The sequence below is a fragment of the Lathyrus oleraceus genome, chromosome 7 (genome assembly GCF_024323335.1).
Source record: "Lathyrus oleraceus cultivar Zhongwan6 chromosome 7, CAAS_Psat_ZW6_1.0, whole genome shotgun sequence".
In the NCBI taxonomy this organism is placed as follows: Eukaryota; Viridiplantae; Streptophyta; class Magnoliopsida; order Fabales; family Fabaceae; genus Lathyrus; species Lathyrus oleraceus.
The window spans coordinates 261,888,856-261,960,944 of NC_066585.1; the positions used below are offsets into that span (position 1 = coordinate 261,888,856).

Consider the following 72,089-nt stretch of genomic DNA (forward strand, 5'->3'; position numbering starts at 1 on the left):
GGACCTAGTTCCTAGGACTGAAGGGATGGATGTTATTGGTACAAAATGGATCTATAAGAACAAATCTGATGGAAATGGAATTGTGACCAGATACAAGGCTAGGCTTGTTGCTCAAGGATACACTTAAACTGAAGGGGTTTATTTTGATGAGAATTTTGCACCTGTTACTCATCTTGAATCCATAAGATTGCTCTTAGGAGTGACATGTATGCTAAAATTCAATCTATTTAATATGGATGTGAAAAGTACCTTCTTGAATGGGTACTTGAGTAAAGAGGTGCATGTTAAACAACCCAAAGGGTTCATAGATCATAGTTTTCCATATAATATTTACAAACTAAGGAAAGTTCTCTATGGATTGAAGCAAGCACCTAGAGCTTGGTATGAAAGGTTAACTGAGTTTCTTGTCAATAATGGCTATAGGAAAGGGGGAACAAATAAAACCTTGTTTGTTAAAGAAGAACATGGTAAACTCATGATAGCCCAAATATATGTTGATGATATTGTGTTTGGATGGATGTTGAACCAGATGGTTCAACATTTTGTCAAGCAAATGCAATCTGAATTTGAGATGAGTCTTGTTGGTGAATTAACCTATTTTCTTGTTTTTCAAGTTAAACAAATGGATGATACTATCTTCATTTATCAAAGCAAGTATGCTAAGAATATAGTGAATAAGTTTGTCCTAGAAAGTGATAGTCACAAAAGGACACATGCAACAACTCACTTGAAATTAACTAAGGATGAAAAGGTGTTTATGCGGATCAAAGTTTGTACAAGAGCGTGATTGGTAGTCTTTTTTATCTTATAACTAGCAAACCAGACATCACTTTTGTTGTAGGAGTATTTGCTAGATATCAGGCTAAGCCTAAAATCAGTCATATTACTCAAGTGAAGAGGATCTTAAAATACATCAATGGTACTAGTGAGTATAGCAAGATGTATTCTCATAGCTCTAATTCCATGCTTGTAGGGTATTGTGATGCAGAGTGGGAAGGTAATGTTGATGATAGAAAAAGTACTTATTGGAGGATGCTTCTTCTCGGGAAACAATCTTATCTCGTGGTTCAGCAAGAAGCAAAATTGTGTGTCCCTGTCTACTACTGAGTATATTGCAGCAAGAAATAATCACTCTCAAATGATTTGGATGAAACAAATGTTAAAGGAATACTATGAAGGCAGGCCTCTAAATGGTTTTGATGAAGACAACATTATTCATTCAAGATGTTATGCATGCTCAAAAAGGAAATGGATCAAGACATTGAAGCGAGAACAAGATTTCATATTATTTAAAGTCTTGAAGATTTATCTTAGATTGATCAAAGGTATAACATTCATCTCTTGATAATGTTTATGCAAGTGTTCAAAAGTGTCTCATGCATGCCATGAGTTTAAGGGTGTTAGAAAATATATGCCATGAGTTTCATGCTTTTAAAGAATTATTTTTAAATCTTTTTTAACAGTGTTAATCGGTTAAGACTTTGGTTAATCGATTAACCAGTTGGAATTTGAATATTTTTTCAATTTCTTTAAACATGCAGTTGTTGGTAAATTATGGCGTTTTGAACCGCCGTAATTTGCATCGTTTTGAAGTTGGTACCCCAAAGTTGAAAAACACTTATGACGAAGATGATAGGAAAAAGATTCTAAATGAGAATATTTCGATTTCTGGAAAATATTTCGATTTCTGGAAAATTAGAATGAAGGCACATCTTGAGGCCCAAGGGGAAGGTATATGGGAAGCAGTTGAAGAGGATCCACACAAACCGGTGAATGTGGTGAATGGAGTTGGTACCCCAAAGTTGAAAAACACTTATGACGAAGATGATAGGAAAAAGATTCTAAATGAGAAGAAGGCAATCAACATACTCCAAAGCGCTCTTAGTATGGATGAGTTCTTTCGTATATCTCAATGTAAATCGGCAAAGGAGATTTGGGACACCTTGGTAGAAACACATGAAGGAACCGCCGAAGTGAAGAGATCGAGGCTAAACACTCTAAGTCAAGAATATGAGATGTTCCGCATGCAGCCCGGTGAATCTATAATTGCCTTACAAAAGAGATTCGTCCATCTAACAAATCACTTGATTGCTCTCGGTAAAACCTTCACCAATGATGATCTTAACCTGAAAGTCCTAAGATCTTTGACAAGAGAATGGCAACCGAAGGTGACCGCTATTTCGGAAAAGAAGAGTCTCTCAACAATGACATCCGCGTCTCTATTTGGCAAACTTCAAGAACACGAATTGGAACTTGGAAGGCTCGAGAAGTACGAAAGTCAAGAAAAGAAATCCAAGAGCATTGCCTTAAAAGTTGATTCCAAAGTTGTGAAGAAAGAAGACAATCCCGAAGAGGACGAAAACTTTATGCGTCTTGTAAAAAGACTAGGAAAATATTTTGGTGCAGAAAATAATATTGGAAACTCTAGTTACACAAGAAGAAAGAAGTTTTCAAAGAACAAAGAAAGAGAAGCATCAACATCCAATGAAGACATTACATGCTATGAATGTGGAAAACAAGGCCACATCAAACCGGAATGTCCCAAACTCACAAAGAATCGTGACAACAAAGGAAAGAAGGATTACAATAGGAAGGCCTACATTGCTTGGGATGACAATGAAATAAGTTCTTCATCGGATTCCGATAGTGATCAAAGCACAAATCTAGCATTGATGGCATCACATCATTCCGACGATGAAGACGATGAGGTTAGTAGTAACTTTTCAATTTTTGATAATGATGCTCAAGGAGCAATTGATGAACTTCTAAGTGAATGCAAAATTCTATACAAAACCATTTCATCTCAAAAGAATCAAATATCAACTTTGGAAGAAAATATTGAGAAAATGAAAAATAATCTCAAAGATGAAAAGGAAGAATTAATCAAGAATTTTGTATGCACTAAATGTGAGTCACTTGCTTTTCAAATAGTTCAATTGAAGAGAGTTATTGAAAGATATGAAAAAGGTCAAATCGGATTGGAACATGTTCTTAGTAGTCAAAGATACTCAAATGATAAAAGTGGTTTAGGTTATTCAAATTTTGCTAAACATACTTCTAACAAGACCATTTTTGTAAAAGCTAAAGAACAAATTCCTCTAGATAAAAGTAACAAGCCTAAAGTGGTTCATCAATATAATAATAGGAAAAGGAACAAATCTTATTATAAAAAGAAATCTTATCCTCCTAGATATAAAAGCAACTTTGAGCCTACATGTTTCTATTGTGGTATTAAAGGTCATACTCCTAATGCATGTTATGTTAAAAACTTTAGTGTTGCTCAAGGCCATTATGTATGGGTTAAGAAAGGAACTAACTATCATGGACCCAAAGCACATTGGGTACCAAATAAAACTTAATTATTTTGTAGGTTTACTTGGAGACCACTTCAAAATCTATGCTTTATTGATAAAGTGGTTGTTCTAAGTTTTTGATGGGAGGCATAAACTAACTTTCAAATCTAGTTCCAAAGTCCAAGGGTTATTTCACATATGGGGAATACCTTAAAGGAAGAATTCTTGGCATTGGCAAAGTTGAAGCACTAACTTTCACATCCAATTGAAGATATACTTTAAGTTGACAAACTAAAGCATAATCTTCCAAGTATAAATCAACTTTGTAACAAAGACTTCAAAATCATGTTCCGGCAAGAATAATTATTTGATGAAGTCTCTCATGAGGTAAAACTCATAGGTAAACATTATTATTTTGTTTTTAATTTTTCATAATTTCTTTACATATTTCAAGTCTTTTCCCATCCTTTTTGCTAATGACAAAGGGGGAGAAGAAATATGTGTTTGTGTTTGTTTTTTTTCTCTAACAAAGTGCAGCTAGAAAAGACTCTCTAAAAATCATGAATTTAGGGGGAGCATTGATCAAGGGGGAGCCTTTTGTGTTAGAGAAACAAAAATAAAGCAAACTTTCAAAATTTGGTTGTCATCATCAAAAAGGGGGAGAATGTGAACGCAGACCTTTAAATGGTTTTGATGAAGACAATTATTCATTCAAGATGTTATGCATGCTCAAAAAGGAAATGGATCAAGATATTGAAGCGAGAACAAGATTTCATATTATTTAAAGTCTTGAAGATTTATCTTGGATTGATCAAAGGTATAACATTCATCTCTTGATAATGTTTATGCAAGTGTTCAAAAGTGTCTCATGCATGCTATATAAGTTTAAGGGTGTTAGAAAATGTATGCCATGAGTTTCATGCTTTTAAAGAATTGTTTTTAAATCTTTTTTAACAGTGTTAATCGGTTAACACTTTGGTTAATCGATTAACCAGTTGGAATTTGAATATTTTTTCAATTTCTTTAAACATGCAGTTGTTGGTAAATTATGGTGTTTTGAACCGCCGTAATTTGCATTGTTTTGAAGCATTATTTTACTTTTGAATATTTTCTGCACGTTGAGGTGTGTTAATTTTAAACATGCAGTTGTTGGTAAATTATGGCGTTTTGAACCGCCGTAATTTGCATCGTTTTGAAGCAGTATTTTACTTTTGAATATTTTTTGCACGTTGAGGTGTGTTAACCGATTAACACATATGTTAATTGATTAACACTGATGCAGTGGCTAAAAATAGGCAACTTTTCATGTCTTTGTGTCTAAAACTTTTCTCAAATGAATCATGGCATCCCCTCATCATTGATACCTATTTGTAGAGATGTTTTAGCAATATATAAACATCATAATGTTAGAATTTCTAACATACCTCCTTTGCATAAAACTTCAAAAACAATCATTTACATAAAATATTCATTTTCACAAAGTGTTCATAAAATATTCAGTTTCACAAAATGTTCATAAAACTTTCAAAAGTGTGAAACTTGTGCATCAAACTTTCATATATTATTCATCTAAGTTTCATCATACACTTGAGCACTTGCTTGTACATTATTAAAGTGATTGTTACATAAGGAGAAGATCAATCAAGAGAAGATTGATAGTACTACACTTTATTCAAATCATCAAAGAAGATTTATTTTTGTTTGACTTGTGATCCAGGATTGTTGGACACAAGGGTTAGTGTTGAAGAAGATTGTTCTTCATACACTTGTTTACCTATAGGTTAGATAGTAAGCATCACCATTGGTGTGAGTAGGCTGTACAATAATTCTAACTATAGTGAAATCTCTTTCGAGTCGAAAGGGGAGTGGATGTACCTTCGGATTGTGAAGGGAACCACTATAAATTCCGGTGTCTTTTTACTTTTCGCAATTTATTTTTCCGCACTTAAACGAAAAATAACCAAGAACCGGAAACAAGATCGAAGAATTTTTAACCACCTAATTCACCCCCCCCTCTTAGGCGCATTTACAACTTACAAATACAATGTCAAGCGGGATATCATGACATTATATTGTGATAATATGATTGCAATCAATATATCCAAGAATCCCATTCAACATAGTAGGACAAAGCATATTGATATTCGTCGTCATTTTATTAGGGATCTTTTTGAGGATATAATTGTTACTCTTTAGCATGTGGCCATTGAGAAGCAACTGGCAGATATATTTACTAAAGCTTTGGATGCAAATCAGTTTGAGAAGTTAATAGGAGAATTGGGAATTTGCATGTTTGAAGAGTTATAGCAATTACTGATGTGGAGGCGTGCAATCAATACTTTCTCTTCCTTCCATTTAGTGGTGCACAAAACTCCAGGGAAATCATTACAAACTTTCCTTTTTTCCCCAACATGCCATCATCTCTCTCTTACCTACTCCATAGATTTAATTCTCTATAACTTCAATAAAATGGTTCATCATTTTTCTCATTTACCTTTATCTCTCTACAATCAATCTCAACTTAAAATTTGTCATCAGAATGTCTAAACCTTCTGGCTTAACACCAAGCAAAGGCACCATAGATCAATCGCCTCATAGGATTGCATGTGCTAATATGGATCATTCAGATGTTGTAACTGATGTTGTTCCTCTCTCCATTGTTCTAGGACATGTTCCTACTAAAAGGAGGGCTAGAACACCTACTGTGAAAAAGGTTACGCCTTCAATTATAAGTAAATCTTCTAACCCCTTCGGGTTGATTCAAATTCCTTCTAGTGAGATTAGAAATATTTAGCCCTCTGTTGTTGTCAAGAAACCTCACTATATGACTAGATTATATCTTGATCCTGTAAGACCCTAATTTTGACCCTAAGGTCCCTCATGGTATCATATCATTGCTCAGTGCATTGCCTCAAGGATCATAGCATGTTTGGCTCCTTAACCCTAGGGGTGGGACTTGTGTGATTGGTTGGAGACCACCAAGCATGTTTGTATTGTATATTATTGTTTTTATTATTTTGATTACTAACCAAAAGCACAAAATATGTCACTAACTCTTTTTGTTTTGAAGCTCAAGTGATCATGTGCTCCCTTTGCTCCTAGGAGGCTCCTAAGCTCAGCAAAATGGCTAAATGAGGATGAAAGAAAGCATGACAATGGTCCATAAAGCTCCTAATAATCATATATGCCTCCCAAATACCTCAATTTGTCAATTTGATCAAGATAACTCAAAGGGCTTGAGGATTGTTTCCCAAGGAAACCCTAATTCAGTTGTGCTTTGACTGTGCCTTACTCATGAAGCAACCTCAACCTATGATCAAATTTAACCAAGGGAAGTTATTTCATTCATCATTTTGTGCATATATGAGCCTATGAGAAGCTCCTCAAGCATTCATTCATCAAGATTGGAAGTTTGGACTTGGAAAGTTGACCAGTCAAGTCATCTGACTAAACTGAATATCACTGAGATACAACTTTTATTGTGTTTGTCAAATGAAGATGACCCCAAGATAAAAAATGTTCTTAATAACCATATGAAAAACTTTCATGTTCATCAAAAATCCATTTGAAACTTGTAAGGTCATCATTCATTTCAAAACATTATAGGTCATTTTGACTGAAACCCTAATTTTAGGTCAACTTCCCAAGGACCTAACTTCCTTAATTTTCATGATTTTGAGGTGAGACAAAATGCATTGGAAATCTTAAGATGTCTAATTAAAATTTTATGTTGGACAAAATTTCATAATCCTAAAATAAATACATGTGATAATACAAAACATTATAGGTCACTTTGGACCTAAGTCATTGAATTTGAAAAATGCCCAACTTCAAGTGCCCATAACTTTTTCATGAAAAATCCAAATGATGCAAAATTTAAGTATAAATTGATCATATTGAAAAGATATACAACTACTATGTTGGAGATTTTTCCATTTGAAGCTTGCATTATTAAAATAGAAGGGCTTGAAGATGCTTGCTTTTGGTGAAAATTTTCAAAGGTGACTTAAACATGTTTTGTGACCAAACTTTCACAGCCAGTTTTCATTAATTTCCAAATGCCAAATGAATTTTTTCCCAACATGAATTTTGTTCCTTATTTCAAGATCTTTCCAACCATTACTCACATTACTTTTTTTTGACTCTCCATGTGTGAGTTTCGAAGAGCTTTCTATTTAGGTTCATTTTTGCATTTCACATTAAAACTTGATGTGCAAGCTTATGAAGGTCATTATGCACGTCCAATTCATTTCCAGATGGTCTCAGCAAGGATTTGTACCCATCATTGGGCCTCACATGCGCCTGTACAGGCCCATGCAAGAGGAATTCAAATTCCATGCACACGAGGGAACCATGCTTGCCAATCCATTTCAGCTATAAATAAATGTGCATTCTCATTCAATTGGTAACTAAGTGGAGATCTGAAGTGCTGCTGAATTGAAATCCAAACCCTCACTAAAGGAATTTTCAGTTTTCTCTTTCTCTTTCAAGCTTGAAATTCAACATCATTAGTTGATTTTCAAAGCTCAATTCCTTAACATAGCATCACCATCACACTTCCAGAGCAAAAGTAGATCAAGAGCTTGAAGGATTCGTGTTGTTTGAAGCTTCATTTCAGAGGTAGAACCTCAAACTTTCCTGATTTATATCTTGTAATACAATTTGAATTCCTTTGGTTTATGTTGTTTTCTGATGTCCTCTCACTTGAGGCAGGCCAGTGGTGGTCTTAATTTTGCAAATTGTGTCATCTTAGTTCATGCACCATAATTTTCAAGCTCGCGTTTCTCTCTAAATAGGATCTGTGAGGATGACCCATGGTTACAGTGGTGATGTACATCACCTCAGCTTCATTTTGATGTCCTCCTTTTTCATTTTTATTGCAATTTATTTTCCTGTGCGTGGTGGCCGGAACTGGTTAGATCGTCGGAGAAGATGGTGGTTTCCACCACCATCCCCACGTGGTAGCCTCCCAGCCTTTGGATCGTGTGTCAACGTTTTAATCACGAGCGTCCAATGTGTTTACTTCTTTTAAATCTTTGTGTTACGCGTTTGACCAGGGATCACCATGTGACCGCGCCTCTGAGCCATGAGATCCATGCCACTTCAATTAATGAATTGATCTGATGGCGTTGGATTTTCCTATTTTTACTATTTTCTTTTAATTTCAGTTAATTCCTTTTATTTTCAAAAATTCATAAATATTTTATTTGAAGTCACAAAAATATGAGACCAATGCCAAAAAAATTCTTGAAAAATCTAGTTTCATATTTTGATTTTTAATTATTTTTGTGACTTCATTTAATATTTTTTGTGAATTATTTGGTTTTTAATAGTTTTAATTCATTTTAAAATACTTTCTGATATTTGAAAAATCCAAAAAATATTTTCCTAACACCTATGGATCATGATAAATCAATGAAAAATAGTTTCATCAATTTCTTATTTAATTTGAGATTTATTTGAGATTTTAATTCATATTGTGTTATTTTTTATTATTTTCAATTGTTTTAAAATAGTTTCTGATTTCAAAAATTATTGAGATAATTTGTCAAAGTTTGTTTGACCATGTTAGACCTATGAGAATTTAATTGGACTTGTTGAAGTTGATTTGAATTAAGTTTGAGGTTTGACCATATTTTGTTTATTTTATTTTGCATTTATTTTTAATTCAAAAATTACCAAAAAAATATGTTTAACTTGTTGACTTGTAATCTTCATTTCTCTTCTGTTTGGCATTGATTGATGATGACTTGATTCACATTTGATCAATTGAGTTTAATACTTGAATTCTCTTTTCATTCATTTCATCTTCATCACTTTCTTTTTATTTTGACCAATGAGTTAATGTCTTATGGTTGGTCTTGACAAATGAGGGGTTTAACCTTCTTTGATCCAAACCAAACTCAACTTGATCAAAGATCAAACGAGTTATTTTGTGTCCAAGATAGGTTGCTTCTTGGTCAAGCAAAAAACCTAAAGTCCATACAAGGCCTTTCCCCTTTTTGTTTTGGCATGGCAAGTTTTTGGAGCTTGGCTTACTAGTCATGATCTCTAACTTGTATTTATTTGCCTATAGTTTTATTGACCGGCCTCAGATAGGTGTGACTACTACATTAGTCCACTTACGATTGCTTAACATAGTGCTATATTGTCTTATGACAAACTAGCATAACCATACTAATTACTAACTTTAATTTGAGCATTTAATTTCTTGCCCTTTACTTTAATGCATTTTATTTCTTGCTCATTTATTCATATTGCTTTTCATTTTGCTCACTTGAGCACATGTTTTATGTAACACCCCGATAATAATAAAATAATTATTTAAATTGAGTTAATAATTTATTTATTAATTTAGTTAAATAATTGGAAATTTTATTATTATTATTTTTGGATTATTATTATTATTCGGAAAATATATATATGTTGGAAATAAGAAAAAGAATCCCATTTGGTAAAAAGAAAGTTTCACGTGAAATAGAGAAACGATCGTGAAAGAGGAAAAAAGGCAAAGAGACAGAGCAAGGGCTGAAGGTTGAAGAGAGAAGAGCTTGGAGCTAAAGATTCGTCGATTAAATCAGGTAAGGGGGGTTTATCGTCGATTAATGGGTATTATGGGATAATATGTGATGGGTAGTGATAAGCCGTTAATTTGACCCTAATTGGGATTGTTGATGCTGAAGAATTGAATTGGATAAATTGTATTTAGACTGTAATTGAATCTGTGTTTGGGTTAGTTGTGGAATTCCGAACGTATAGCTTTTTACGGAATCGGAATCGGAGGTCCGGAAGTCCTCCAACGGCGGAAAATGCGGAGAATTCTGCATTCTGCCTTGTGTTAGCGCAGGAACTGCTGTTTTGTCTGCGTTAACCGGTTAACCCAGGGTGTTAACCGGTTAACACTGTTTTGAATTGTGAAAATGTACTGTTTTGCCTGCGTTAACCGGTTAACCCAGGGCGTTAACCGGTTAACACTGTTGCGTTTTGCCAGAAAATGTGTTTTGCCTGCGTTAACCGGTTAACCCAGGGCGTTAACCGGTTAACACTGTTGCAGTATGGAAAAATTGTTAATTTAATGTGGTGTACATAATTGAGAGTTGGCCTATGTTGGCATGTGATGTAATAGGGATTATATCCCGCTGTTTTGAGCAGTATAGGTATTAGTAGAGTATGCTAATACTGTGTTTAATTGATTTACATGATAATGATGTGTTGATACATGTGTTGATGATGTATGATGGCATGCATAATGATGTGAATGTATATATATTATGCCTGTATTTGTGAATGGACTGTTGTATGGCTTCGAGTGTGAGCTTATGTCCATTGTGAATTGTTGTTGATGCTGCATTGCTAGATGATTAGCGTGCATAACATAGCCTTTGGGGCTGTAGCTAATTCCCATGGTGAGGAATTAGTGAGTGAACCATTGTGGGTTTGTTGTTGATGTTTGCATGCTAGGTGATTAGTGTGCATAGTCTAGCCTTCGGGGCTGTAGCTAATTCCCATGGTGAGGAATTAGTGAGTGAGTCACTAGGTCTCAAATGAGTGGGACTAGTGAGCTTAGTAGCCGTATCTGGAGGGATCGGTGAGCTTGAACTATATGTTCAAGAATAGTCGGTACCGCATGTGTGGAGTCTCATTGCATAATGTATGTATGGCGTATAATATGAATGGATGTATTCCAATATTATACGTGTGTTTGTGTTGTTATGGAGTATGATTTGAGATTATACTTGTGCTTTATATTGGTGTTGAGCGTGATGTTGAGCTGATGTGCTGTTACTGATTGTATGTTGCGATTAGGGTGATTAATGTGTTAAATTACTTAACATGACATTATATTCTATAATGCTTATTATATTGATTGAGGAACTCACCCTTACAACCATTTTTCAGGTAACGAGAAATGAGTTGAGTAGAAGCGAAGGCTTGGAGTCTAGTGTAGTCTCCTTAGTGGGTCATGCTCTGATAGATGTAACATCGGGAGGGAACCTTTTTAATTATGTTGTTAAAGATTGTTGAACCAGTGTACATGTAGTAGGTTACATGTTTTGATTAATTGGATTATATCCGCTGCGATTTATGCAAATGTTTAATTGATTAAATAAAGAGCATGACAGTTATTTTGGAACATGGTGTGAATGATTGTGTGACACCCTTAACCGCATAATTACTCTGATATATGTTTATTATTTAATTAAATATTTGGGGTATTTTAGAAGGGTGTTACATTAGTGGTATCAGAGCCTGGTTGGTCGAGTCGAGTCGTAATTATTCTAATTTCCCCTGTACGGTATCGGTGTTGTATAACCCTATCAGTACTTATTGTTTTAGTTGTTTGGGTTTTCAGAATAGAGATGGCTGGAAGAGGTAGAGATGATGCTGCGATTGCTGAGGCTCTGGGTATGCTAGCTGGAGTACTTGGAGGAAATCCGAATGTTGTGGGAATGGGAGCTGCTCGTCAACTGAGTGAGTTCCAGAAGAACAATCCTCCAATGTTCAAGGGGGCATACGATCCAGATGGTGCTCAGAAGTGGTTGAAGGAGATCGAGAGGATATTCCGAGTAACTGAGTGTGCCGATAACCAGAAGGTCAGGTTCGGTACGCATATGCTGTCAGAAGAAGCAGATGATTGGTGGGTTGCTACCCGCACTGAGTTGGAAACTGCTGGAAATGCTGAAATCACTTGGGCTGTGTTCAGAGAGAGATTCCTGAGGAAGTATTTTCCAGAGGATGTCAGAGGAAAGAAAGAGATAGAATTCTTGGAATTGAAGCAGGGTAACAAGTCTGTTACTGAGTATGTTGCTAAGTTCACAGAGCTGTCGAAGTATTATACTCCCTATAATGAGGCTGCTGGAGAATTTTCGAAATGTGTGAAGTTTGAGAACGGGTTGCGTCCCGAGATCAAACAGGCTATTGGATACCAACGGATCAGAGTGTTTTCTGACTTGGTTGACTGTTGCAGGATTTTTGAACAGGATTCCAAGGCCAGAGCAGAGAGCTATCAGCAGAGGGTTGATAGGAAAGGCAAGAATCAGAATGATCGTGGAAAACCGTATGCAGCTGGCAAAGGTTTCCAGAAGCAGAGTGGGATGAAGAGGCCTAGTGGGGGAGACTCTAGTGCCCCTGCTAAGTGTTATAGATGTGGTCGGGCTGGACATCGTGTCCATGAGTGTACCAGTGCTGAGATGAAGTGTTTCAAGTGTGGCAAAGGTGGTCATTTGGCTGCAGAGTGTCGGTTGAAGACTGTAACTTGTTTCAACTGTGGAGAGTTGGGTCATATCAGTCCACAGTGTCCTAAGCCGAAGAAAGAGAATCAGTCAGGAGGCAAGGTCTTTGCTTTATCGGGTTCTGAGACTTCTGCAGATGATCGTTTGATCCGAGGTACGTGTTATATTAATGGCTTTCCTCTTGTAGCTATTATTGACACCGGTGCTACTCATTCCTTTATATCTTTGGATTGTGCTGTGAAACTTAAGTTAGAGATATCTGAGATGCATGGTAGTATGGTGATTGATACTCCTGCAAAGGGTTCAGTGACTACTACTTCAGTTTGTTTGAATTGTCCTTTGAGTATTTTTGGTAGAGACTTTGGGATAGACCTTGTGTGTCTTCCCCTAGTGCAGATTGATGTTATCTTGGGAATGAACTGGTTGGTGTTTAACCGAGTTTCTATCAACTGTTTTGACAAGACTGTGATATTTTCTGAGATTGAAGAAGGAAAGAGTTTGTTTCTATCAGCCAAGCAGGTGAATGAGGAAGTAGCAGATGGGGCGGAGTTGTTTGTGCTGTTAGCGACTCTGGAGGCTAAAGATAAACTGGCGATTGGCGATCTAGCCGTGGTGTGTGATTTTCCTGAGGTGTTTCCAGAAGAAGTGAATGAATTGCCGCCAGAGCGTGAAGTTGAGTTCTCGATTGATTTGATACCTGGTATTAGACCGATATCGATGGCCCCGTACCGTATGTCTGCTGTTGAGTTAACTGAATTGAAGAGTCAGTTGGAAGATCTGTTGGATAAGAAATTTATTCGTCCGAGTGTGTCACCGTGGGGTGCACCAGTGTTGTTGGTTAAGAAGAAAGAAGGTACTATGAGGTTGTGTGTGGACTACAGGCAACTGAATAAAGTGACGATCAAGAATCGGTATCCTTTGCCGAGGATTGATGACTTGATGGATCAGTTGGTCGGTGCGAGTGTGTTCAGCAAGATAGATTTGAGATCTGGGTATCATCAGATACGTGTGAAAACTGAGGATATTCAGAAGACCGCTTTCAGAACAAGGTATGGACATTATGAGTATTCTGTAATGCCTTTTGGTGTGACTAATGCGCCTGGAGTATTTATGGAGTATATGAATAGGATTTTCCATCCGTACCTAGATCAGTTTGTTGTGGTGTTTATTGATGACATTTTGGTGTATTCGAAATCAGAAGAAGAGCATGCTGAGCATTTGAGAGTGGTTTTAGAAGTTCTACGAGAAAAGAAGTTATTCGCTAAACTCTCTAAATGTGAATTTTGGTTAAAAGAGGTTAGTTTTCTTGGTCATGTGATTTCAAGAGGTGGTGTTGTTGTTGATCCTTCTAAGATAGAAGCGGTGTCTAAGTGGGAGGCTCTGAAGTCTGTTGCTGAGATTCGCAGTTTCCTAGGATTGGCTGGTTACTATAGGAAATTCATTGAGGGATTTTCTAAGTTGGCGTTACCGTTGACGATGTTGACTAGAAAGGGGCAAGCGTTTGTTTGGGACTCAAAATGTGAAGAAGGTTTCCAAGAGTTAAAGAGAAGGTTGACTACTGCTCCTATTCTGATATTACCGAGTTCGTCGGAATCATTTGAGGTTTACTGTGATGCTTCATTGTTGGGTTTGGGTGGTGTGTTGATGCAGAATAAGCAGGTTATAGCTTATGCTTCGAGACAACTGAGAGTTCATGAGAGGAACTATCCGACGCACGATTTAGAGTTGGCAGCTGTGGTATTTGTTCTGAAGTTATGGAGACATTATTTGTACGGGTCAAGATTTGAAGTTTTCAGTGACCATAAAAGTTTGAAGTATTTGTTTGATCAGAAAGAACTGAATATGAGGCAGAGGAGATGGTTAGAGTTTCTGAAGGATTATGACTTTGGTTTGAATTACCATCCGGGTAAAGCAAATGTAGTAGCTGATGCGTTGAGCCGGAAATCATTACATATGTCTATGTTAATGGTTAAGGAATTGGATTTAATTGAGCAGTTTAGAGATTTGAGTTTGGTATGTGAGAGTACTCACAATAGTGTTAAATTGGGAATGTTGAAGTTAACAAGTGGTATTCTGGATGAGATCAGAGAGGGTCAGAAATCCGATGTGTTTTTGGTTGATAAGTTGACTTTAGTGAATCAAGACCAAGGTGGTGAATTCAGAGTTGATGAGAATGGTGTTTTGAAATTTGGTAGTCGGGTGTGTATTCCGGATGTTACCGAACTTAAGAGGAGTATTCTGGAGGAAGGACATCGTAGCGGCCTGAGTATTCATCCTGGAGCTACGAAGATGTATCATGATTTGAAAAAGTTATTTTGGTGGCCGGGAATGAAGAAAGAAATTGCGAGTTTTGTTTATTCCTGTTTGACTTGTCAGAAGTCAAAGATTGAGCATCAGAAGCCGTCTGGGCTAATGCAACCGTTGGCTATTCCAGAGTGGAAGTGGGATAGTATCAGTATGGATTTTGTTTCTGGTTTGCCGAGGACAAATAAGAATTTTGAAGCCATTTGGGTGATTGTTGACAGGTTGACAAAATCGGCTCATTTTATTCCGATCAGAATGGATTATCCGTTAGAGAGATTAGCTGAGTTGTATATTGAGAAGGTTGTAAGTTTGCATGGTATTCCGTCGAGTATTGTTTCGGACAGGGATCCTAGATTTACATCGAAATTCTGGGAAGGTTTGCAGAGGGCTTTGGGAACTAAGCTGAGATTGAGTTCTGCATATCATCCGCAGACTGATGGTCAGACTGAGAGGACGATTCAGTCATTAGAGGATCTTTTGAGAGCTTGTGTTTTGGAAAAGGGAGGTGCTTGGGATTGTTATTTGCCTTTGATTGAGTTTACCTACAACAATAGTTTTCATTCGAGCATTGGTATGGCACCGTTTGAAGCTTTGTATGGTAGGAGATGTCGGACACCTTTATGTTGGTATGAGTCCGGTGAGAGTGCTGTGGTTGGACCGGAGATTGTTCAACAGACTACGGAAAAGATTAAGATGATTCAGGAGAAGATGAGAATTGCTCAGAGTCGTCAGAAGAGTTATCATGATAAGAGGAGGAAGTCACTTGAGTTCCAAGAGGGAGATCATGTGTTTCTTCGTGTTACTCCGATAACTGGTGTTGGTCGAGCTTTGAAGTCGAAGAAGTTGACACCTCGATTTATTGGTCCTTATCAGATTTTGGAAAGGATAGGGGAGGTAGCCTATCGTGTCGCTTTACCGCCGTCGCTTGCGAATTTGCATGAGGTTTTTCATGTGTCTCAGTTGAGGAGGTACATTCATGATCCGTCGCATGTAGTCCAAGTAGATGATGTACAGGTGAGAGATAACCTGACTGTTGAAACATCACCTATGAGGATTGAGGATCGAGAGTTGAAGCAGTTGCGGGGTAAAGAGATTGCCTTGGTGAAGGTAGCTTGGGGAGGACCAGCAGGTGGCAATGTGACTTGGGAACTTGAGAGTAAGATGAAGGAGTCTTACCCAGAGTTATTCGCTTGAGGTATGTTTTCGAGGACGAAAACTCTTTTAGTGGGGGAGAGTTGTAACACCCCGATAATAATAAAATAATTATTTAAATTGAGTTAATAATTTATTTATTAATTTAGTTAAATAATTGGAAATTTTATTATTATTATTTTTGGATTATTATTATTATTCGGAAAATATATATATGTTGGAAATAAGAAAAAGAATCCCATTTGGTAAAAAGAAAGTTTCACGTGAAACAGAGAAACGATCGTGAAAGAGGAAAAAGGGCAAAGAGACAGAGCAAGGGCTGAAGGTTGAAGAGAGAAGAGCTTGGAGCTAAAGATTCGTCGATTAAATCAGGTAAGGGGGGTTTATCGTCGATTAATGGGTATTATGGGATAATATGTGATGGGTAGTGATAAGCCGTTAATTTGACCCTAATTGGGATTGTTGATGCTGAAGAATTGAATTGGATAAATTGTATTTAGACTGTAATTGAATCTGTGTTTGGGTTAGTTGTGGAATTCCGAACGTATAGCTTTTTACGGAATCGGAATCGGAGGTCCGGAAGTCCTCCAACGGCGGAAAATGCGGAGAATTCTGCATTCTGCCTTGTGTTAGCGCAGGAACTGCTGTTTTGTCTGCGTTAACCGGTTAACCCAGGGTGTTAACCGGTTAACACTGTTTTGAATTGTGAAAATGTACTGTTTTGCCTGCGTTAACCGGTTAACCCAGGGCGTTAACCGGTTAACACTGTTGCGTTTTGCCAGAAAATGTGTTTTGCCTGCGTTAACCGGTTAACCCAGGGCGTTAACCGGTTAACACTGTTGCAGTATGGAAAAATTGTTAATTTAATGTGGTGTACATAATTGAGAGTTAGCCTATGTTGGCATGTGATGTAATAGGGATTATATCCCGCTGTTTTGAGCAGTATAGGTATTAGTAGAGTGTGCTAATACTGTGTTTAATTGATTTACATGATAATGATGTGTTGATACATGTGTTGATGATGTATGATGGCATGCATAATGATGTGAATGTATATATATTATGCCTGTATTTGTGAATGGACTGTTGTATGGCTTCGAGTGTGAGCTTATGTCCATTGTGAATTGTTGTTGATGCTGCATCGCTAGATGATTAGCGTGCATAGCATAGCCTTTGGGGCTGTAGCTAATTCCCATGGTGAGGAATTAGTGAGTGAACCATTGTGGGTTTGTTGTTGATGTTTGCATGCTAGGTGATTAGTGTGCATAGTCTAGCCTTCGGGGCTGTAGCTAATTCCCATGGTGAGGAATTAGTGAGTGAGTCACTAGGTCTCAAATGAGTGGGACTAGTGAGCTTAGTAGCCGTATCTGGAGGGATCGGTGAGCTTGAACTATATGTTCAAGAATAGTCGGTACCGCATGTGTGGAGTCTCATTGCATAATGTATGTATGGCGTATAATATGAATGGATGTATTCCAATATTATACGTGTGTTTGTGTTGTTATGGAGTATGATTTGAGATTATACTTGTGCTTTATATTGGTGTTGAGCGTGATGTTGAGCTGATGTGCTGTTACTGATTGTATGTTGCGATTAGGGTGATTAATGTGTTAAATTACTTAACATGACATTATATTCTATAATGCTTATTATATTGATTGAGGAACTCACCCTTACAACCATTTTTCAGGTAACGAGAAATGAGTTGAGTAGAAGCGAAGGCTTGGAGTCTAGTGTAGTCTCCTTAGTGGGTCATGCTCTGATAGATGTAACATCGGGAGGGAACCTTTTTAATTATGTTGTTAAAGATTGTTGAACCAGTGTACATGTAGTAGGTTACATGTTTTGATTAATTGGATTATATCCGCTGCGATTTATGCAAATGTTTAATTGATTAAATAAAGAGCATGACAGTTATTTTGGAACATGGTGTGAATGATTGTGTGACACCCTTAACTGCATAATTACTCTGATATATGTTTATTATTTAATTAAATATTTGGGGTATTTTAGAAGGGTGTTACATTTTATGTTTATGTCATTTTCCTTTTGCTCATTTGTGCTCATTATTGTATATAAATATATTGTTGTCTTGTGATTGTTTTGTCTTTGTTCTGTGTGAACCCAATGCTTAAAGGAGAAAGGACTTAGAATTAGGACATACCTATGCTTAAAGGAGTTCAAGATCAACTAGGTCTCATGCCTTTAGAATGCTAAACTTGTTGAAGAGCAACTAGGCCTCATGCCTTTAGAATGCTAAATCTCAAAGCTGACTTTAAAGGACTTCCTTTTCCAAACTTATCCTTTGTTCATTCCCCTTATTGTGTTGTGAACTTTTTTGATGTTTGCTCTTGTGTGATAAGGATTCCATCTTGAGATAGTAAGGGGGACCATTGTCATGAGTAGCCAAGTTAAGAGAGACAAGCCAAATGAAGATCCTAGGAGCTTGAATTCAAATTATTGATTGCTTGTTTGTGTGTTAAGTCCAAAGGAAAGGAGCATCTTGAGTCATCTCTATGACTCCAAGAAAAGGAACTCCAAGGGTTTTATCTTTTCTCTCTTATCTTTGTATGCTTTAGGATTAACCCTTCTCTTCTTCTCCTCACTCTAACCAAGCCAAAATCTTTTCTTTCAAACTTTGACATTGTTTCAAATTAGAAACCTAGGCCTTATGCCTTTGACTTTTCAAAATCTTTTCATCAATACTCATTGTGAATGAATCTTAATCCAACTTTGACTTTATTTTGTAAATAAATCTAACTTGTAAATATAACTCACTTCAAGTTGTTTTTGTGGTTCCAATGGCCACCCTTATTAAAACCTTTTCAAAAATATTAGTCATAGGTTTGAATTATCATAGTGGTTGATGTAAATCTCACCTCATCCTTAGTGATTGGATTATAAGTCTTCCATACTTATTATAGGGTTAACCCCTCAGTAGTATGTTGAAGCCTTCCTCACATGGTGGATTGTTGGTTTAGGCTGAGTTTTCTCCCTTTGATAACAAAAGACTTTAAGGCTTTTGATCAAATCAATTCACCAATCTTTGTGATTTTTACCCCGAACTACGAGGTTTTGATCCTACCTTTGTGATGGTACGTAGGCAATGGGTTCATCCATTCAAACAACAAAATTTGTAAATATAATTTATTCTCTTCTCATCCCCCCAATCTTTTGCACATATTTTCACAAATACCAACCTACAACACATGTTTTCAAAAAGAGGTTCCCTTAGAGTACTAAGGATGTTTTGGGTGCGTAAAACCTTCTCATTTCATAACCAACCCCCTTACCTAGATCTCTGACATTTTTATTAGTTTTTGATTTGATAAAACTTCTTACTTGGCTTTTGTTCTCTTTTTTAGCCTTTCCTTTGGACAAATAAAAGTGTGGTGACGACTCGAATTATATGTTTACTTTTGGTTTAGTCAATAAACCTAAAGGTAACGAAAACCCCACTACAGAAAAGTGGCGACTCTGCTGGGGAGGAAAGGAGTCTCTAGTGGGTTTAGCCTACTTTTTGCTTATATATGTTGTATGTTTATATTTATTGGTGACATATTTTTGTGCAAATTTTGGATGACTGTATTGTTTGTAATGTATGAATTGCTTGATATTAATCGCTTGTATGCTTGGTTGTTTCTTATGAGATGAGTTCTTTACTCGAACTTGAGTGCACTTATGATAGGAGAATGTCATAGTCTTGTTGACTTGTGTGGAGTTATTCCTTAGCAAGTTGACTTGCAAGCCCATTCACCTGGTGGAGGTCTTATTGGGATCAATAATGTCCCACGAGTAGTCGTGGTTAGGCATTACTCTTTCCAATATAAACCTTAGAAGCCAAGGACCTTAGATCCCTAGCCCATCTTGGCCTATTTTAGGATGTAGTGCGAAAGTCGTTCAAGTGTAAGATTTGATACGATTGTTACGCGATACTACACTCATAAGAGTCCCTCTTGAGAATATTTTTGGAGAACGAGTAGTCGTTTTATCCGATAATATCCGAAAGATGAGATGATGACTATGGGGACCCTTTTAGAACATGATTGTCAGGTTTAACCATAGTACACTCCTTTTGGGTGGTTCTTAACTGAGACCCCATGCTCGTAACTTACAACAAACCCTTTATTCACGGTTGATCCGTTCTCGTACATTCTCAATATCAATGGAACTTGGATGTTGATAAGGTGTAAACCATAATCCATAAAAATGGATGATTGATATTGACGATGACGTGAGCCATCCCGTGACCTTTGTGTGGTGTGACTTGCTTGATCCTTGAGTGTGATTGTTGCATCCATACATTCATGCATTCATATGCATCCATATCATCAACAATAAAAGTTTTCAAGGAATTTAAGAGGTCTATTTGCAAATTTTCAAACATGGATAAGCAAAGAAGGAATACGAAGAAGTACAGTTTCAGACAACCCGACTTGAAAGAGTTAAGGAGTTTGGCATCTTATGTATTAGAGCCCTTGGAGTTCAAAGCTTGGTATGGGAAGCTTCTGTCTATTCTTTCTACCAAAGTGGATGAAGGTCTGATGAGTGTGTTGGTGCAGTTCTACGATCCTCTGTATCGGTGCTTCACTTTTCCGGATTTCCAACTTTTGCCTACACTTGAGGAGTATGCCTATCATGTGGGTATACCTATTCTTGATCAGTTACCGTTTAGTGGCTTAGAAAAGATTCTGCCTTCTCAAGAGATTGCTGACATGCTTCATGTGGATGTATCTGACATTGTTGCTCATATGACTACCAAAGGTGGAATTCAAGGTCTCCCATCTGATTTTCTCATTGCCAAAGCTACTTTGTTTGGGAAGGCCATGAGTAAGGAAGCTTTTGAAGCCTTGTTTGTACTCCTCGTCTATGGGCTAATGTTATTTCCTAACATCGACAACTTCGTGGACGTGAACGCTATTAGGATTTTCTCTTCTCTTAATCTAGTTCCGACTCTGTTGGGTGACACTTATTTCTCTTTGCATATGAGGAATGCAAAGGGTGGTGGTTCCATTGTGTGTTGTTTGCCTCTGTTATACAAGTGGTTTATTTTGCACTTGCCTCAGACGCTCGCCTTCAAGGAGAACAAGGGATGTCTACGGTGGTCTACGAGACTCATGTCTCTCACTAATGATGATATTTCTTGGTATAACCGTGTTTATGATGGCATTAAGATTATTGATTCTTGTGGTGAGTTCTCCAATGTACCTCTTCTTGGTACATATGGTGGAATTAACTACAACCCTGTGTCGGCTCGCCGTCAGCTTGGGTTCCCCTTAAAGGATAAACCTAACAACATTTTGTTGGAAGGTGTGTTCTTTCAAGAGGGTAAAGATCCCCAGAACTTGAAGGATATGATGGTCCGCGCCTGGCGCAAAGTTCATAGGAAAGGAAGGAATGAGCTTGGCCCGAAGAATTGCATTGCTTTGGAACCCTACACTGCTTGGGTGAAGAGGAGAGCTCTCGAGTACCGCATGCCATATGATTACCCGAGACCTATCCCTATGGTTATGGTTGGGCCTTCAACCCTCCCTAACCAAAAAGTAAAGGAGTTGAGAGATGAAGACCGGTCGCGCGCGTGGGTTCGTGAATGTGAGGAACTTCTTCAGCAGCTCAAATATAAGGATGCAGTGATAGAATTTCTAGAGCATCATGTTATTGATGAGCCTGATGATGTAATTAATTTTCTTCTTCCTCATTCATCTAGGTTTTGGAAGAGGAAGTATGATCAGCTTGCCAAGGAGAAGGTCGATATGGAAGCAGCTTATGAGAGAGAGGTGAAGAGGCTTCGTGTTACTTATCTTCTGATCTCAAAGGCTTTGGACGATTGTTTCTAGGGCTCCATAGGATGTTCATTCTCGTTTTCTCTTATATTGTATTTGGTTACCAAAACTGTACTACTTCTTTGGTGTAAAAAGTTTCCAAATATTATTGCTATGAGTATTCCATATATGTCTTAAAAGTTGAATATTTTCAAATATTTGCAAATAGATCTCTAAAAGTTCCTCTGATTAAAAACAAACCATATGCACAAACATAGCATGCATTGTAACACCCCGATAATAATATGTATTTATTTAAATTAAATTAATAATATGTTTATTAATTTAATTAGAATATTTGAATTATTATTATTATTTTGGAATAATAATTATTGGGATAATTATTTAGTGGAATAATATTATTGGAGTATATAAGTTGGAATAATAAAAAGTCCCAATTTTTGGTAAAAAGGTTAATTTCACGTAAAAAGGGAAAAGAGGCAGAAAGGGCAAAAAGCAAAAGAACGAAGGTTGAAGGAAGGGAAGACTTGGAGCTCAGAGACTGCCGGATTAACTCAGGTAAGGGGGGTTTATCGTTGATTAACGGGTATTATATGATAATATGTCATGGGTAGTGATAGACCTTTAATTTACCTTTGAATTGGATGAGTATGGTGAATTTGTGAAAATGATTGATGAATGGAATTGGATGATAAATCGAAGCAAATCCGTAGAAATTAGATGGAATAGTGTTAGGATTTTGTGAGATTGAACAGGATATGAAGTGTATAAGACGATAGGAGTGATTTTGTGTAAGAATTGAATCGTGGAAGGTTAGATCGAATAGAACTCGTAGCAGAAAAGCCATAGCAGATCTGAGAGTTCTGGTTTCTGGTCATACGCGTATGGCACTAGGCAATACGCGTATGAGCTGGCTGATACGCGTATGGAGGAGGCCTTACGCGTATGGGAGAAAAAGATGATAGTTTGAACGTAAATTGGTCTCTGTTGGTACGCGTAATGGGAAGTTGTTACGCGTAGCGTACGCGTATGGGATAGGTGGTACGCGTATGAGTTGGGCGAGGAAAGGCGCAATACGCGTAAGAGAGTAGGCATTACGCGTATGGAGTTGGCCAGGTTTGGGCAATACGCGTATGGCAGAGGCAATACGCGTATGGGCAGAATTGTGTTTTGCTGTGCTATTGTTGTGCAGTTTTTGGTTGTTTAGGCTGAGTGATGCGACTTAGCTGAGATATGATGTGATAGGGATCATTTCCCGTTGTTTTGAGTGGCATAGGTATTAGTAGAGTGTGCTAATACTGTGTTTGCTTTTGTGGCATGATATGATATGCTTTTGTGATTAATTTTGTTGATGATGTGTGATGGTATACATGATGATGTGAATGTATACATTTGTGAATAGACTGTATTATGGCTTAGAGTGTGAGCATGTGTCTATTCTTGATTATTGTTGATGTTGCATTGCTAGGTGATTAGCATGCATGTTGTGGCCCATTTGGGGTGGTAGCTAATTCCCATGGTGAGGAATTAGTGAGTATATCATTTGATTGTTGTTGTTGATGTTTGCATGCTAGGTGATTAACGTGCATTTCATGGCCCATTTGGGGTGGTAGCTAATTCCCATGGTGAGGAATTAGTGAGTGAGTCACTATGTCTCAAATGAGTGGGACTAGTGAGCTTGGTAGCCGTGCCTGGATTTGGACGGTGAGGTTGAACTATATGTTCACAAATAGTCGGTACCGCATGCATAGAGTCTCATTGCATAATGAATGTATGGCATATGATATGAATGGATGTATTCCAGTATCATATGTGTGTTGTGTGTTGTGTTGTTAATGATTGAATATGATGGAGATTTGTACTGTTGATTATGATGTTTGAATGGATATTACTGTTGCTGAATGCGTAGTCTAATTAGGGTGAATTAATGTGTTAATTACTTGGCATTACATGTTGTTCTATAATGCTTATTATATTGATTGAGGAACTCACCCTTACGCCTATTTTTCAGGTAACGAGAAATGAGTTGAGTAGAAGCTAATGCTTGGAGTCTAGAGTAGTTTCTTATGGGTCATGCTCTGATAGATGTAACATCGGGAGGGAATGTTTTAATTAATTTGATATTGGTTGTTGGATGATTTACATGTATAGTGTTACATGTTTTACATTGATGTTGAATTTGATTCCGCTGCGAATTATGCAAAAGACCTTATTTTGATTTAAATAAATGAGCATGACAGGATATTTGATGAATGTAGTGAAATGATTGTGTGACACCCTTCGGGGCATAATTACTCTGATGAATATATGTGTATTTTAATTATAATAATTTGGGGTATTTAGAAGGGTGTTACATGCATCATATGCATAAGCAGGTTTTGTTCCAAGCTCTTGATCAGTGGTCTAACTCTTTGCTCTTCATTTATTTTGAAGACAAGCTGACGCACCAGTATAATACTAGGGCCAATCATCTGAGGATAATGGAACATCTGGAGCAATAGAACAGGGACTTGAAAGAAGAGATTGCTAGGATGACTGCCATGATGGAGTCAGTTCTGGCCGTATAAAGCCAAGCTTCGCCAACCCCTGCAACTCCTCCCGCGAGGAATGTCATATCTGAGATAGCAACTTCAATAGCGCCTGCTGCAACATCCCACTTTGCTCCGTCTATGCCAGCCGGGTTCCCTTGGGGAATGCCTGCCAATTTCATACCAGAGGGTTTTGCTCTTACTCTCGCTTCTCTGTCGGCATCTAGCCCGGTCCTGTCTGTGCCACCTCCCGTTGTGCACACCCTTCCCCGTGTTGAAGATACCATCTATCATTCCGAGCCATCTGAGGGCCCGGACGTATATGAAAAGATGGATGAGATAAAAGATCAATTCCTTGAGTTGCGCAAGGAACTGAAGACTTTGAGGGGTAAGGACCTCTTTGGGAAAAGTGCTGTTGAGTTATGCCTAGTGCCCAACGTGAAGATCCCTATTAAATTCAAAGTGTCTGACTTTGAGAAGTATAAGGGAAATACATGCCCGCTCAGCCATCTTGTGATGTATGCTCGCAAGATGTCAACACAGACTGACAATGACCAATTGCTGATTCACTACTTTCAGGATAGCCTGACAGGTGCTGCGCTCCGGTGGTATATGGGGCTAGAGAGTGCAAGCATCTGCTCTTTCAAAGATCTAGGCGAGGCCTTCGTTAAGCAGTATAAGTATAATGTGGATATGGCTCCAGACAGGGACCAATTGAAGGCGATGTCGCAGAAAGAGAAAGAGACTTTCAAGGAGTACGCCAAGAGATGGCAAGAATTGGCAGCTCAGATAGTGCCACCCCTTGAAGAGAAGGAGATGACAAAGATCTTCTTGAAGACTTTGAGCTCTTTATATTATGAAAGAATGATTGTCAGTGCTCCCTCAGACTTCACCGAAATGATGAATATGGGGATGAGGTTAGAGGAGGGGGTCTGTGAAGGACGGTTATCCAGAGGTGATGGTTTCTTAGCAAAGAAGTATGGAGGCTTTACGAGGAAGAAAGAGGGAGAGACTCATGCTGTGTCCTCTCATATTAAAAGAAGGACCTATGTGAGGAGGAAGGACGTGCGTCCAGCCGTCAACCAACACCAGGTGGCTCATATAACACCTACTTTTAGAGAAGTTCAACAACAACAACAATAACATCGTCAAGAACAGCAGGCCTACCAACCTCGCAATAATAACAACATCAGCACCAGCAACTACGAGAGGAAGAGGGTAACTTTTGACCCGATTCCGATGACCTATGCTGAGCTTTACCCTTCCTTGATAGATAAGAAGCTGATAACTCCACGAGATCCTCCTGCTGTATCGACCAATCCTCAATGGTGGTATAAGCCAGAGCTTCATTGTGTATATCATTCCGGTGCGCCCGGACATGACATGGAGAACTGTTACCCATTGAAGACCAAGGTGCAAGACCTTGTAATAAGTGGGATATTGTTTTTTGAGGACGTAGGTCCGAACGTGAAGAAGAACCCATTGCCCGAGCATGGGAAAGCAGCTGTTAACATGGTCCAGGGATGCCCTGGCAAGTACAAAGTTTTGTATGTGAATGACGTAAGGCAATCTTTAGTCGAGATGCATAAACTGTTGTGTGAACACAGCCACTACGAGCATGACCATGATAGGTGCCAGGTGTGCACTATCAATGAGAGAGGATGCCGTCAAGTAAGAAAGGACATCCAGGAGATGATTAATCAAGGGATGATTGAGATACTTCAGAATTGTATTGAGGATGAAGTCTATGTTATCTCCCTTATTTTTAGAATCCCTGAGCCTGTTGTTGTCAAGTATGATGGCAGCAAGAAGAAGGTATCACCAGCTCTTGTGATAAAGCCAGCGGGCCCTGTCCCGTATGTATCAGACAAAGTTGTTCCTTACCGATATAATTTTGTTATGCTAGAAGATGGGAAGGAGGTGTCGTTGCCCTCAAACTCTGTTGTAAGCATTTCAGATGTTAATGGAGTGACCCGTAGCGGTCATGTTTTCTCGACTTTGCCAAAATCCCATGAAGATGTCGTGAAGAGAACTGCTGTTAATCCTGCTGGTCCCGTGGGGGCTTCTTCTTCAAATAATTATGTTCCTGTTGTTGACCCTGTTGCTGTCAAGAATAACACTCCTATCCCGGTTGGCCAGTCTGGCATTATGAAAGAGGATAGTGATGAGATGTTGAGGCTCATCAAAAGGAGTGAATATAATGTTGTTGATTAGTTGCTACAAACTCCATCAAAGATATCTATTTTATCTTTGCTGATGAATTCTGAGCCACACCGCGAAGCTTTGCAGAGGGTGTTGGACGTGGCATACGTGGACCATGATGTCACGATAGAGCAGTTTGATAGCATTGTTGCAAATATAACCGCTTGCAACAACTTGAGCTTCTGTGATGCTGATCTTCCCGAGGAGGGAAAAGACCATAATTTGGATTTACACATATCTATGAACTGTAAGGATGATGCCTTATCCAATGTGTTGGTGGACACATGATCATCACTTAATGTGTTGCCAAAATCCACTCTAGCTAAACTTTCATACCAGGGGCCTCCCATGAGGCAGAGTGGAGTGGTTGTGAAGGCGTTCGATGGATCGTGCAAAACTGTGATCGGCGAATTAGAACTCCCGATCAAGATTGGACCTAGTGATTTCCAGATCACTTTTCAGGTCATGGATATTCATCCGTCTTATAGTTGTTTTCTTGGCAGACCATGGATTCACGAGGCAGGCGCCATGACATCCACCCTACACCAAAAGTTGAAGTTTGTGAAGAACAAGAAGTTGGTGGTGATAGGGGGAGAGAAGGCTCTCTTGGTCAGTCATTTATCTTCCTTTTCCTATATTGACGCTGAGGATGAGGTTGGGACTCCGTTCCAAGCCTTATCTATTGTTGAGCCTTCAAGGAAAGGACTTTCTTCATTTGTCTCCTATAATGATGCGAAGTTGGCCATTGAGCATGGTGCAACTACTGGTTTGGGGAAAATGATAAAGTTGGAAGATAACAAGTCCCGAGCTGGCATAGGGTATTCTTCTGGTGTTTCCAATGATCGTGGGTTGTTCCAGAGTGGAGGTTTTATCCACACCATTGAGGATCAGGAAGCTGCTGCCATTGTTGAAGATGATGAAGAGGAAGATTTTGGCAACTTTGTCATACCCAGAGGAATCTGCAATAATTGGGTCGTTGTTGATGTTCCAACAGTTATCCACAAGTCAACGTAATGTGTTCATTTTGTTTGGAAACCCTTCTCCCATGCCAAAAGAAGAAGTGATGACATTGTTGGAATAATTTGATTAATACAATGATATTCATTCAATAACCACATGTTAAATGTTTGTTTTTCCAAAAAAAAAAATTCCTTTTTGCTTTTTGCATGAAATTGGTGATCACCATAAAACCCTAAAAAAGAAAATAAAATCAGTATTTTCATCTACATAATGATTTGCCTTGTTTGAATTCTGAAATCTCTTTTATACTCAAAATCATTATGCAGGTTAATCAAACCCATTGAACATAATGATCCAACACCATCTCCCAACTTTGAGTTCCCTGTATTTGAGGCAGAAGAAGATGATGTGAAAAGATTCCTGATGAGATTACTCGTCTGCTTGAGCACGAGGAGAAGATCATTCAGCCACATCTTGAGAATCTGGAAATAGTCAACTTGGGGTCTGAAGATTGCATTCGTGAAGTGAAGATTGGGGCACTCCTTGAAGAGTCTGTTAATAAGGGGTTGATTGAGTTGCTACGAGAATATGTTGACGTCTTTGCCTGGTCGTATGAAGACATGCCTGGTCTAGATACTGATATCGTGCAACATTTCTTGTCGTTGAAGCCTGAGTGTGTGCTTGTGAAGCAGAAGCTCAGAAGAACTCATTCTGATATGGCAGTGAAGATTAAAGAAGAAGTTCATAAGCAAATTGATGCGGGGTTTCTGGTGACTTCTACATATCCTCAATGGGTAGCCAATATTGTGCATGTGCCTAAGAAAGATGGAAAAGTCCGAATGTGTATGGATTACCGTGACTTGAATAAAGCTAGTCCAAAAGATGATTTCCCTCTACCACACATTGATATGTTGGTAGAAAATACAACTAAATTCAATGTCTTTTCGTTTATGGACGGATTTTCCGGTTATAACTAGATTAAAATGGCACCCGAGGATATGGAGAAGACAACGTTCATCACACCTTGGGGAACATTCTGTTATCGAGTGATGTCCTTCGGTTTGAAGAACGCCGGAGCCACGTATCAACGAGCTATGAATACCTTGTTTCATGATATGATGCACAAGGAGATTGAGGTGTATGTCGATGATATGATTGCGAAGTTGAAAACGGAAGTTGAACATGTAGAGCACTTGTTGAAGCTTTTCCAGCGTTTGAGGAAGTACAAACTCCGCCTGAATCCGAACAAGTGTATATTTGGAGTCCGTTCCGGCAAGTTATTGGGCTTTATTGTCAGCGAGAGAGGTATTGAAGTTGATCCCGCCAATGTCAAAGCAATACAAGAGATGCCTGCGCCCAAAACTGAGAAGCAAGTCTGAGGTTTCCTTGGCTGCTTGAATTACATTTCGAGATTTATATCCCACATGACTGCCACATGTGCGCCTATATTCAAGCTCCTTCAGAAAGATCAGTGTCATACCCCAAAATTTGCCCGTTGATATTACAAGGCATTTTTCAAGGCACTCCGACTTATTCTGCAAGGCACTGATCTTAAAGGAACAAAAGCCCAGCTCACAACGGGCCCAATCCAGAAAATGGCCCAAACTAGCTTGCTCGCTAGCAATTCCTTCGCCTAGCGAACCCCTCGTTATGACACTCGCCCCAGAGAAGCACCAGATCCAGTAAAAGCCCAAACTAGCTTGCTCGCTATGCGAGCAACTCCTTCGCCTAGCGAAGCTTGCGAACATCAGAATTTTTGGGCTTCATTCTGAGCCCATTAGGTCACAACAAGAGCATTATAAATAGCCAAGCTTCAGTCACGAAAAAGGGGAGAACGAAAACGGAGAAAGGAGAGCCCTAGCAAGCAAACCCTGATACTCACTGGAGACGAACCCTGAAGGAACTCGGCGGCACCAAGGTCTGCCTCTGCCCAATTCAATCCGATTTGCCGATTCGAAGTCGCAATTCAGTTGCCAACAGGTTTACCTTGCTATTACTGCCTTATGTTCTTAATATACCTATGGCTTCATGATTAGATTTATGAAAATAGCTTAAGTTTGGCATGTGAACTTTAATATGTATCTGAATACCTTAAATGATTAACCATATAATTGCGGTAATGAAAGCCATAAGGCATAAAATTGGTTGAAAATATACTGATATCAAAACCAGAATCCGCAGCCGCTCGCTAGCACATCGCTAAGCGAGCATGCAGCGAGCATTCGCTAAGCCTTCGCTAGGCGAGGCAGGGGCGAACGTGACAGTAGCCGACTTTTCTGTTCTGATTTTTTACTCATGTTTTGTCATGCATCATTTATCCAACCTTATTTACTGTTGTGATTTTTTTTTGTGGTGTAATCCTCGATTACACCCTGATTTGGTGTTCTGACATGTTTTGTTGAGTTTTGTAAAGGTTCACGTGCCTCAGGAAAGGATTGCTTGTTAGGTATCCCCCTTTATTTGTGGGGTACCCTTATGGAGATTCACCCTGAATTACTCAATTGATTTTAATGTATTAATTTTATGGCGAAGATCCACCCTAATGGCTTAATTTTTCTTAATGTATTGATTTTAATATGGACCTAATTACCTACTTGATTACGGCTACCTAATTAATTGTAAAACTTTGCCTTTAAATAAGTGATCTCGGACCTCTCTTTGTTACCCTACGATATTACGGTATTACGGTCATGTCCCGCGAATGTAGGGATACACTTAGCAAAGACCCTTCGTTTAAATCATCATAGTCCCTCGAATGTTGCCTTTGTCCCTCGATGACCCTTCGGTGTAGCCTACGGTTAAATGATGATCGTCCCTTCGAATGCTAAGGTATCCTCACAACTGTTGCCTTCAATGACCAATCGATGACCCTACGATGACCCTTTTACATCCAAAGGATAAAACTGCTTACTTCTCAATAGTAAGGACAGTTTTACCCTCATAAGGATAGGAAATGCCCGGAAAGACCTCAGATAGGTATAACTCTTAATTGCTTATCCACAATTTAAAACTACTTTTCACACCTTACACCTTTCAAAACCTTCATTAGAAAATCACCACTTGGCATACATTCGCACTAGAATCATTGCCGAGTTATATTTTTCTAAACGACTTTCAAAACTAAACGAGATAGCAACTTTGTATACATTCATACAAGAATCATTACAAAGTTAAATTCTCCTTTTCAAAACATTTCCTACACATTTCTCAAACACTCTTTCAAACTGGAAAAACATAAATGATTGAGCAATTAAGAGCCCATGGATAACCATGGATACAAAGGGTGCTAACACCTTCCCTTTGTATAATGTACCTCCCGAACCTAAGAATCTAAATTAAGGTCTTTCCTGTTCTTTTCCACCTTTCCTTATGGGATAAAAGAAAAGTCGGTGGCGACTCTTGCTAACCGCGACATTGCGATTAAAAACACACAAAAGTCAGTTCACCGTATGACAGAACTGGCGACTCTGCTGGGGAGTTACAAAGAGAGGTCACCTTAAAAATCATTTATGTTTTAAATTGTTCCTTCTTTTAAGGGTATTTTTGAGTGAAAGATCCTACACCCGGATCTAGTGTGCCTTAGGTAAGTAGCAAAAGATCATCGCGACTATCCGGCGTATACTGGAATGGTCAAAATGATGGCTACGGTTAATGTGACACTTTGGATGTCCTGATGTTCCTCATGTTTACTTGAGGAAAAATTTGGCATTCGCGTGGTGTCAATAAAGCATTAACCAGACCTTTAGAACCCTAATTGACTCATCCTAGCCATTAGAAAGTAGTGAGATAACTGACTTCGATTCCGACTGGGGTTGGTTGATATTCGATACTACACTCTTTGAGATTGGACTTTAGGGAAGCTTTGGTCAACCACTTGGTGTTGCACTGAAGTGGACTTAAAGAAAGGTCAATGATTTGAGATCCTTCTAGAACCCGGTTACTATTCTAGGACAGGTTGAACCAACCAAACTTCAGTGGGGAGGGTACTTACCTATGGAACTCATGCAAGCCTTAAAACTTAGGAATGATTGTTGTGTGACTTGCTTGTGCTTGCTATTTACATAACATCATGACATCATAACATCATAACATCATAACATTGTACTAACCATTTCAAGGACTTAGGGATTTAGCTTTGTTCTGTTAAACAGGTCATGGCTTCCAGGAAGACCATCCGGATCAATCTTGTAGCAATCTCTCCTCAACTAAAGGATTTAGTGTCAGAGCTTCCCGATCAGGCTCAGTTCATCAAGAAACATGGTCATCTCCTCAATTTGGTTACCACTGGTTTCAAAGAAGATATGATGAGAGTTCTATTCCAGTTCTTCGATCCTAAACATCATTGCTTCACTTTCCCAGATTATCAGTTGGTACCCACATTAGAAGAATTCTCCAAGTTGCTTGGGATACCTATCCTTGATCAAATACCTTTCAGTGGTTTAGAAAAGAAGCCAAAGTCTGAAGAAGTTGCCGCAGCTTTACACCTGACAAAGTCCGACATTGAAATCAATTGGGTAACAAGGAGTGGAATGGAAGGTTTACTTGCCAAGTTTCTGATAAATAAGGCCCGAGAATTCTTAAAGGTTATGAATGTCCATGCTTTCGAAGATGTTCTAGCATTACTAATCTATGGTTTGGTGTTATTTCCTAATCCCGACCAATCCATAGACATGAATGCTATTAAGATATTTCTCACTCATAACCCTGTGCCCACCTTGCTTGGAGACATTTTGCATTCCCTTCACACTCGTACTATGAAAAGGCAAGGGACTCTCATGTGCTGCATACCTTTATTGTCTAGGTGGTTTATTTCGCACCTTCCTCAATCAGTCTTGAAGAATGATCAAAATCTGAAATGGTCTCAAAGGATAATGGCACTCTCCCATTCAGACATCCGTTGGTGTTCTAATCTCAGAGAAGATGTTATCCTCATCGACCGTTGCGGAGAATTCCCTAATGTACCACTCATGGGGATAAGAGGAGGCATCACTTATAATCCTGCCTTGGCCTTACGTCAGTTTGGTTGTGCTCGAAGAGATGGTCCACATGAAATGATTATTCAAGGAACAGTGTTTGACTATGACAATGACTCTCAAGGTCTCCGTCAAAGGTTTGTACGAGCTTGGGGCATGGCGAAAAGAAGCACTTTAGGACAGAAAAACTCTATTCCTATGGAACCTTATCTCAGATGGGTACGCGCCAGAGCTCGTGAGCTTGTCATGCCATATCTCGCAGTCAGGCCGTTGATTGTTGAACCAAGAGTTGAAGGAGGTACTTCTCAGATCATTTCTTATCCAGATATGCCTACCGATGTTGAGGAATTGAAGAGATCCTGGACCCAGTTGAGAGAGGAAAGGGATACTTTCGAAGCTCAGTTCAATACAGAAAGGAAGAAAGTACTAGAGCTCACCAGCCAGCTTAATGAGGAACGAAGACTCAATACATATCTTCGCCCAAAAAGAAGCCGTCCCTGGGAGACTTGAGTTTTTGTTGTATTTTTTATTTTTTGTAATGAACATTGATTAAAGAAATTATTAATAAAAGTGTCCCTCTTTTTGGTAGTTTACGCAAAGTTAAATTCCAAAAGTCCTTGAAAACATTTCATACATTGCATTGCATAACATAACATCGCATGACAGGTATTCTAAAGGACCATATTCTCACGGTCTGCCTCTTAAACAGAAAAATGGCTCTCGAACAAACTGTCAAAGATCTCCAGGCTCAGAATGCTCAATTCCAGGAGATGATGCTGAGCTTATCCAAGGGGTAGGAAGAATTGAAAGCTCTCTTGCTCGAGAAGAAGAAAGACCAGAAACCTGTGGGTTACATTAACCCAGGAAGAAGGCTTAAGAGACAGGCCGCGAGAGTCAAGTTTGGGATTCCGAATGGTCCAGAAGAGGAGACGGAAAATGATTCAGGAGAGGAAGATGTTGATCTCTTCAACGCTGAGGACGATGAGGAAGATTATGAGGGTGAACAGTACTCTCCAAAAGGTGACAAGTACAAGTTGCTGGAAGAACGTATGCTAGCTATGGAGGGTCAGAAGGCGCCCGGTCTGGATTTCGAAAGCTTGGGACTGGTCTCTGATGTGGTCATTCCCCACAAATTCAAGATCCCCACTTTCACTAAGTACGATGGTGCATCCTGTCCTCAGATGCATCTGAGAGCTTATGTGAGAAAGGTTCAGCCGCATACCACTGATAGGAAGCTATGGATCCATTTCTTCCAAGAGAGTCTGTCTGGCACACAATTGGAATGGTATTATCAGCTCGAGAGCTCTGACATCCGCACCTGGACTGATTTAGCAACAGCTTTCTATAAACAGTACCAGTATAACTCTGAACTAGCACCTACTCGGCTACAGTTGCAGAATATGACTATGGGATTCAAAGAGTACGCTCAGAAATGGAGAGATCTGGCTGGCAGAGTCAAACCCCCTATGACTGACCGAGAATTAGTGGACATGTTCATGGGCACCCTGACTGGCCCATTCTACAGCCATCTACTGGGAAGTTCTTCATCAGGTTTCACTGAACTTATATTGACAAGTGAGCGTGTTGAAAGTGGCATCCGAAGTGGAAAGATACAGGCGGCCACCTCTGCAAGCACCAAAAGGTCCTATCAGGGGAGGAATGAATCAAATGCTGTGTACGGTCAAAAGGGTCGTAACAAGAAAAATCGTGACCATACCATTGGAGCGGTTACGATTGCAGCACCGCCATCTCAAAACTTCCAGCCCAAACAAGACAAGCCAAGAAGGCAGTTTACCAGGATCAATATGACCTTGGCACAAGCACTGCAGGGGATGCTAAAGGCAAATCTGATCACCCTCAGAGATCCCCCTATGAAACCCAACACTGCTTCTTCTCGTTATAATCCCAATGCCAGGTGTGCGTATCACTCCGATAGCCCCGGGAATGACACAAACGATTGTTGGTCGTTGAAGAATAAAATCCAGGATATGATCGAAGCTGGAGAAATTGAATTTGAGCCTCCGGAGACTCCTAACGTCATCACTGCACCTATGCCTAACCATGACAAGACTGTTAATGCTGTGGATAACAATTCTCACATTTCTAATGTAGCTGATTTAACGTCTCCTCTCCTGATCATCAAGAAGAATTTATTGCAAGCCGGTTTATTTCCAGGTTGTGCTGAAAATTGGGATCGCTGCATACTTCGACCCAATAATTGCTTGAAGTTGAGGAAGGGTATTCAACGGCTGATGGATGATCGTACAATTCTCTTCGAAAAGATTCCCAAGGCGAAGAACCCTATTGAAGAGGTATCTGTGATTGCGAGGTCCAAAGTTCCAGTGAAGATTACCGCTCCTAGAGTACCTGTGAAGATTACTGCTGAGCCCAAGGTAGCGCCCCTAATCATTACTGCACCTGGCCCAGTACCGTATTCCTCAAGCAAAGCCATTCCGTGGAATTATGGAGGTGATGTTTACATCCATGGTGTGAAGCAAGCTGGTAATTCTGCTAATCCTAATGACATTGTTGGGACTAGTAAAGTTACTCGAAGCGGAAGGATCTTCTCTCCAGAGATCTCACCTCCAGTTCCCGAAAACCGAGGAAAGGAACCAGTCAACCCTTCTCAGTCAGAAACACCGGTCGAAGTTACTACTGAGGATGTTGCCAAACAAGAAATGGAAGAAGTGCTGAAGATCATCCGCAAGAGTGATTTCGATGTGGTAGAACAGTTGGGGCATACCCCGTCTAAGATCTCGATGTTATCCTTGTTGTTATCTTCTGAATCTCATGCCCATGCCTTGATAAAATTCTTGAGGACTGCTCATGTACCTCAGGAGACCTCCGTCGATCAGTTCGAAAACTATGTTGCTAGCCCGACTGTTGACGATGGCCTAGGTTTTTCCAATGCTGACCTGACACCAGCAGGGAAGAATCACAATAAAGCTCTGCATATCTCCATTGAGTGTAAGGGGATCACCTTGTCTCATGTGTTGATCGATAATGGCTCTTCTTTGAATGTGCTACCGAAAGCCGTGCTCGATAAACTTGACTGCAAGAGCATTGAACTGAAGCCTAGTGACATTGTGGTGCGTGCTTACGATGGTGCGAAGAGTGTTGTCCATGGTGAAGTGGTTCTCCCTATCAAAATAGGACCTCAAGTCTTCAACACTACCTTCCACGTAATGAATATTCGTCCTGCCTATTCCTGCTTGCTGGGACGCCCTTGGATTCACGGGGCAAGTGCTGTAGCTTCGTCTCTCCATCAAAAGCTGAGATATCCAATAGAGGGTAAGATCGTCACTGTGTGTGGGGAAGAAGAGTATATCGTCAGTAGTGTGCATACCTTCAGATACATTGAGATGGATGGTGAATTCTTCGAGACTCCGTCTTAGTCATTTGAAGTGGTTCCTCCGCCCAGCCCTGTCCATAAGCCAACTCCCCTTGTGCCCGAGGTTATTCGAGCTCCTCCTGCCATGATTTCTCTGAAAGACGCTCAAGCTGTGGTCGAAAATGGTGGTCGTACTGGTTGGGGTCAACTGATCAACATACCTTACAAGTCTGATAAATCTGGTCTGGAATTTAACTCTGAAAAGAGGGTCAAAGATCAAATCAATGCTGTAGAAGATGCTGATAGCGATTGCGACCTGGATAGCTGGATTTTCCCAACAATTGGCGACGGACTCAATAATTGGAAGGCTGAAGACACTATCCCGATTTCCTTTAGTCAGGAGTAATTGTTATTGTCTGTTTTAGTGTTGCAAATTTTTTAATTTTAATGTTTACAATTGAACTCCTTAAAGCATTGTGTCTATGCCCGGGGCACAATAGCTAATTTGTTAAGGGTTTGTCATTTCATAAGCATATTCATATTCAATAAATCAATGGACGTTTTGCATTCAAATATTGCGCTCTTTATCTTTCCTGTCATCTTCCAAAAAAAAGCCATGTTTTCTTACACACACTCACGTAACGAATTGCAGATCCATACCCATCTTGGATCCTGTTGATAATAGTTCTACTACTGTTCATTATGACTTTGAAAATCCGATCTACCAAGCCGAGGATGGAAGTGAGGAAGATTGTGAAGTACCTGGAGAACTTGCCAGACTGTTACTGCAAGAAGAAAGGACTATACAGCCGCATGAAGAGTCAATCGAAATTGTAAACCTGGGTACTGAAGTGGACAAGAAAGAAGTCAAAATAGGAGCAGGCTTGGAAAACAATGTCAAAGAAAGATTGATTCAGATGTTACATGACTATGTAGAGATTTTCGCTTGGTCTTATGAAGACATGCCCGGATTGGATACTGACATAGTAGTGCATCGTTTGCCAACGAAGGAAGATTGTCGGCCTGTCAAGCAAAAGGTTCGCCGCATGCGTCCTGAAATGTCTGAGAAAATCAAAGCCGAAGTTATGAAACAGTTCAATGCCGGTTTTCTAGTTGTTACTTCTTATCCCCAATGGGTTGCTAATGTGGTACTGTCATACCCCAAAAATTACCCATCATTTTTCCTAAAAAAAAAAAAAAAAAAAAAAAAAAAAAAAAGAGAATTTTTTTTTTAATTAATTAATTAATTAATTAATTAATTAATTAAATAATTAAAATAAATAAATAAATAAAATATAACAAATTATTTTGGACTTGGGTCTCCCTCATTCCAAGCCCATTACCCACGAAATTAGTCTATAAATACTGAAGTTTCAGTAGGGGGAGTTAGACTTGGAGTTTACACTGGGAGATTTACTGGAGAAAGAAGGAAGAGAAGCAAAACACTCTGAGGTTTCCTTGGAACAAAACCTTGAGGAAAAAGAAAGAGAGAGAACAGAGAAGGACGGATAGAAACTTTGGCATAGGAACCCTGCCTACCCGGAGAATTCAGAGTAAAGAAACCCTGAAGGCAGCCCATCTGCACCGAAGCCATCGCCGTCCAATTCCCGCTGCCTAACTTATTCCGATACTACAAGTGGTCAATCCCTTCAACCTTGAATTGGCAAACAGGTTTGCGTATCTCTATTGTTTATACTTTCAATTGGCCATATCTACATATATAATGCATCATGATTAAATGTTGATATATAATTTGCTTTCGTATGGGAATTTAAATATGCCTGAATACCCTGAATGTTTGACCATGTCATTCCTGTGATAAAATGCCATAAAATTCAAAGTTCCTAACATGGGGCTGTTTTCAAATTCAAAATCCGTGGCCTTCGCTAGGCGAGGCAGAGGCGAACGAGACAGTACCTGATTCTTCTAGTCTTTTTTTTATGTTTTTATCATAGCCATGCATTATTTATCCTATCCTATTTATTGTTGTGATATTTCTCCGGTGTAATCTTCGATTGCACCCTGATTTGGTGTTCTGACATGTTTCTTTTTTTTGAGTTTCGTAAAGGTTCACATATCCCAGGAAAAGGTTATTGGCTAGGTATTCCACTTTATTTGTGGGATACCCTTGTGGAGTTTCACCCTAAATTAATTTTTTAATGTATTAATTTCTAATGTAGTAATTTTTTTAATATATTATTTTTAATAATTTTAATGTGGAGTTTCATCCTAATTATATAATTAATTGTAAAACTTTGCCTTTGAATAAGTGATCTTGGACCTCTCTTTGTTGCCTTACGATTACGATATTACGGTCATGTCCCGCGAACGTGGGGATACCCTTAGCAAAGACCCTTCGGTTAAATCATCATAAAATAAATTATAGTCCCTCGGATGTTGCCTTCGAATATACAACTTTGTCCCTCGATGACCCTCCGATGTTGCCTACGGTTAAATGATGATAGTCCCTTCGAATGCTAAGGTATCCTCATAACTGTTGCCTTCAATGACCAATCGATGACCCTACGATGACCCTTAAACATCCAAAGGATAAAACTACTTATTTCTCAATAATAAGGACAGTTTTACCCTCATAAGGATAGGAAATGCTCATAAAGACCTTGGGTCGGTATAACTCTTAATTGCTGGCTCACAACCTAAAACATTTTTTCACACCTCACACCTTTCAAAATACCTTCAGAAAATCACCACTTGGTATACATTCATACTAGAATCATTACCGAGTTATATTTTTCTAAACAATTTTCAAAACTAAACGAGATAACTACTTTGTATATATTCATACAAGAATCATTACAAAGTTAAATTCTCTTTCCAAAAACAATTTTCCAAACAATTCACAAACACTTTTTTTCAGACAAAAATAATATAAGTGATCGAGCAATTAAGAGCCCATGGATAACCATGGATACAAAGGGTGCTAACACCTTCCCTTTGTATAATGTACCTCCCGAACCCAAAATCTAAATTAAGGTCTTTCCTGTTCTTTTCCACCTTTCCTTATTGGTTAAAAGAAAAGTCGGTGGCGACTCTTGCTAACCGCGACATTGCGATAAAAAACACAAAAAGTCCAGTTCACCGTATGACAGGTACCAGTGCCGAAGAAGGATGGTAAGGTGCGAATGTGCGTAGATTACAGAGATTTGAATAAAGCGAGTCCCAAAGATGACTTTCCACTCCCGCACATCGATGTTCTGGTAGATAACACCGCTCAACACAAAGTATTCTCCTTCATGGATGGATTCTCGGGTTACAATCAGATTAAGATGGCACCTGGGGACATGGAGAAAACTACGTTTGTGACGCAATGGGGCACTTTCTGCTACAAAGTAATGCCATTCGGTTTGAAGAATGCAGGAGCAACATACCAGCGTGCTATGGTAGTCTTGTTCCATGATATGATTCATCATGAAATAGAGGTATATGTGGATGACATGATAGCTAGATCTCATACTGAAGAAGAACATCTCGATCATTTATACAAACTGTTTGAGAGGTTGAAGAAGTACAAGTTGAGATTGAATCCGAACAAATGCACCTTTGGAGTAAGATCCGGTAAACTCTTGGGATTTATTGTCAGTGGTAAAGGAATTGAGGTCGACCCGGCTAAGGTGAGAGCTATTCAAGAAATGCCAGTTCCTCGTACGGAAAAAGAAGTCAGAGGTTTCTTGGGACGATTGAATTACATCGCCCGATTTATCTCCCATTTGACCGCTACCTGCAAACCCATCTTCAAATTACTGAGGAAAAATCAAGAGATGATATGGAATGATGAATGCCAAGAAGCTTTTGACAAAATCAAGAAATATCTCCAGGAACCTCCAATTCTGATACCACCAGTTGAAGGAAGACCTCTAATCATGTATTTGACCGTGTTAGAAAATTCAATGGGGTGTGTATTGGGGCAACATGACGAGTCTGGTCGAAAAGAGCATGCCATATACTACCTTAGCAAAAAGTTTACCGATTGTGAAACAAGATACTCACTGCTCGAGAGAACTTGCTGTGCTTTGGCCTGGGCTGCTCGCCGACTAAGACAGTATATGTTGAATCATACCACTTTGTTGATCTCTAAGATGGATCCCATCAAATATATATTCGAGAAACCTGCCCTCTCCGGAAGAATAGCGAGATGGCAGATGATCTTAACAGAGTACGATATCCAGTATACTACCCAGAAAGCAATCAAATGAAGCGTGCTAGCTGATCATTTGGCTCATCAAGCGGTGGACGATTACCAATCTATGAATTTTGAGTTTCCAGATGAGGATGTCATGCTTGTTACTGATTATGAAAAACCTAGACCGGATGAGGGACCCGAACTGGGATCCCGATGGACTATGGTTTTTGATGGATCTTCTAATGCATTGGGCCATGGTGTTGGGGTTGTAATTATTTCTCCCGGGGGTTATCATACACCTTTCACTGCTAGACTATGTTTTCATTGTACCAATAATATGGCTGAGTATGAAGCATGTATTTTGGGACTCAAGGCTGCTATAGACCTGCGAATCAAGTTTTTGAGTGTGTACGGAGACTCAGCATTAGTGATCAGTCAGATCAAAGGAGAATGGGATACCAAACATCCGAATCTCATCCCTTACCGAGAACGGGTGATGACATTAATCCCATACTTTGAAGAGATTACATTCGAACATATCCCACGAGAAGAGAATCAATTGGCAGACGCATTGGCTACCATGTCATCTATGTTCAGAGTTAGATGGGACAGTGAGGCTCCCAGGATCACCATTGAACGATTAGATGGGCCAGCATATTGTTATGAACTTAATGCTGAAGGAGTAGAGGAGAAACCTTGGTTCCACGAAGTGAAAAGATATTTAGAAACTCAGGAATACCCTGAAGGGGCATCCATCAATGACAGAAAATTCTTGAGGAAGTTCTCCGCTAAATTCTTTCTGAGTAATGGAGTGTTATACAAACGTAATCATGATTCGACTCTGCTTCGCTGTGTGGATAGAAAGGAAGCAGAAAGGATTGTGGAAGACATGCATGACGGTATTTTTGGGACTCATTCTAGTGGACATACAATGGCCAAGAAGATTCTGAGATCAGGATATTATTGGTCTACCATGGAAGCTGATTGCCACCATCACTCCAGAACCTGCCACAAGTGTCAGATCTATGCGGACAAAGTACATGTGCCTCCTGCTCCATTGAACGTGTTGACAGCACCTTGGCCCTTTGCAATGTGGGGCATCGATATGATTGGAGAGATTAAACCTACTGCTTCTAACGGACATCGTTTCATCCTTGTTGCTATTGATTACTTTACAAAGTGGGTAGAGGCGGCCTCATTTGCTTCTGTCACCAAGAACGTGGTGGCACGGTTCATCAAGAATAGTCTTATTTGTCGATATGGCATCCCTGAAAGAATTATCACTGACAATGGTACTAATTTGAACAACAAGATGATTACTGAACTCTGCACGCAGTTCAAAATAAAACACCATAACTCTTCCCCGTACCGGCCAAAGATGAACGGCGCCGTGGAGGCGGCTAATAAGAATATCAAGAAGATCATACAAAAGATGACAATAACGTACAAAGACTGGCATGAGATGTTACCGTTTGCTCTCCATGGTTATCGCACTTCAATGCGCACTTCGACAGGGGCAACTCCTTTCTCTTTAGTCTACGGAACGGAAGCCGTCTTACCGGTGGAAGTTCAGATTCCCTCTCTAAGGATCATGAAAGAGGCGGGTTTAGACGAGGATGAATGGATTCAAACTCGACTCGATCAGATAAATTTGATTGATGAGAAGAGACTTGCGGCTGTTTGTCATGGGCAGATATATCAGAAGCGCATGACCCAGGCATTTAACAAAAGAGTCAAGAGACAGGTGTATCAAATTGGCGACTTGGTGATCAAGCGTATCATTCTACCATAAAGTGATCCCAGAGGCAAGTGGACTCCCACATACGAAGGGCCATTTGTGGTTAAGAAAGTATTCTCTGGTGGAGCCATGATACTTGCTACAATGGATGGCGAAGACTTCCCGCATCCTGTGAACGCGGACATAGTTAAAAAATACTACGCGTAAAAGAGACCCGCTAGGTCGACGTACCTAGGCAAAAGTAAGGGCATCCCGGCGAACCAAAAGGGTTCGGGCAAAAATTAGGGATAAACATATAAAGACGTACACCCAGCAAGTCGAAAACCTGAAAAGGCGGCTTGGGCAAAAAAGGGCATCCTGGTGGACTGAAAACCTGAAAAGGCGGTCCAGGCAAAAATTAGGGATTAAAGCGTATGACTATGTCCCGTTCTCTGTCAGCTTCAACCAGGTCAAAGGGACTGAACAAGCCAATCACTTCTATCCGATAGCAGGAGATGAGAGGCTTGAAGACATAATGACCGTAGTGGAATTAGAATCGATAGGACTTTTTCTGCATAGCTTTCTCTCTATTTTCCTGACAATTTCCTCTTACTAGGATTTCTGTCTCCTTGTACACAGATTGCCTATTTATAGGCCCTCTTTCAAAATCAATACAATTTTATTTCGAAAAAATGCTGTTGTCTTACTTCCTCTGCTTTGCTTGCATAAACGTCCATTGATTTAATTTGAATTGATTTATGCATTTGAATACGATCAATGTTTACAAAAATGCATGCCTAGAATAACAATAGCAATTACTACACGACTTCAGGATCGAGGAGAAGGTCTAATCACGCTTCCCAATGAATCCGTTGCTAATTCTATTCCCCAACAAGAACCAGCTATTTCCCAGAAGAGGTTGGCATCGCCAGACAGACTGGTCATCTCTTCCATCCCCAGCCGGGCTCTGTTGAGTGTTTTCCGCCATCAGACAGAAATCAAGTATCCTCAGCTAAGAAAGGGTCATCAATACAAATACCTCCGACCAGAAGACTGAGATTTATTTCCCCAGTAGAGTCCCCTGGAAGAACGTTTCAGACACATAGTGCATTCATTACATCATTCCATATCATATACATGCGTACAATATTCGCATTTATTTCAGACGCATAATTCATTCATTACGTCATTGCGCAGCACACGCATGCATACAACATTTGCATCTCATGCATCATGACATTGCGTGAAACTAACTTGATTTTTCAGGTTAAGCATCCTCCTGATACGGTCAAATAAAGATCCACTCAGGCGGGCATCTTTATCGATTACAGATATATCTTTCAGATATACTCCATGTCAACCTTCATCCTGACACTTTCCTAATGATGGCATCTCTAAGCCCATCCCAAACATTATTGCGGATACAACATATACAAATATCATCGGATATAGCCTAACCTACGGTTCATTCTGATTCAGCCCGACATATGATTCCTTCAATTATTTCAAGACGGTCTAGCGTACGACCCATTCGGATGTTCATCTCCTCAGATGCTACCTAGCGTACGGTACATTCTGACATGGTCTAGCATACGACTACCCTTTCATCCTCAGACGCGGCCTGACAGACGACTCATTCCGCAACTCCAATGCGGCCTAACATACGACCCCTTTGGATCTTCAACTCGGATACGATCTAGCGTACGATCTATTCTAATTCCACCTTCCTCAGATACAGCCTAATGGATGGCCCATTCTGCAACTCCGATACGATCTGGCGTATGATCCATTCTGATCTTTCATCCCCAGTGAAGTCACCCGCCTAATGGACGACTCAGTCCGCTATTCAGATATGGTCTAGCGTATGATCCATTCTGATCCCTTATCCCCCAGCTACGTATAACACACTTTGACTCCCCAACGAAGTCGATAGCATAATGGATGACTCACTATACGGTCTAGCGTATGACCCGGTATGACACCCATGTCTTCAGATATCGTCTAATGTACGACGCACTCTGAAGCTCTCATCATCAAACTTCCTGGATGGCATCTTTAAGCCCATCTCCATCAAGACCAACTTTCGATTAACAAGCGCAAATTTTTGGGGGCATTCTAGTGTTCAATAATCTTCCACCTCCAGACCACGAATGGCGTACATACCATTCTAACTCTCTCGGTTCAAGAATATTGAACAGGGGCAACTGTCATACCCCAAAATTTGCCCGTTGACATTACAAGGCATTTTTCAAGGCACTCCGACTTATTCTGCAAGGCACTGATCTTAAAGGAACAAAAGCCCAGCTCACAACGGGCCCAATCCAGAAAATGGCCCAAACTAGCTTGCTCGCTAGGCGAGCAATTCCTTCGCCTAGCGAACCCCTCGTTATGACACTCGCCCCAGCGAAGCACCAGATCCAGTAAAAGCCCAAACTAGCTTGCTCGCTAGGCGAGCAACTCCTTCGCCTAGCGAAGCTTGCGAACATCAGAATTTTTGGGCTTCATTCTGAGCCCATTAGGTCACAACAAGAGCATTATAAATAGCCAAGCTTCAGTCACGAAAAAGGGGAGAACGAAAACGGAGAAAGGAGAGCCCTAGCAAGCAAACCCTGATACTCACTGGAGACGAACCCTGAAGGAACTCGGCGGCACCAAGGTCTGCCTCTGCCCAATTCAATCCGATTTGCCGATTCGAAGTCGCAATTCAGTTGCCAACAGGTTTACCTTGCTATTACTGCCTTATGTTCTTAATATACCTATGGCTTCATGATTAGATTTATGAAAATAGCTTAAGTTTGGCATGTGAACTTTAATATGTATCTGAATACCTTAAATGATTAACCATATAATTGAGGTAATGAAAGTCATAAGGCATAAAATTGGTTGAAAATATACTGATATCAAAACCAGAATCCGCAGCCGCTCGCTAGCACATCGCTAAGCGAGCATGCAGCGAGCATTCGCTAAGCCTTCGCTAGGCGAGGCAGGGGCGAACGTGACAAGAGCCGACTTTTCTGTTCTGATTTTTTACTCATGTTTTGTCATGCATCATTTATCCAACCTTATTTACTGTTGTGATCTTTTTTTTTGTGGTGTAATCCTCGATTACACCCTGATTTGGTGTTCTGACATGTTTTGTTGAGTTTTGTAAAGGTTCACGTGCCTCAGGAAAGGATTGCTTGTTAGGTATCCCCCTTTATTTGTGGGGTACCCTTATGGAGATTCACCCTGAATTACTCAATTGATTTTAATGTATTAATTTTATGGCGAAGATCCACCCTAATGGCTTAATTTTTCTTAATGTATTGATTTTAATATGGACCTAATTACCTACTTGATTACGGCTACCTAATTAATTGTAAAACTTTGCCTTTAAATAAGTGATCTCGGACCTCTCTTTGTTACCCTACGATATTACGGTATTACGGTCATGTCCCGCGAATGTAGGGATACACTTAGCAAAGACCCTTCGTTTAAATCATCATAGTCCCTCGAATGTTGCCTTTGTCCCTCGATGACCCTTCGGTGTAGCCTACGGTTAAATGATGATCGTCCCTTCGAATGCTAAGGTATCCTCACAACTGTTGCCTTCAATGACCAATCGATGACCCTACGATGACCCTTTTACATCCAAAGGATAAAACTGCTTACTTCTCAATAGTAAGGACAGTTTTACCCTCATAAGGATAGGAAATGCCCGGAAAGACCTCGGATAGGTATAACTCTTAATTGCTTATCCACAATTTAAAACTACTTTTCACACCTTACACCTTTCAAAACCTTCATTAGAAAATCACCACTTGGCATACATTCGCACTAGAATCATTGCCGAGTTATATTTTTCTAAACGACTTTCAAAACTAAACGAGATAGCAACTTTGTATACATTCATACAAGAATCATTACAAAGTTAAATTCTCCTTTTCAAAACATTTCCTACACATTTCTCAAACACTCTTTCAAACTGGAAAAACATAAATGATTGAGCAATTAAGAGCCCATGGATAACCATGGATACAAAGGGTGCTAACACCTTCCCTTTGTATAATGTACCTCCCGAACCTAAGAATCTAAATTAAGGTCTTTCCTGTTCTTTTCCACCTTTCCTTATGGGATAAAAGAAAAGTCGGTGGCGACTCTTGCTAACCGCGACATTACGATTAAAAACACACAAAAGTCAGTTCACCGTATGACAATCAGTGTCATGATTGGACTGAGGATTGCCAAAAGGCCTTTGATAGTATCAAAGAATATTTTTCTGAGCCTCCGATTCTGTCTCTGCCTGTTGAAGGAAGACCGTTGATTATGTACTTGACCGTGCTTGATGATTCCATGGGTTGTGTCCTGGGTCAGCAAGATGAATCAGGAAATAAAGAGTATGCAATATATTACTTGAGTAAGAAGTTCACTGACTGTGAGTCTCGGTACTCAATGCTTGAGAAGACATGTTGGGCTTTGGCTTGGGCTGCTAAGCGTTTACGCCAGTATATGTTGAATCATACAACTTGGTTGATATCCAAAATGGACCCAATCAAGTATATCTTTAAGAAGCCTGCTTTAACTGGGAGGATCGCCCGTTGGCAAATGTTGTTGTCTGAGTATGATATTGAGTATCGAGCTCAGAAAGCTATTAAAGGTAGTATCTTGGCTGACCACTTGGCGCATCAACCAATTGAAGATTATCAATCTGTGCAGTACGACTTCCCGGATGAGGAGATTCTGTATTTGAAGATGAAAGATTGCGATGAGCCTATGCTCGATGAAGGACCAGAGCCTAGTTCCCGATGGAGTATGGTGTTTGATGGTGCTGTTAATCAGTATGTAAATGGTATTGGGGCAGTGATTATTACTCCTCAAGGGACATATTTTCCTTTTACAGCAAGGTTAACTTTCAAATGCACGAATAATATGGCGGAGTATGAGGCTTGTATTATGGGTTTGGAAGAGTGTATTAATCTTAGGATCAAACATCTTGATATTTATGGAGATTCGGCCCTTGTTGTTAATCAGATCAAGGGTGAATGGGAGACGAATCAGCCTGGCCTCATCCCATACAGAGATTATGCGAGGAGGATTTCAACTTTCTTTACTAAGTTTGACTTCCATCATATTCCTCGAGATGAGAATCGGATGACGGATGCTCTCGCTACGCTTGCTTCAATGATTGCGGTGAAATATTGGAATGAAGTCCCTAATATTATTATGATGTGCTTGGATAGACCAGCTCATGTATTTGCAGTTGAAGAAGTAAAAGATGATAAACCATGGTATTATGATATCAAGTGTTTTCTTCAGAGTCAGACTTACCCATCTGGGGCATCTATTAAAGACAAGAAGACCTTGAGGAGATTATCTGGCAGTTTCTACCTTAATGGTGATGTGCTTTACAAGAGGAATTTTGACATGGTTCTACTCAGATGCGTGGATAGACACGAAGCAGACCTGTTAATGACTGAAGTCCATGAGGGTTCATTTGGTACTCATTCCAGTGGACATGCCATGGCTAAGAAGATGTTGAGAGCAGACTATTATTGGATGACAATGGAGTCTGACTGCTGCAAATATGTGAAGAAATGCCACAAGTGTCAGATCTATGCAGATAAGATTCATATCCCCCCGACACTTCTGAATGTTATTTCCTCACCATGGCCTTTCTCCATACGGGGAATTGATATGATTGGCATGATTGAACCAAAAGCGTCAAACGGTCACCGTTTTATTCTCGTAGCTATTGATTACTTCACCAAGTGGGTTGAAGCGACATCATATGCAAATGTGACCAAGCAGGCGGTTGTGAAGTTTATCAAGAACCAACTCATATGCCGATATGGTGTGCCAGACAAGATCGTTAATGATAATGGATCTAACTTGAACAATAAGATGATGAAAGAACTGTGTAGTGAGTTCAAGATTGCGCATCATAATTCTTCTCCCTATAGACCCAAGATGAATGGGGCGTTTGAAGCTGCTAGCAAGAACATCAAGAAGATTATTCAGAAGATGGTTGTTACATACAAAGATTGGCATGAGATGCTGCCATTTGCTTTACATGGTTATCGTACATCTGTCCGCACTTCAACAGGGGCAACCTATTTCTCTCTTGTGTATGGCATGGAGGTTGTGCTCCCCGTGGAGTTTGAGATCCCATCGATGAGAGTCTTGATGGAAGCCAAGTTGACTGAAGCTGAATAGGTTCAGAGTCGCTATGACTAGTTGAATTTGATTGAAGAGAAGAGACTAACTGCCATGTGTCATGGTCAGTTGTATCAGCAAAGGATGCAAAAAGCCTTTGATAAAAAGGTCAAGCCTCGTGTGTTCCGAGAAGGTGATCTCGTGCTCAAGAAAGTCTTGTCTTTCGCGCCTGATTCCAGGGGAAAGTGGACTCCAAACTATGAAGGTCCATATGTTGTTAAGAGAGCCTTTTCAGACGGTGCTTTGTTGCTTACAACTATGGATGGGGAGGCTTTCACTCGTCCTGTGAATTCAGATGCAGTTAAGAAATACTCCGCCTAAAATAAAAACAGAATAGCTCGCTAAGTTGAAAACCCGAAAGGGCGACTTAGGCAAAAATGAACGTCTCGGTGGATTGAAAACCCGAAAGGGCAGTCCAGGCAAAAGTTAGAGACATAAAAAATGAATATATATCCCGCTAGATTGAGTACCTCACCCTGGGGCAATCTAGGCAAAAATTAGGGATTTGGCAAGTAACTGCATCCTGAAAAGACTTTGCTCTACAACAGTCACCGGTCAAAGATTCTCTTTCAGTCATCATCAACTGAAACTTCAAATACATTGGATTCCGAGTTGGTGGAGAAACGGTAATTATGTTCAATGTAGCCTTTTTTCCATGTATATCACCAATTTCAAATTTGTAAAGATCCATGGAGTCTCGCCATTTGCGGACTACCATTCTATTAAATAAATTTGAGCCTTTATCCAATCCTTTGCACTCTTATTTGTTTCTGTTTAACAGATGTTTGCATATTTTAATTGATAAATATCATTGTTTTAAACAAATAAAGTTTTATAAACTGTTCTAAACAAAATGAACATTCACAATGACTAAGAGGATAAATGAAATGTCCTTAGTGCTTTCCCAAGGATAGTACGATTTCCGAAGGGTAAGACATTTGTTCACATTCTGGCATGTTTATGTCCTCTTCATCAGCTTTCATGTTGTCTCCTCAGCAGGAAAGTTGTCCAGAGCAGTTGGTGAAGGGCTTGTTTCCCTTTTTATCCCCAGCATGTCACGATTCCCTCAGCCAAGGCATGATGTCCTTTGAGGGTTGCCTACAGCTTATCCCCCGCAGGTTTGCCTGACGCGAGTTTGATAATTTGTATTTCCTCCGTGTTTGAAGATTTCTTCTAAGTATTGAGAGACACTGTCTGAAGAGGTGTTGTTTCCTTCCTCAGTGGAGCAAACTGTTTTTTTTCTCCCCTTAGCAGAGTTGTCTCTCCAACAGTTAGAAGGAATTGTTTTTGATGGTATTTGTTTGGGCATTTGCTCCCCACAGAATTTCACATCATTCCTTGATGAGTTCCCCAGTAGAGTTTCTTCTACGACGGATCTTATCGATTTTCATCCACCTGTTCCCGAGAATGGATGAGAAGTCCCTGGCAGTTGGCAGTTGTGACTTTTCCTATCCCCAATGGTGATCGATGTCTTCCCGTATTTAATACATCCTCACCAGAGCTGAGTTCTCCTATAGGCTTTGCCTTTTTTGCTGAGATGTTGCGCCGGATATCCGTTCGTGATTCTTGGACCTGTTTGTGTTGGATATGTCTGTCTGTCAGCATTAATCATACACAAATCATGTATATACATACCTAATCATAGCATTCAGATATTCATGTTGCATCATTTGCCATATATCTTTGCTTGTTATCTCCTGCTATTGGTGAAATGTTCTTCCCCCAAGCAGATGCTCGTGTGTGATCTCTCCATATAAGAGTCAGCCCCATAGGCAGAAAGTGTCTATCTTTCCTCTTTATTCCCCACTGAGTTAAGTCCTCGTGGATGATTATTGTTTCAGTTTCCTTCCCAGTTGTATATCGGGATGGAATTAATTCCCTGAGTTATATCCTCATTGGGTTGAGTCTTGTTTAAATTGTGTCTTTCTAGTTTGTTCCTAGATTGACTCCTTTCTTGTTATCCCCTACAGTTCCCTGTGGTCTAGTCGTTCAATTGCTCAGTAACCAGTAATTGTTCATCCTTTTCCCCATTGGATCTTGTGGCCTTCTACCTAGTAACCCGTAGTTGTAAGTCCTATTTCTGTGGTTTTCTACCCAGTAACCGGTAGATGTAATCCCCTCTTTGTTGGTTATCTTTACCCAGTAGCCGGTATTGATATTCCTTCATTTTGAGTATACCACCCAGTAGCCGGTGATATATCTCTTGTATAATTGCTTTTGTCAGGTAGTTTATCCCTGGCGAGTTCTTTCCTTTACCCTTGTTTGGTAATGATTGTTTCTCCTTCTGATTGGCCATCATTTTATACCCAGTAACCGGTATCCTGATGTCCTTCCTTTTCGGTCGATTTATCCTTTATTAATCTAGTAACCGGTTGTGCATAATCTTCCATACGAGTATGTTATCTACGTTATAACGGTAATAGATAATATATCTCATGCACTCTTCAACCGAAGTCTTTTTCTTCCCTAGTTGAGTAAGATTCGTATTTCCTTGTGGAATCGAATGTCCATCCTGTAAGTCGAGTTTGCTTTTTCAGCCCTCCCTTTGGATGATGAGTGTTTTGGATATGTTCCCAATTCACGCCTGGTTGGTCACCTATTATATGCCCATTAACTGATATCCCTGGTGTTCCTTCCTTCTGCTCCCTATTATGACTTTTTGTCCCCTGTGGAGTCAGGTTTTCCTGAGTTGAGATGTGCCTTTTGGATCCTCCTCATATGTTTTGGATGATTGATATCTCTCACCCTTATACCGGTCTTAGATATTATTTCTCCCTGAGCATGTTGTTCTTTCACCCAGTAACCGGTGTTTTATGACATGTCTCTCTTTGAGTTTATTACCCAGTAACTGGTAATATCTCGTTGTTTCTTCCTCAGCTGGGTCCTTTATGGACATCCCCGTCTGAGTTTGGATTTTGTATCCGATGTATCCTTTGTGGAGAGTTTTGCTGTATTGGCACATTCCTCAATACATGCACCTTTACGTCAGCTCGAGTCTTTCCATCGATTTATTTTCATGGAATCCCTTCGTGTCTCCCAGCAAGTTTTCAAGTCGTGGCTTGCTCACGCATTTTACCCTATTCCCCCCAGAGTCTTTGTCTCCTTAGTGAGTCTGTTACTCCTATTGGATTTTTCAGTTTCTTCTGATTTCTTTTCCATTTTGGCAATTATTCACCATGAAGATTTTATTTTTTGTATGCATACATTTGTATCATGAGGTCTCTTAGGGACCAAAATTCGTTTCTTTGTTATTATTTAAGCCCATTCTACCTCGTCGAGATGAAGATTTTAACCTTCATATCTCCGGCTAGAATGACCTTAAATAGGGGCATCTGTAAGACCCTAATTTTGACCATAAGATCCCTCATGGCATCATATCATTTCTCAGTGCATTGCCTCAAGGATCATAGCATGTTTGGATCCTTAACCCTAGGGGTGGGACTTGTGTGATTGGTTGGAGACCACCAAGCATGTTTGTATTGTATAGTATTGCTTTTCTTATTTTGATCACTAACAAAAAGCACAAAAATATGTCACTAACTCTTTTTGTTTTGAAGCTCTAGTGATCATGTGCTCCCTTTGCTCATAGGAGGCTCCTAAGCTCAGTGAAATGGTTAGATGAAGATGAAAGAAAGCATGACAATGGTCCACAAAGCTCCTAATCATCATATATGCCTCCCAAATACCTCAATTTGTCAATTTGATCAAGATAACTCAAAGGGCTTGAGGATTGTTTCCCAAGGAAACCCTAATTCAGATGTGCCTTGCTCATGAAACAACCTCAACCTATGATCAAACTTAACCAAGGGAAGTTCTTTCGTTCATTATTTTGTGCATATATGAGCCTATGTGAAACTCCTCAGTCATTCATTCATCAAGATTGGAAGTTTGGACTTGGAAAGTTGACCAGTCAAGTCATCTGACTAAACTGAAAATCACTGAGATACAACTTTTAATGTGTTTGTCAAATGAAGATGACCCCAAGAGAAAAAAATGTTCTTAAGAACCATATGAACAACTTTTATGTTCATAAAAAATCCATTTGAAACTTGGAAGGTCATCATTCATTTCAAAACATTATAGGTCACTTTGACTGAAACCCTAATTTTAGGCCAACTTCCCAAGGACCTAACTTCCTTAATTTTCATGATTTTGAGGTGATACCAAATGAATTGGAAAGCTTAATATGTCTAATTCAAATGTTATGTTGGACATAATTTCATAATCCTAAAATAAGTACATGTGATAATACAAAACATTATAGGTCACTTTGGACCTAAGTCATTGAATTTGAAAAATGCCCAACTTCAAGTGCCTATAACATTTTCATGAAAAATACAAATGATGCAAAATTTAAGTCTAAATTGATCATATTGAAAATATCTACAACTTTTATGTTGGAGGTTTTTCCATTTGAAGCTTGCATCATTGAAACAGAAGGGCTTGAAGATGCTTGCTTTTGGTGAAAATTTTCAAAGGTGACTTAAACATGTTTTGTGACCAAACTCTCACAGCCAGTTTTCATTAATTTCCAAATGCCAAATGAATTTTTGCCCAACATGAATTTTGTTCCTTATTTCAAGATCTTTCCAACCATTACTCACATTACTTTTTTTGAATTTCCATGTGTGAGTTTCGAAGAGCTTTCTATTTAGGTTCATTTTTGCATTTCACATTAAAACTTGATGTGCAAGCTTGTGAAGGTCATTATGCACGTCCAATTCATTTCCAGATGGTCTCAGCAAGGATTTGCACCCATCATTGGGCTTACATGCGCCTATACAGGCCCATGCAAGAGGAATTCAAATTCCATGTACACGAGGGAACCATGCTTGCCAATCCATTTCAGCTATAAATAAGTGTGCATTCTCATTCAATTGGTAACCAAGTGGAGATCTGAAGTGTTGCTGAATTGAAATCCAAACCCTCACTAAAGAATTTTCAGTTTTCTCTTTCTCTTTCAAGCTTGAAATTCAACATCATTAGTTGATTTTCAAAGCTCAATTCCTTAACATAGCATCACCATCACACTTCCAGAGCAAAAGTAGATCAAGAGCTTGAAGGATTCGTGCTGTTTGAAGCTTCATTTCAGAGGTAGAACCTCAAACTTTCTTGATTTAGATCTTGCAATACAATGTGAATTCCTCTAGTTTATGCTGTTTTCTGAAGTCCTCTCACTTGAGGCAGGCCAGTGGTGGTCTTAATTTTGCAAATCATGTCATCTCAGTTCATGCACCATAATTTTCAAGCTCACGTTTCTCTCTAAATAGGAATTGTGAGGATGATCCATGGTTACAGTGGTGATGTACATCACCTTAGCTTCATTTTGATGTCCTCCTTTTTCATTTTTATTGCAATTTATTTTCCTGCACGTGGTGGCCGGAACTGTAGATCGCTGGAGAAGATGGTGGTTTCCACCACCATCCCCACGTGGTAGCCTCCCAGCCTTTGGATCGTGTCTCAATGTTTTAATCACGAGCGTCCAATGTGTTTACTTCTTTTAAATCTTTATGTTACACGTTTGACCAGGGATCACCATGTGACCGCGCCTCTGAGCCATGAGATCCATGCCACGTCAATTAATGAATTGATCTGATGGCGCTGGATTTTCCTATTTTTACTATTTTCTTTTAATTTCAGTTAATTCCTTTTATTTTCAAAAATTCATAAATATTTTATTTGAAGTCACAAAAATATGAGACCAATGCCAAAAAATTTCTTGAAAAATCTAGTTTCATATTTTGATTTTTAATTATTTTTGTGACTTCATTTAATATTTTTTGTGAAATATTTGGTTTTTAATAGTTTTAATTCATTTTAAAATACTTTCTGATATTTGAAAAATCCAAAAAACATTTTCCTAACACCTATGAATCATGATAAATCAATGAAAAATAGTCTCATCAATGGTTTATTTGATTTGAGATTTATTTGAGATTTTAATTCATATTGTGTTATTTTTTATTGTTTTCAATTGTTTTAAAATAGTTTCTGATTTCAAAAATTATTGAGATAATTTGTCAAAGTTTGTTTGATCATGTTAGACCTATGAGAATTTAATTGGACTTGTTGAAGTTGATTTGAATTAAGTTTGAGGTTTGACCACATTTTGTTTATTTTATTTTGCATTTATTTTTAATTCAAAAATTACCAAAAAAATATGTTTAACTTGTTGACTTGTAATCTTCATTTCTCTTTTTTTTGGCATTGATTGATGATGACTTGATTCACATTTGATCAATTGAGTTTAATACTTGAATTCTCTTTTCATTCATTTCATCTTCATCACTTTCTTTTTATTTTGGCCAATGAGTTAATGTCTTATGGTTGGTCTTGACAAATGAGAGGTTTAACCTTCTTTGATCCAAACCAAACTCAACTTGATCCAAGATCAAGCGAGTTGTTTTGTGTCCAAGATAGGTTGCTTCTTGGTCAAGAAAAAAACCTAAAGTCCATACAAGGCCTTTCCCCTTTTTGTTTTTGCATGACAAGTTTTTGGAGATTGGCTTACTAGTCATGATCTCTAACTTGTGTTTATTTGCCTATAGTTTTATTGACCGGCCTCAGATAGGTGTGACTACTACATTAGTCCACTTACGATTGCTTAACATAGCGCTATATTATCTTATGACAAACTAACATAACCATACTAATTACTAACTTTAATTTGAGCATTTAATTTCTTGCCCTTTACTTTAATGCACTTTATTTCTTGCTCATTCATTCATATTGCTTTTCATTTTGCTCACTTGAGCACATATTTTATGTTTATGCCATTTTCCTTTTGCTCATTTGAGCTCATTATTGTATATAAATATATTGTTGTCTTGTGATTGTTTTGTCTTTGTTCTGTGTGAACCCAATGCAAAAAGGAGAAAGGACTTAGAATTAGGACATACCTATGCTTAAAGGAGTTCAAAAGCAACTAGGCCTCGTGCCTTTAGAATGCTAAACTTGTTGAAGAGCAACTATGCCTCATGCCTTTAGAATGCTAAATCTCAAAGCTGACTTTAAAGGACTTCCTTTTCCAAACTTATCCTTTGTTCATTCCCCTTATTTTGTTGTGAACTTTTTTGATGTTTGCTCTTGTGTGATAGGGATTCCATCTTGAGATAGTAAGGGGGACCATTGTCATGAGTAGCCAAGTTAAGAGAGACAAGCCAAATGAAGATCCCAGGAGCTTGAATTCAAATTATTAATTGCTTGTTTGTGTGCTAAGTACAAAGGAAATGAGCATCTTGAGTCATCTCTATGACTCCAAGAAAAGGAACTTCAAGGGTTTTATCTTTTCTCTCTTATCTTTGTATGCTTTAGGATTAGCCCTTCTCTTCTTCTCCTCACTCTAACCAAGCCAAAATCTTTTCTTTCAAACTTTGACATTGTTTCAAATTAGAAACCTAGGCCTTATGCCTTTGAATTTTCAAAATCTTTTCATCAATACTCATTATGAATGAATCTTAATCCAACTTTGACTTCATTTTGTAAATAAATCTAACTTGTAAATATAACTCACTTCAAGTTGTTTTTGTGGTTCCAATGGCCACCCTTATTAAAACCTTTTCAAAAACATTAGTCATAGGTTTGAGTTATCATAGTGGTTGATGTAAATCTCACCTCATCCTTAGTGATTGGATTATAAGTCTTCCATACTTATTATAGGGTTAACCCCTCAGTAGTATGTTGAAGCCTTCCTCACATGGTGGATTGTTGGTTTAGGCTGAGTTTTCTCCCTTTGATAACAAAAGACTTTAAGGCTTTTGATCAAATCAATTCACCAATCTTTGTGATTTTTACCCCAAACTACGAGGTTTTGATCCTACCTTTGTGATGGTACGTAGGCAATGGGTTCATCCATTCAAACAACAAAATTTGTAAATATAATTTATTCTCTTCTCATCCCCCCAATCTTTTGCACATATTTTCACAAATACCAACCTACAACACATGTTTGCAAAAAGAGGTTCCCTTAGAGTACTAAGGATGTTTTGGGTGCGTAAAACCTTCCCATTTCATAACCAACCCCCTTACCTAGATCTCTGACATTTTTATTAGTTTTTGATTTGATAAAACTTCTTACTTGGCTTTTGTTCACTTTTTTAGCCTTTCCTTTGGACAAATAAAAGTGCGGTGGCGACTCAAATTGTATGTTTACTTTTGGTTTAGTCAATAAACCTAAAGGTAACGAAAACCCCGCTACAGATCCTATTAAAACCACTGATGTTAAACCTGATGTTGTTGCATCTGCTAAAGGTTTTGTTGTTCAAAGAGTAGTGGGTATTGTTGAATCAAATAAAAAAATAGGCTCTGAAAAACCAAGATCTGACTCTGGTACTGTAAGTCTAGATAACCTTAGATCTGATAAGGCCCTGGGTCAATCTAGTATGAACGTTGCTTATAAAAACATTGTTGATAAAATTATTTTTGTGTTAATCTCTCAAATTTTGGGTAATGAACCTAAGTTTGATGTCGTGATGGATGTCACTACATCCTTGGCCCAAACTGATCATCCTATCGAGACCCCACTTGAAAAGTCTTATGGAAAGTATGATAGTGAGTCTGTTTCAATTAAGTCCTCTGAAAAATCTATAAAGAAAGATGATTATGATAGTATGTCTGTTGATACATCTGAAAAAGAAGAAAATGATGGTGTGAAGAAGGACCAATCTACAAACTTTGTAAATGTAGATGATCTGGACTCCGATGATGAGCCCATTGGTAGGAGATTGGCTCCAGAGATAACTAAGAGGTTAAAGAGTAGAAAATGGAAATTTGTTGAGTCTACAAGCAAGTCTCCCAAGGCTCCCAAGAAAAGTACAAGTGTTAATCCTTCTAATGGGTAGATCAAGGTTGTAACTCTTGCCACCAAGAAAAGATCTTTGAAGAGGAAGGAAGTCCCATCTAGTTCTAGTGATTCTGACTTTGATGTCGAACAGAATGTTCAAGACATCATGCCTCTAAAGAAAGTTGGGGAAAAGGTCCCTGCTAATGTGCCTGAAGTTCCCATTGCCAACATCTCTTTTCACTCTATTTAGAATGTTGATAAATGAAAGTTTGTGTACCAATGGAGGTTGGATTTGGAAAGGGAACTTGGCAAGGATTACTTTGAGTGCAAAGAAGTGATGGATCTGATTAAAGAAGTTGGGTTGATGAAAAGTGTGGCTGGTTTTGGCAAGTGTTATGAGATGCTTGTAAAAGAGCTCATTGTGAATATTTCTAAGGATTGTAATAACAAGAGGAGTAAGGAGTTTAGAAAAGTGTATGTGAGAGGAAAATGTGTGGAATTTTCTCCAGAATTCATTAACAGGTTCATCGGCAGAAGTGAAGAGGAACAAGCTAAAGTGGAGGTGTCTGATAATGTCATTTGCAGGGAAATCACTAAAAAATAGGTAAAGGAATGGCCAAGAAAATGGAAGTTGTCAGTTGGTTCCTTGAGTGTGAAGTATGAAGTACTTCATACAACTGGAGATGCTAATTGGGTTCTAACAAATCATACTTCCAACATTGCTACATGGTTGGGTAAGTTCATTTACACTGTAGGGACCAAGACCAAGTTTGACTTTGGATCCTATGTTTTTTACCAAAGCATGAAGCATACTACCTATTTTGCTATAAAGATGCCTATAGCATTTCCCTCCTTAATCTGTGGTGTGGTTTTGAGTCAGCACCTTAGTATTTTGATCAGTTCAGATGTTGCCTGCAAGAGAGAATCTCCTATTTCTTTGCATTATAGGCTATTTACAGGGAAACATGTCCTAGACATTGTCATGACATCTGGTAAGAAATGTACCAGCTCAACTGCTAGGAAATTAATCACTGTTGAATTAAAGCACACATGCAAGAATTTAGATGAAACCATCAAATCTTGTACTGGAAAAAAAGGAAGGCTTGAGATCTTGATAAATGCTTTGTCTGAAGAAGATGTTGAGGGAAACCTAGACGGTGATAAGGAGGAGTATAATGAGGTTGAAGAAGATGTTGATGCAAGTGGTGATGATGTTGAAGACATAACTAGTAGTAATGATGACTGATGTGTTCCATTCTCTGTGTTTTATTATGTTTCTACTTCATTTATGGGCTATGCCCTGACAAATTTGTGCATCATGTGTGCCTTTTTGGTTTGTAATTTGATATTTTTCTGCTTCTAATGAATGTTTTTCCTGTTTTTGTCAATTTTTGGCTAAAAAGGGGGAATAGAGGTATGGCTATTTTTGCTCTCTTTTTTCTATACCTTATATTATGCCTTTTGCCCCTTGAGGGGGAGTACTAATGGATGGGGAGTAGTTCTTACTTCTGTTATTCTATTTAGGAGGAGCATATGTGTTTTCTCTTATAGCTTAGTGATGACATGCTTACTTAGTAATAGTTCATGTATGTTGTTTGATTGATGTGAAGTCAAACTTGATGTCTTGACATCCTATCTGGGATAAAAAAATTATATGTATAAAGTTTATGTTGTGAGAGTTTATTTCTCTCTGTTGTTGTGCTCTATGAGGCTGGTTTTATCTTGTTATGTTGTGGTATGCCTCTGATGTATCATGGAGAAGTTCCAAGCTTGTTTATTGTGTTTTTCCTTTGAAGAAGTTCTCTTGAGTTTATTTGTTTTTACAATATATGTTTTGCAAAGGTTGTTTTAGCCAAAATTTTCCAAATGGGAGATTGTTAGGTTGTTTGTTTTGTGATTGACACCATTTTGTTAAAACAAGTGAAATAATAAGATGTTTGACAAGATGTTGGACAAGATGTCTTGACATGCTTGTACGACATCATGGCGTGCTGTTGTTTCAGTTTATTAGAAGATTTGTTTTTCAGTGTGTGTTTAGTGAAGATTCTTTGATGATTTGTTTCATGCATTATGCAGTTCAAAGTGCCTATTTTAGAAGCTTAAAAATCGGTTCCAACTGTGAAATGTTTCCTAAGTATGGATGTCAAAATATTTAAGGAAACATTAAATTTGATTTGATTTGATTCTGCAGAAGATTGCACAACAGTCTGATTTGATTTGATCTGCTGATTATTTAGCTCGAAGCCCATGCTATTTTGGGGCTATTTAAAAAGGACGATTCTAAACCTAAGAAGATAACAAAGTTGCGTATGAGATAGTCTCTATTAGGGTTTACTTTGTTCATTGTTATTTGTGAGTCATTCTCGTATCACTTATATGCTTGAATTGGACTGAGTCTTTGAGTTATAATTATGAATCACTCATGAGCTTTTAAGCAAGAGTGGACTATGTTTCGTTGGAAGTGTGTCTTCTGTTTATTGTTAGAAGTTGTTATCATTGTTGTGTGATTTAAGGGAAGTGAGAAGGGTCTCATATCAGTCTTAGATATAAATTCCAAGGGTAGTGATTAAGTGAGAAGTTTGTAAAATCAAAGATTGTTTAGAACTTCAAACTAATGCTATTATAGTGGATTTCCTTCCTGGCTTGGATGCCCTCAAATGTAGGTGACTTTTCACAGAACTGGGTTAACAATTGACATGTGTTATTTACTTCCTACTATATACTTTAAAACTGTAATTATTTATGTTGTAACAATGTCCTGATCCTGGTGTTGTGACATCGTATACGACATTTGTTATCTGCGTACCAAAATTTCAAAAACCCTATTGGAGGTTAAAGGAAACCTCTACCATTTCATTATTTAGGCACCCTTAATTGAATAATCACCCACCTTACCTTGTAATTCCGGGAAAAAAACAAAAAGCAAGCTCATATGAATTCCTTCTTCCTAAGCCCTAGCTCTCCATTCAAATGTTCTTTCTCTCTAAGCTCCTTTTTTTCATGTTCTGACAAAAGGCTCCCCAAAGTCCTATTTCTCTAATTTTTTGAATATATAATATTCTAATTAATTTATATAATTATCATGTTTTCCCAACTGAAATTCAACTTCTCTCCACTCGCCACATAATTCTCTTAATTAACAACAGTTACCCAACTCTTCATATTTCACCAATTTCTAATTATTTAATTAATTAAGTCTCACCAAAACTAAATAATTAAGCATAATTCTCCAAAAATACCACTCACCGACCCAACCACCCAAAACCATACAAATAATTATTTAAATAAATCACTTAATTAAATCAAAATAAATAAATAAATGATTAATTAAATCGGGGTGTTATAACTCTCCCCACTTAAAAGAAGTTTTGCCCTCGAAAATTACCTGACGGGAAAAGTTATGAATAAGACTCTCTCATTTGGCTCTCGAGCTCCCACGTTACACTGCCACCAGAAGGACCTCCACAAACATCCTTCACTAAAACGATTCCCTTGCCTTGCAAGTGCTTCACTTCACGATCCTCAATCCTCAACGACAAAGTCTCAACTGTCAACTTTTCTCTAATTTGCACATCATCCAACTGGATCACATGAGACAGATCAGGAATATACTTCATAGCTGAAACACATGAAATACAACATGAAGATTCGAAAGATATGGAGGCAACTCCACTCGGTAGGCCACCTCTCCTACTCTCTGAAGAATCTGAAATAGACCAATGAATCACGATGTAAGTTTCTTATACTTCAATGCACAACCAAAACCAAATATACGAGTAACTCTTAAGAACACTTGGTCTCCCTCTTGGAACTCAAGTTTTTCCTCCTTTTGTCATGATAGCTCTTTTGACGACTATGTGAAGCTTTCATCTTCTCTTGGATCACCTTGATCTTCTCATTAGTTTGCTAGACTATATAAGGTCAAAGCACAATACTCTCACCAAAATTGTATCAACACAACAAAGTTCTACACCTCTTACAATAGAATGTCTAGAATGATGTCATTCTAATACTAGAATGGAAACTGTTGTTGTAAGTAAACTCAATCAACGACAAGTAGTTATCTCAATCACCTTCTTGTTCTAGCACATAAGCCCTCAACAGATCTTCAAGGATTGGATAGTCCTCAATGTCTGACCATCTATCTGCGGATGACAAGTAAAACTTAACTTCGGCTTAGTACCCATCACATATTGTAAAATCTGTCAAAACCTCGATGTGAACCTTGGATCTCTATTTGACAAAATACTCAATGTAATATCATGCAAGCTAGTAATCTTCTTAATATACAACTTGACTAACTTTTACAAAGGATAACTGATCTTAATCAATGTGAAATGAACCGACTTAGTGAGTCTATCAACAATAACCCAAATGGAGTCACATCCTTTCGTCGTCTTCAGAAAGTTTGTCACAAAGTCCATGGAAATGCTATCCGACTTCCATTCAGGAATACTCAACAGCTGCATCAAACCCGACGACTTCTAATGTTCAATCTTTGACTTCTGGCAAGTCAAACATGCGTAAACGAGTTCGACTACTTCCTTTTTCATTCATGGCCACTAAAACATTTTCTTCAAGTATTGATACATTTTAGTCTCACCGAGATGAATACTCAGACCACACTGGTGACCTTCCTCAAGAATAATCTTCTTAATCTCTGGCTCATCTGGTACACAAACTATGTTTCTGAATCTTATCACACCATTCTCATCAATCCTGAAATCACCTCATTTACCCTGATTGATTAACACAAGTCGGTCAACCGATCCCAAATCAAGTTTTTGACCTTCTCTGATTTCTTCAAGGATACCACTAGCCATCTTCAACATGCCTAACATCACGTTGCTATGAGTCTCTTCACACACTAAACTAGTGTTTCTGAATTGTTCAACCAACTCTAATTCTCGAACCATAAGAATCGAAATATGTAACGACTTTCTTCTCAAAGCATCAACTATAATACTAGCTTTACTAAGATGGTAACTCAAACTAAAATCATAATCCTTCAAAATATTCGAGCCATCTCCTATGTCTCATATTCAACTCTTTATGATTGAACAAGTACTTCAAACTCTTGTGATCACTGAACACCTTAAATCTGGAACCAAACATATAATGCCTCCAAAATTTCAACACCAATACCACGACTGCCAATTCTAGATCATGCATAAGATAAGTCCTCTCATGAACTTTCAATTGTTTGGAAGCATAAGCCATAACCTAACTATTATGCATCAATACGCCACCTAGACCCATATTTGTAGCATCATAATACACAACAAAGGATTCACTTGGACTTGGAAAAATCAAAATATGAGCAGACGTTAACTTCTTCTCGAGTTCTTGAAAACTCTCTTCACATTGAACACTCCACACGTAAGTTTGACCCTTTCTAAATAAGTGATTCAAAGACAGTGCCAACTTTGAAAAACCTTCAATAAACCTCATGTAATAACCAACCAAACCAAGAAAACTTTTGATCTCAGTAATAAAATTCAAAGTCTCCCACTGCAACACTGCATCTATCTTTGATGGATCAACCATGATACCCTTACTAAAAATCATGTGACCAAGGAAACTCACTTCTTTCAACCAGAACTCGCATTTAGACAATTTTGCATACATCTTCTTCTCTTTCAAGGTCTGTAATACAACTCTCAGATGCTTCACATGCTCTTCATCAAACTTGAAATATATCAAAATATAATTGATGAACACAACCTCTAAATGATCTAAGTATGGGTGGAATATTTTATGCATGTACTCCATGAATACTCCAGATGCATTAGACATACCAAATGGCATCACTGGATACTCTTAGTGACCATATCTCATCCCGAACAAAGTCTTCAGAGTATCGTATGACTTCAAACGAATCTGATGATAAACTTAACTCAAATCAATCTTGATAAAAATGCAAGCACCAACCAACTGATCAATCAGATCATTAATCCTCAAAAGTGGATACTTATTCTTGATAATAACCTTGTTCAACTGTCTATAGTCAACACACATCCTCATGCTACCATATTTCTTCTTAACTAGCATCATCGATGCTCCCCACGGTGAAACACTCAGTCGAACAAACTTCTTCTCAAACATATCCTCTAATTGTTTTTTCAACTCACTCAACTATGAAGCATACATCCTATAAGGAACCATCGACATAAGACCATTACTATGTACTATGTCTGTAACAAACTCCACCTCACACTTCGGCGACAAATCAATAACGTCATTTGGGAACATCTAAGGAAAATCACACACAACATATAGATCTGTAATCATTCGCTCACTCCCCCAATAAAGGATGTGAACACCATGAAAACTTGAGCGCTCTCACTCAAGGATGTCTCTACCTGTCTCGTGGTCATGAAACTTGACTCTGCACTCTCCACAGATTCAAGAAACTCCACTGATTTATCAAAGCAATTTATAAACACATGGTTAAACTCCAACTAATTCATTCCCCGAATAACATCAAGTTGACTTAGGGGCAAACAAACCAAGTTAAATTCAAAATATTGATCATAAATTGTCAAAGGATAGCTCAGGAACACCAACGAAATAGTCATTGAAACATTAGTTGGGGTTTGAATGACCATGTTACTGCTCATAGCATACACTTCCAAATTCAACTGTGACCCATACTCAACAAACATAAACGAATGTGTCACACCCATATCAATAATAGTAAGAAAAGGAATATTATTGATAATAAATGTACCTCTAATCAGGTTATCAGATATAGTAGTCTCTGTTGCACTCAAAGAAAAAACTTTCCCTCAAGACTGAGCCTTTTTAGGTTTCTTAGTGTGAGTACTAATATGACCTCATTCTCCATAATTAAAGCAAGTTATATTATTACTCCTACAATTAAAAATTGGGTGACCTAGCTTCACACACTTGAAGCAATTCTGAGTTGTGCTCTTGCACTCTGAAGTGTGATTTACAAACTCACCATATTTGAAACATCTCACATAAGTAGGATCCTCTCCCCCACTTGGCTATTTCCCACTAACAACTTTCTGATCAACCTTCTACTTCCCCTTGTCAGCTGGAGCACTATATGATTTCCCACTATTTTGACTCTTCCCCTTTCTTCTCACTAAGACTCTTATAGTGACCAGATCGGGCTCTACTATCCTCGTCATATATTCTGCACTTATTCACTAGCATAAAAAACTAGCGAATCTATTGATACCCAATAACTTGCTTAATCTCGGATCTCAAGCCGCTCTCAAACTTGATAAACTTTGACCCTTAGCAGCCACACCATTATAATATGGATAAAACTTCACCAACTCCTCAAATTTCACAATATACTCTACAACTATCAAATTTACTTGTTTCAGTAAAAGGAAATCAACTTCCTTCTTACTACGCATGTCTTTAGGAACGTACTTCTCTAGAAAATATGTTATAAACACAACCCAGGTAATCTCAGTACCAACAACCTCTAGTCTCTGACGAGCATTATCCCGTCACTCTTCAACTTCCTATGATAACATGTGAGTACCAAACAATACTTTATGTTCCTTAGTACAAGCCATCAATTGGTAAATCTTCTCAATCTCCCCGAGTCATTCCTGAGCACCCTTTGGATCATATCTTCCCTTAAAGACCGGGAAATTGTTTCTTTGAAATTTCCCCAAATCCATAGAACTCATCACCAACCTGATTTCGCCGACCCTACAACGCCTGAGCCATTGACTTTAAAGCATAAAAAATATCGTGATTGTTTATTCAAGCCATTATTTTGCACACTAGTCAATAAATATTAGAAGAAACATGCATCGACATTGTTCATACACATGTCGCATACTATGGAATAAACATCACAATAAAACCTGGTTGGACGGGCCGACCTGCTCTGATACCACTATGTAACACCCAAATGACAATTTATCATTACATGATTTTTATGAGTATTTACAATGAACTAAATGAAATCTCAAGTTAAAGATGAGCTAAATATGAAGAAGTATGAAGAAAATGAAGAAGTTGAAGAAACAAAGAAAAACTAAGAAATCGAGAAGAAATTATGAAGAAACGAGCAATTTTTAGCACAATTTACATCTTGATGTCTGACCAGTAAATTGATCATATATGGAGTTCCCTAACTCGTTTTGACGAGTTTTTTTTTGCAAAATGAAGCTAAAAAATATCTACATTCTGGAATAATCATGTGTGCAATGAAATGGATGACGCATGATGCAACATGTTCAACAACATGTGCATGATGGAAAAGTATCACGCGTGTGATGGGTTGTTTTATGAGCTTTTCTGACGCATTTTGACTACTTTAAAACTGGAATTTTGGTACTTTTTAGGGGTTTTGCATTTTACACGAAAAAGGATGAAAATTAGCAGCAAAAGTACGATTTTTACAACATCAAAGGTGATTTAAAAAGCATTTGAAGCCATTGGAGGTCAATCCTTTAAGGAGTCTCATATGCAATTCTTCTTTTTTGTTTTTATATTGTATTTAGGGATGGCAATGGGCAGGGTTTGGGCAGGGTACTATAGTACCCATCCCCATACCCGCGATTTGAAAAAATCCTCGTGCCCGAGCCCATACCCTCTTGGGTGCCAAAGTTAGCACCGGTACTCGTGCCATATGGGTATGTAAGTACCCAAACACGTACCCTTGACCCGCATTCCTATTAAAAATAAATAGATCAATTATAAAATATCATATAATTTTAAAATTTTAAAAACATTAAAAAGTTTTCAAACAATTTATTGTTGAAATAAATGAATACTCATATTAAATACGTAATGGTTTAACATTGATATACGTTTTATAATTGATAGACATACATTTTCATATAATAATATAAACTAAAATATATAAATAAAAATCAAAATACATAAATATATAGTGTGTGGGTATGGGGCGGGATGGGTACCAAGGTGCCCATACGTGTACCCGTACCCGCTTATTTTTATGGATAATTATCCGAGCCCATGCCAGTACCCATTTTTGCGGGTTTTTATCCTACCCTTGTGGGTAAATTTACGGGTGCCCATTGGGGATGAGTCAAATTGCCATCCCTAATTGTATTTTGAATTATGAGTAGCTAAACTCCTTAAGTTATGTTTTGATGAACCTATTTCAATATTGTTGGGCAATATGTTGATTTGACTTTGCATGAATGCTTTAATCTATAATTATATTCAATTGTTTCTTATTCGTAATGCTTTTTATGTGAGATACTTTTTTAATATGATTTTGGGCACATGGGAAATACTCACCATTCGTCTATATGTTGAACCTAGGGAAATTGTCATGCTTACGCTAGTTAACTAGGGATATGAAACCCCGAGTAATGGCTAGTGAATTAACGCTATATTGCATCACATAATCCTGCTTACGCTAGTGGACTAGAGATAGGAAGCTCTGAGTAGTGATTAGTAAGTTATACCGCAAGGGATTAGTTATATCGGTTTTGTTAATTTATCGTGGGATTATAGTGATAAGATTATTCATTTAAGGCATCAAACATCAATAACAGAGAAATATGAGATTCTATACACAACATGACCACTTTCATATTTTTGTTTGAATGCTTTGTTATTTTCATTTTGAAATCTGAACCCCCCTTATTTACTATTTTTTATGCCATGCACATATTATATCTTGTTAAAAAGCAGTCCTTGTGGATTCAATATCTTATTACTGCGACACTATCGATACACTTGCCGACAAGTCATCAAGTTTTTGGCGCTGTTTTCGGGGATTGTTGATATTTCAACAAGGTGACACTTGTACAACGCTTAATTTTGTTTTTTTCTTTGTATTTTTGTTTTCATTTGTAAATATATATTTTTTTTGTAATCAGTATTTTTGTTTCTTCTTAAATTTTCTTTCCTATTCAGTCTCTTTTTAGTTTTTTATTTGTTTATTTATCTAGTGCAGTGCTACTAAAGTATTTTTCTTTTTGTTTGACAATCATACAAAAGGACATATCTACTACTTTAGCAAAGTTTATAGTTTATACAAAGGAACGTGGAGCAGAAACCCTAATTCAAAAGCTTGCGGGAAATTATTTTGAACCAGAACCTTACATCAACACTGAGCAATTATGGGAGGAGGATTCATCATCTCAATTGGAAGAAATCTTAACCCAGTTCATAAAGATTACTTAACTCAATTTCTATAAAATCAACAGGTAGTAAGAAACCTTGCGAAGGGGCTTGGAAGCTTTCTTCGAGAACTTAGAGATGCAACTTGGTCAAGTATCGAGCCAATTAGTATTAAAACTAATATATAGTGGGGATTTCAATGGAAATAATTTATATAGGCCTAGAGATAAGGAAATTAAACGATAATTCAAACAAGAATGTGAGGCAATCGGTGAAAGATGAGTTGAAAAAGAGAAAGAAGAAGAAAATTGCACAACACCTGATAAAGAAATAAAAGCAAGGATATAAGCAACAAAGGTGAAAACGATATGTTGGAAAAGATCCAGAATGCAAGATGAAGATTGTCTCACTTTGGATGAAGCTTCAATTCTAATAATTTGTTTAGACATGGATGTCCAACTACAAGATCTTCAACAAAATAATAGTCATACACCTAATAACAAACCTGATAAAAGAGAACAAATAGATGAAGTATTAGATGAGATTTATGCCTTGTTTGATACTATCAAGCTACCGAGAATATAGAAGAAAAACCTTAAATTCCTGAAAGTAATGGAATTTCTACCAAACAAAAGGAAGAAGAAGGATGATGTATTTTTCTTGTCATATATACCGCCCTAACACAAAAATCGAAAGGTCAAGCTTAGGACCTTAAAGAAGCGCTTAATGGGAGGCAACCCATCAGATAAGTTTTTATTTCATTTGAAAATTTTAAATTTCAACTTATTTCAATTAATTGTTTTTGTTTTGTAGCATGTCACATTTAGGAGCAGTAGGACAAAGACATGATAAAGGGATTGAAAGAAGAAAGAGAAACTAAAAACTCTATATAACCCTCTTTTTAATCTATTACACTTTCTAGTGTTGTCTATGCTGTTTTAGGGATTGGATCCAAAGGGAAGTCGCTCCTCTCGAGCATCAACATCAATCAGACGAGGGCATAGTGGACCAAATAGAACCAAGACTTCAACAACACCATGCAAGATGCACAAGACTTTTTCCATTCTAATGGCATGTTAATTTGGAGTTTCCTAAATTCGTATTAATTTTTGTGATTCCCTTTTACGTCCAAAAACTCAATATCTCAAGTTAATCTAGAGTATTAGCTACAATACTTGATTCCCCTTTGTACCAATAAATTTATGTTTGTCTTTAATAAACAAGTTTGTTGTTGTTGTTTCTTTCAGATTTACAAATTTGCAATTTTAGCTGTGAACAAATGAACCATAAGCATCATAAAAGACAAAGGTGATCATCCGGAAAGTTCCTTGCAAATTGAGAGTTGAGGAAGAAAGGGACAACCAACTACCTTGTATTCAATCTTCAGATACCTCAACTATTAAGATTTAAGTCAAATATTCCATTGTTTAGTTTTCCTTCTTATGAGAGTATCCATACAATTGTTATTTTTATAGTTTGCATTATTTATGATTTAATCTATTGGTTTGATAGGTACACATCGAGACACTTGTTTGTGGTAAACTCTGAGCCTTTTCAAACTAACATGTATATCATGTTTATATCATTTGCTAACCACTTTGAGCCTAAGCCCTTTCTTTCGGTGACATAGCCACATATATTAGCCACTTGACTTGAAAGATTAAATCTTTCCATATTCTCTTTGGAGTTAGGTAGAAAATTTAGTTCCTTAGTCATATGCAAAAGAATAAGTTTGGGGTTGCTCTTGGAAGTGAGCAAAATTTAAGTTTGGGGTTGGTGTATTATAGATTTTCGTCAAAAATTCAAAAATAAAAACAAGAAAAATCAAGAAGTCAAAGTAACTCCTTTAAAAATATGAGAATAACAATGTTTATGATCATAAATGTTAATCTCTAGCACCAAAGTAATTAAACAAGAGTTGATATGAAAAGAAATATGATCAAATAAGGAAAACTAGGTACCTAACTCCAAAGGTTTAAGCCTACTATCCCAAATTATCCTACACTGACATAAGCCCCATTACAACCTTGAAAGACCTCCAAAACTTTGTGTTTATGTTACTTTGATTGATTTTATAAGAAATTTTACAAACTTATGATAAAATACTTTTGTGTATTGATTGCGTGATTACCCTGTTAATTCGAGTGAAAATAATTAGTGAGGTGAGAGACAGGTTGGGTACTTGTTGTGTTGGAAAAACTTTTCCAAATTTACTTGATTGGAGTCAAGAACTAGAATGATGATCAGGTAACACAATTTTTGATGTCCACTTGTTATTATTGCAATTTGTTTTTATGTTTAACATATGTTGTTTCAGGTGAGTTACTTGAGGACAAACAACATATTAAGTTTGGAGTTGTGATGACAGTTTGTCATTATATGATTTTTTATGAGTATCTGCAATTAATTTGATGAAATCTCAGGTTAAATATGAATAAGTATGAAGAAAGTGAAGAAGTCTAAGAAACAGAGTAAAGCCAAGAAATCGGAAAGAAATTATGAATAAACGAGCGATTTTCAACATAATTTACATCTTGATGTTTGACCAGTAAATTAATCATATATAGAGTTCCGTAACTCCTTTTGACACTTTTTTTTTGCAAAATGAATATAAAAGAAATATCTACATTCATAAATAATCACACGTGTGATGGAAAGGATCGTGCATGCTATGCAGGGTGTTCAAAATCATGCGCGCAATGGAAAAATATTACGCGCGTGATGGGTTATTTTCTAGGCTTTTCTGTCGCGTTTTGACTGCTTTAAAAGAAAAATTTTGGTACTTTTTAGGGGTTATGCACTTTATACAAAAAAGGATAAAAATTGGCAGCAGAAGTACGATTTTTACAACATCAAGAGTCATTTAGAGAGCATTTGAAGCCATTGGAGACTAATCACTTAAGGAGTCTCATATATAATTCTTCTTAATTGTTTTTGGTATTGTATTTTGAATTATCATTAGTTAAACTCCTCTAGGGTAGGTTGTGTTTTGATGAACTTATTTCAATATTGTTGGACAATATGTTGATTTGACTTTGCATGAATGCTTTAATCTACAATTATATTCAATTGTTTCTTATTCATAATGCTTTTTATGAGAGATACTCTATTAATATGATTTTGGGCATATAGGAAATATTGACCATTAGTCTATGTGTTTGGACATAAGGCAATTGTTATGCTTACACTGGTTAATTAGGGATAGGAAACCCCGAGTAGTGGCTAGTGAATTAACGCCCTATTGCATCGTCTAACCCTGCTTATGCCAGTGGAGTAGGGATAAGAAGCTTCAAGTAGTGATTAGTGAGCTATATCGCAGGGGATTAGTTATAGCGGTTCTGTTAATTCTCCGTGTGATTATAGTGATGAGATTATTCATGTAAGACATCAAACATCAACAATAGAGAAATAGGGGATTCTATACACATCCTGACCGCTTTCACAATTTTATTTTAACTCTTTGTTATTTTTGCTTTGAAATCTGACACCCCCCATTTACTATTTTCTACGCAGTGCACACTTTTTGTCTTGTTAAAAAGCAGTCCTTGTGGATTCGATATTTTATTACTGCGACACTATTGATACACTTATTAAGAAGTCATAACACCCTACTTCACGACTCTACAATTTATTAAATAAAACATATGAAACACATATATCCTCCAATCAGGATTTTACTTGACAATAAACAACTCATACTGAACTACATAATTTAAAAGTTAAAAACATTTGATATGCAACAGAATTATAAAACACTCAACATAAAAGCCACAACAACATTATTAGTTTGAAAATTGGTCCATCATAAAATAAAATCAAAGGAAAAGATACGCAACATAAAAAAATAAAGAACAACTAGTTCCCCTCGTGTTACGTGTCAGAGCAACTCCAACCATAAGACTCGATCGACAAGTAACTAAAGACGCATAACACTGCCCTCAACCTCAAGCTCTTACTAAGGTACCTAATAATCTGTACTCTAGGGGAGCATATACGCAACAATACAAAAAGGGGGGTGAGAATACATTCAACTAATAAATGGTGCACAAAATAATCAAGATAGATTCACATAGTACATAGTCATACATGTATCAAATATGCACCTCAAAGATCATGTATTCACATCTCACCCACCTCACAGTCAAACTCACATAGTCATACAAGAGTATTCATCAATACACAAGCATCTCATTTTCATAATCATTATATAATGCAATGTAATAATCGACTTGACTCATGCTCGTCGTTGTCACCACTCTGAACCAGACTCATAACTCAACTTTATATGCATGCGGTACCGACTCAACATTTGGTTCTTCATACGAATCGAGTTCTAATCAACTATGAATCCCGAGCCTCCACTCTAAGCTCCAAGACCCCACTTTGAGCTTGAGATAAGCCATTAGTCCCCACTCTAAGCTAGCGAACATGCCTCTTTCACAACAACGACAACACATTATATATGGCGTATCACAATGCAATGACAACAAGATAACAATGAATATAATCCCACTTTGATTATAAATGATCACACCATAATATAATAAATACTATAGATCCACTATGATTGTAATTCATCATTCACTTAATAGAATACAAGTAGTTCTCACTCTGAACCACTCGCCTCATCAATCACTGGTCAAGCGTGTACAATTATCACATAATTATAAATATAATACACAACATATTCCTATATTGAACATACATTTATACAACAATTATTTCAAAATTAACTATGATAAGGTAGCTCTACACATTAGTTCTCTAACGCTTCAAATAGTGTCTCATTTGGACTCACAAAACCAAAGTTATGGCCAAAATCGTCAGGGAATAAATCATGGTTCAGTTTCAGAAATTTTTCCAAAATTACACAACATCAATCGATTGACATGAGATGTCAATCAATTTACATTAAGTCTTTGTTCTTAATGACTTCTCAAAACTCGCTTAAAAACTCAATGCAATCAATTAATTCAACCAAACAATCGATTGTCATTAATTTTTTTCTAAAAATACACACATGCAATCGTTTGACATAATTAAAATTACAAAAAAAAGCAAGCATGCAATCGATTGATATATAGTATCAATAGATTGATATCATACAATTTCCCCAAAAATCTCGTTTTCACAACAACGCTCATCTCCCTCATTATTTACCTCTCAATCTCATACATCAAACCAGTCTCCGTTATAACATTGAAAACGCAACAAATTCACATTTTAACATGATCAACACATCAATTACCCCTAATTTATCATTAATTCATCACTTTTATCATGAATTGATCAATTATAATCATGCATTAAAATCCCAAACTTTAACACAACTTTATCATACAATCAACTAATTCATGAACACACAACAACAAACATAATTGATCACATCAATTTGTGATAGAAACA

At 38.1% G+C, this 72,089-nt stretch overlaps 1 protein-coding gene across 1 annotated transcript; it reads left to right on the forward strand.

Annotated features, from left to right (window-relative positions):
• The first annotated feature begins 26,192 nt into the window (after nucleotides 1–26,192).
• Nucleotides 26,193–57,837, forward strand: LOC127103331 (uncharacterized). Its single transcript, XM_051040596.1, has 4 exons — nucleotides 26,193–26,454; nucleotides 55,988–56,645; nucleotides 56,877–57,153; nucleotides 57,196–57,837. The coding sequence occupies exons 1-4, from the start codon at nucleotides 26,193–26,195 to the stop codon at nucleotides 57,835–57,837; spliced, it is 1,839 nt and encodes a 612-aa protein (XP_050896553.1).
• Nucleotides 57,838–72,089: the final 14,252 nt, after the last annotated feature.

What these genes read in the sequence shown, in the direction of transcription:
- LOC127103331 (XM_051040596.1), top strand. Translation starts at nt 26,193, where the DNA reads ATGCTAGAAGATGGGAAGGAGGTGTCGTTGCCCTCAAACTCTGTTGTA. An exon ending in TGGCATTATGAAAGAGGATA is followed by an intron (nt 26,455 to 55,987) that starts GTGATGAGATGT and finishes ATAAACCTAAAG; the next exon opens with GTAACGAAAACCCCGCTACA. An exon ending in AGTGTTAATCCTTCTAATGG is followed by an intron (nt 56,646 to 56,876) that starts GTAGATCAAGGT and finishes GTACCAATGGAG; the next exon opens with GTTGGATTTGGAAAGGGAAC.